The sequence below is a fragment of the Acipenser ruthenus genome, chromosome 23, assembly GCF_902713425.1.
Source record: "Acipenser ruthenus chromosome 23, fAciRut3.2 maternal haplotype, whole genome shotgun sequence".
Lineage (NCBI taxonomy): Eukaryota > Metazoa > Chordata > Actinopteri > Acipenseriformes > Acipenseridae > Acipenser > Acipenser ruthenus.
Window position 1 is genome coordinate 8,084,290 of NC_081211.1, and position 72,089 is coordinate 8,156,378.

The 72,089-nt window shown below is 39.1% G+C and overlaps 1 protein-coding gene across 2 annotated transcripts; it reads right to left on the reverse strand.

Moving 5' to 3' along the window:
- Positions 1–434: 434 nt before the first annotated feature.
- On the reverse strand, positions 435–28,856 carry LOC117412960 (PR domain zinc finger protein 1). 2 transcript variants are annotated; one of them, XM_034021624.3, is made up of 7 exons: positions 28,709–28,856; positions 23,770–24,033; positions 16,443–16,562; positions 10,515–10,764; positions 4,555–5,648; positions 3,857–3,985; positions 435–3,312 (listed from the first exon to the last, which is right to left on the reverse strand). In XM_034021624.3, the coding sequence occupies exons 2-7, from the start codon at positions 23,944–23,946 to the stop codon at positions 2,761–2,763; spliced, it is 2,322 nt and encodes a 773-aa protein (XP_033877515.3). In that variant the 5' UTR covers positions 23,947–24,033; positions 28,709–28,856; the 3' UTR covers positions 435–2,760. The 2 variants fall into 2 exon arrangements, with proteins under 2 accessions (XP_033877515.3, XP_033877513.2); XM_034021622.3 differs by lacking the exons at positions 16,443–16,562; positions 23,770–24,033; positions 28,709–28,856 and adding an exon at positions 11,085–12,551.
- Positions 28,857–72,089: the final 43,233 nt, after the last annotated feature.

Genomic DNA, 72,089 nt, shown 5'->3' on the forward strand with positions numbered 1-72,089 from the left:
CAGGGAAAACAGCTTAATACTCTAGAGGCCTGTTGTTGTTAGGTGCTTCCTTATGTCAAAATACTGCACAATACACAGCAAACTACTATAAGTCTTTCTCAATGCTTGTTTTAGTAACACTACATACACCACCATTGTATTTTTATAGATATGGATATACACCCCTTATAAAAGTTTACCACAGTAAAAGGATAGCTAAGCATAATAAAGCATAGTGAAAGCATGGTAAAGCACAGCAAAGCAATGTAATGAATAGTGAGGTATGGTAAAGTGTATTAATTAACATGGTAAACCAGGGTACATTATGGTTAATGCATGGTATTACCATGGAAAAAGCATGGGAAAATGTGCAAAAATACTGCGCAGAAATACCAGGGTAAACTTTATAAGGGACACAGCAAGAAATCCAAAAAGAAATTCAAATACTTGATACGTTTTTACTAAACATACAGAAGAAACAGTTTATTTTTTCAGCTACATACATTATAACATTTTACCAAAATAGTTTTGTACATAAAGTGTAAACAGCATGTAAATATCGACATATAAAAACATCACAAGCAAAGTGTTCAAACAACTCAGACATACAGTCAAATCCTCCTTCTAAAACAATAACAGAAGCTTTGGTGCAAATATGTCAAACACATGTTATCTTCCCTGAATTCTCCATAGAAAAAAGAAAGGAGCAGGGTTTAATGCTGGATTACAGCTTGCTGGTTTAGGGGTTAATGACTTAGTATCAGGATGCTCAAGCCAAAAGGTGCAATGATGTTGCTACTAGATCTATGTGGATATATACCTGAGGGGCTGCTAGTTTCTAACCTGAATGAGTAGACCTGAGTTTGGATTTAGCAGCTATAATAACATGCCAAAATTCCACATTCCAATGGGAATGTAGAAAGTATCACATGTGTACCTTCTAGATTACCTTGGCTATTACAACTTAGAACCTGTAGTATTGGAAAGTGCTTGTATCTGACCTTTACCAAACTTCACAACACATTATTCTGATGATTGTTTTGGGGGTTTCGCTTACAAAAAAGGATAAGAAAATAGAAATGTACCCGTCAAGCAATAACCTGTTCAAGTTTTTCAAAGTGAAGTAATGCTTTGGTTTAAATGCAGATAGGGTCTAAAATATGTCATGATGGTCAAGAATATGGAGTGATTGTCCAGGATTTCAAATCCATTTACCTACCCCTTGTTAGCACTGGCCATCCTTATCCCTGCCCCTTTCTTATGATGAAAAGCTTGATTTTTACTTTAATGCAGATGCTCAGACTAAATGCAACACAATAGATCTGAAGTTGACTTACAGGAAGTGTCAAGACGGTTTAAATCTATTGAGTATTAAAAAAAGAAGCAATGAATACAAAATGTTCTTCATCATAAGAGAATTTGACAATGTTGTAATGCTAACAATATAATCCCAGTATTAAAACCCTACACAACCTAGCTTTTTATTTTATGGATGTTAATATTGTTCACACTTCAATAAAACTACAATTGCACAGACATTTTCCTGTGCATGCTACATACTCTACCGAACACAATAAAAACTTCAAACACAATTTCTATTTTATTTTTCAAATGTGGCATTTAATACGCACTGATGCATAAGCTGTTTCCTGTTTTAGTATCTAGTTCATTTTTTTGGTTTTCTAATAATTCAATAGTTTTTGGCGAGTTCTGTGCAATCTTTGCAATCACGTCCTACTGTATAAAACATTTGTTCAACAGGTTTTGGTTTGATTTGTGTGTTTTATTTCCCAGAGCAAAAACAGATGACTATGGTTCAAATGCACTGAAAGAAAATTTCCCTAAAAGCCTACAGAACAACTTCCCCTTTGTGGAACTGACAAACAGATATATAAAAATACAACTAGTGCCAATTACTCAAAAGTGACACCCAAATATGAAAGAACAAAGTCCATGTATTATATAAAGCAATATGTAGAAAAAAACAGATTAAATTATATATCACTAAAGACTTAGTACTTACAAAAATAACTTTACAATTTGCTATAAAAAATTCAACTGCTTGCAACAACAGATCCTTGTTGCAATGCCACAGGTGAACATATCTAACCAAATTTGGAAAACCAGATATGTGGGTAATGCTAGACCTGGCATCAAGAGATTAAAGTTGTCAATTCAACAAATGTTACTACTGGCAATGTCACACAGACAAACAAAGAATGAAAAGACTTCAAAATATATTAGAAAAAAAGTTTTTTTGTCAATAAATTAAAACACATACACACAAAAATAAGTCAATTTCTAGAACAATTCCAAAATATGTTCTTATTTCATACTGTACTATGCAGTCAAAACATTTGTCAGCAGTGCAATTACAAGTCTCTGTTTGAGAAGGTCTTTGGAATCTGGTGCTATTTGGTACCACAGATTGTTTAGTTTTTTTGGGCGATTTATTCTCTCTTTTGCTCCTTAAAGCCTTCTGCACTTTCCCCACAACCCCAGAACTCAGGGAAAAGAAGACAGTTCTCTCGTTTCCACATGCAATTGCTTCGTCACAAGGCTTTTCAACAGATGCTGAAACTTTTCCATCATTAAACGCTGAACTCTGACCGCTGCCCATATAAAAGTTTCCCATGGCAAAGTTACCATGGTAAGTTTACTGTGGTTTTTACCCTGTTTAACCACATACTTCATTATGATAGCCTATGCTTTACCATGCTACTTTTACTACCCTTGGCTTGGCTTTTAGTACACTTTTATAAAAGTCCACCTTTTACAAAGTTATGGAACTTCTTGCTTCATGGTGATGTGTGAGTGTGGTCTGAATATGTTCCCGGCAGCGGCTGGGATTCTTTCATGGGAGATCGGGGGTGGTGAGTGGTGGTGGTGGGGGTGATGGTGGCTTTCTTTCTTGAAGAAGCCAGTCTGAAGTTGGTCCTCCTTCAACTCCCGACTCTTCAACATCCATCTCTCCACCAAGTCCACCTCGGTCACGCTGGCTTTCTCTTCCATGGTTTCAGCATCGGAGCTCACATCAAACTTCCTGATCATCTCGTTCATCCGGCAGAGCTCCTCGTGCGACTGGCCCAGCATGGCAGCTGAGGGGCAGTAGCCCCTGCTGTGGATCTGCAGACTGAGCTGGTGGATGTAGGACTGGGAGCAGAGGGGGCACTTGTAGGGCTGGTCACGGCTGTGCAGGCGCTTGTGCAGCTTGAGATGGACGTACTGGGTGAACTTGGTGGAGCACAACTTGCACTGGTAGGGTTTCTCACCTGAGTGCAGCCTGAGGTGGGTCTTGAGGTTACTGGTGCTGCTGAAGCGCTTGTGGCAAACCTGCAAAAGAGGGATCGAGGTTCATTGTAAGGGCTGCTTTTTGTATGAAACAAGCGATGATTCTCAGTTGTCAACTGCTTATAAAAAAGAAGCTAGACAACAAATCCTGGGCACATTAGAAACATGGGTATGTATTACCGAAGTGGAAATGGAGGGTGAACCTCCCTAGTGTAGTCTATCTTGCACATTTATCAGCGTCTAGTTAAACGGGTGTTGAAATGAAGTTAAAAACCTTCATTTAGGCAGCCTTAATTCAAATGTGCACCTGTGTAATTCTAAGCCAATAAACGTCTAATAAATGCATACCCTGATATTGAGGTAATACAGTGATGTGAAATGTCTTTGTATCAGGTGGTAACATTGCATTAAACTAAAATTAGCTATGCTGTTTAATTTTTTCTTATTTCCCCACATGTTATAAAAATATAGTACAGGGTGCTGAAAAAGATACAAGCAGATTTTTTATTAGACAATGGGTAACACTTTCCATTGTCTTACTGTCTATTTACATACAGTAGTAGTTACTTAGTAAATGCATGTGTACCTGACACTCGTGGGGTTTCTCTCCTGTGTGCACCAGGTTGTGTTTCTGCAGGTGAGCCAGCTGAGTGAAGCTCTTTCTGCACACGAGACACTGGAATGGACGTTCTCCGCTGTGGACCCGCAAGTGCACCTGCAACACAAGCACACAGCAACATTGTTAAGAGGAGTTCAGAAACAGGGAATAAACACTATCAAACTGTACGAAGAAATGAGTTGCAGGAAGGACTCATTATTGCAATTAATATACAGTAGTGTGCAAATGTATTAGAACACCCCACTGCTTCTGTTTTTTAAATGTGTTGTGCATATGAAATCAAAGCACTGTAACTGCAAATCTTGAGAAATTGTCAAAATTAGTGACTGTTTAAAAACTCATGACTTTAATAGGACACACATGCAATTCATTTAAAACAGTACGAGAAAAGGAACACAAATGGTAAAATGCATAGAGTTGTTTAAGATGCCTAATTAAAGCACAAAGTGATCTAACATTTTCACACATCAGTGCCTGTTGTTTCTGTATGACTACTGACCGAAAATTGAAATTCTCACACCTAGAGGTTTTCATGCAGGTAGGTATATAAAGGACATAAATAACATATCTTGAGGTGTTCTAATACATTTGCACACTACTCAATCATATAGATATAAGATTTTTTAGAACACTGTTGAAACTAAAACCAGTTTCCGATGTCTCACCTTAAGATTGGAGAGCTGTCCAAAGGTCTTCAGGCACTGGTTGCACTCGTACTTGATCTTGCCATTCTGCTTCTTGAGGGGGTAGGGGAGGGACTTGTACCCTGGGCTGGTGGAGGGGCCCTGGCTGTTCTTTGGCTTGCTGAGGTTGATGGCCTTGTTGCTGTGACCCGGGGCTTGTGAGGTAGGCTTCGACTGGGGGGAGTGCTCTGGTGTGGCGGGGGCTCCGCTAGGAGGGGAGTGGTTGGGAGGTCTCTCCTTCAGCCCGCCCCCGGGAGACGTGAGTGAGAAAGCGCTGGTGGGGGCTGGAATGATCCCGTCTCTGGGCTGCTCCGGGAGACGCAGGCGGTGGTGGGGACCGTCCTCCTGAAGGCCCACAGGGAGCCCCATGACGCTCTGCTGGGAGACCAAGGGGTGAGGCAGACCGTCGGCCCCCAGGTAGCTGCTGTACACGGGGGGCACCCTAGAGAAGACGCCCAGGCCATTCATGTTGGGTCCTATGCCTGGGAATGGGGGAGAGTACTGAGGTAGCAGGAGGTGGTGATAATGTGAGGGGTGGTGTCCGTAAGGGTAGAGATAAGGCTGTTGGAGATGCCTTGGTGGGGAGTACATGGGATAGGAGACCAAGCCCTCCTCACTGCTGTAAAGGCCGTGGAGATGTAAGGGCAGATCCTTGTGGGAGGTGGTTGTTGTATTTACAGCCGGAGAACAGCAGCTCAGGTCTGAGTGGTCGTCATTTTGACTTTTTACTCTTTGGTTTGGACTAGTGGTATGGCAAGGGCTGGCCCTGTCAGTAGAGGTTTCTCTCATAAGGAAAAATGGCCTCTTCTCTGGGAAGTCTACTGAAGGCTGGAGTTTGGTTTGAGGGTCTGTTTCTGCGTCCATCTTTTTGCTGAAATCCACAATCTGGTTGTCAGGGGTTACAGGAGGCGTGTCCCTTTCCAGCATTTCCACGTCAATCTTTTCCTCTTCTTCTTCCTCCTCTTCTCTCTTTGTCTTCTTAGCTTCAGATTTTTGGTCTGTTTCGTAGAACACATCTTTGTGAGGTAGCTGCTGCCTGTTAGCTTCAGAATCCTTGAATCCCTTGGTCGAGTGCTCTGTGTTAATAAAAAAAGAAGAGGCGTTAATGGAGTCTTGTTCCAAACAGCAGTAGCAAGAGAGATGGTTGAGAGATAAGGAACGGTGTATGCTTTTGAATTGTCTGACGTTTTCTATGGCTTTACCACTCACACCCAAGAGTTGTTGATTCTATAAGATTCCACTCACACCTTTCTTTAAAGTTAAAATTACAGTCAGGTTCACAATGCCACTGATTATTTATCTTTTCAACTGAATAGTCTGAATCATAAAGGTATTCATAGCTGTTGCATAATAAACAATACAATGTCATACAGCTTAAAACCAAAAGGAATTCCACAAACTAGACAGTAACTTGGGGGTTTGTGTTAAATGGTTGGTGCTTATGATGACTGGTTCCAAATTTAATAAAAAAAAGCATTTTCTGTAGAATAAATATAGGTTCTTCACCACATCCTCTCAATACACAGCCGACTACAGATAGCAACAAAGCCTTAGTCAATGCGACATTGTGTACTGTTGCATCCTATTATAAAAGTGGCATCCATGCATTGGTGGAAATAATATCTATCTATCTATCTATCTTAGAAAGTTTTCTTTTCTGATTACTGTTCCTGCTTGCAACGTGAGAGCCAGTATTCTCATTTTATGCGAGCCGAGGAAAGAAAATAACACTGTGACCAGTCATCTGTAAACAAGGGTTGCACTTTTTCCTTTGTTTGACTCAACAAGCTGGGATAATGATATGCTTTGAAGTGAGTGCGTGTGTGTGTCTCTGTGTGTGTGCTTGTATAACTTGTTGCTTATATAGTAAGTGTGGCAAGACTCTCCCTGCTAGCGTGCTTCCTCCTTCATACTTAACTGTTTCAGCACCCATCATCAGAAGCAGCTCTACAGCTAGATTGAAACTTTCTACAGGTGTGCTGCTATTAAAACTGCCCTTTACAACTTACAGAACAAGAACTTCAATAAAGAATGATCTGACCTAGAGACGGCAAGCTCAAACTTGTCTATTCCCAATATAATTTACTGTTGCTAAACGTTAAGTCATTCAAGTTCAAACTAAACTCAGATCTCTGCCACTAAATTCACTCAATTGTGCTTTATTGTGAATGGGGCATGTTTAATAATTAAGGACATGGTTGGAACAAAGACCTGGACTGGAAGTGCTAACATTACCTATCTACTAGAACCCAGAGGACCCCCGCTTGTCACTCTCCCTGTCCATTCCAGTCCAGGACTGTTCCAGTCCCTCAAATATTCAATTGAACAGTCCAGAGCTTTGATCTAACCAGTTCTTTAATTGATAAACTGAACCTTGCATTTCAAATAAATAATCAGGGCCGTGGATAGGAAAGAAGTGAGTACCTCAGGTGAAAGCAGTGGAAGGACTAGTTCAAGTGTTAAACGAATACCCAGTTCCAATGTAAAACAGCCACGGCTCTCTATTTTGATTCCATTTTTATCCCACTGGCTAGCACTTTAAATGAACCGCTAAACTTGAATAGATCACTATGCGTTGAGGTTGGAGACGTGGGTGGTTCCCACAGCACTTGAAGTCTGTCTCTGGAGAAATGACTGGGTAAAGCAAGCTACGCTGAATCATACAATGAAACTCACTTCAGGACTGAGACCCATGTGGTACTGACGGCTTGGGAGGAAAATTTATATCAATCTTTCTAATCTATCTATCTATCTATCTGTGTGTCTCTGTCTGTATTTGTAATGATAATGACTTCAAATGTTTTTCAACGTGACTTCCTTATACGTTGTATATCATAGTGCTTTGAAGTTATGGTTGATGTCTTGCACACAGCAATCAGATATAATAAGATCAATGAAACGTCACACACCCTTAGTACTGTCCATTTCAATGACGAGGTTACAATGATCTTACATTCCTGTGAGGTAACTAATGCAGTCCCTTTGTCCTCAAGCGTACTATTAAAAATAATCAGATTAGGAAGCATATAAAGAAATGGTTTCTGTTTCTCATGAACAAAACAAACAGGTGTAGAAACCTATTTGCCCTTTTGCTTTAGTGTGATTTCACAATTAGTCTTTTGCACACCTGTTGTGTCAACGTTGATAGAATTATCTTAAGTTTTATGTTGGCGTCCATTTCAGCCTAACTGTAACTCTGGGAACAAGTTACGGGTGATTACGTTTTTTTTTTATACCTGATATAGCCTGACTTGTTTAACCCCCAGCTTTCCAAACCCCACCTGGAATTTTTAAAAAAAAAATCAGAAACAGTAAAAAAATAACCCCCAGAAATGAGTACGTCAACGGCCGACTTCATTGAAGCAGAATGGACCTCGTCTTGCTCACAATACCAATGTCTGTCGACACGCTCGTTGATCCCTGACTGGCAGAACTACTTGATGAGCTGTGCTGCCTCAGGTGACCATGATAATACAATATCATATTTACTTAACAAAACAAAGACTGGATTTTTCTGTGACTATCTGTGAATTATCACACGCATGACATTTGTGACAGTTTCGCAATTCTACAAACTTGCAGCAGAGCTTTCACTCTTACTGTAAATGTGTGGAACATCCGATAGCGTACATGCAAATCACAATTCTGGACAATGCATTCCCTCTATAAATATCTGTCCCCTATTTTAAAAATATGAATAGACTATAATTTACCCAGTATGGCATTTTTCTCATCGTTCAAGAATGCACATGTTCAAGTTCCATAACTATTAAACACTCTGTTGTGCTGAATTTAGAAACAGTAAAAGAAACCTCATGAATTCATTGACTAATGTTTCAAAAAGAAGACAATGAAAAAGACTTCACTTTATTAAGTTTCTTTTAGTATTGCTAAGGTTTTTGGATGTGTGTATTAAAGAAACAGGCATGGTATAAAAAATGACTTGCATGTTGTTTAAATATTATTTAATATACTTTATATTAATAGACAGAAATAATGACTTGTAAATCCCATCAACTATTAACTGGCTTTGGTGGTGAGATATGATTTAAAAGGACAAAATAATGACCAATGCATCCTTTTCTTTTTTAATTACTAATCTTTTTTTTTAGCAAGTGGATTTAAAAACTCACAGTAAACTCAAACATTTGTCTAACAGGATTATTCTTATACAAATTAAAGAGGCAATTTGACTTATCATTTTTAAATCTTGTTTAAAAAAAGTTTGAAAAAAAAATCAAAAATAAGAACGGTTATAAACTGCTGTATTAAAAAACAAGCACTATATATTATATGAGATTTGAAGAAAACACTGCATATACCATACAGTCATTTCTGTATTCAAAAGCTCTATTCCTGTCGATTTAATGACGCTGCATAATCGTGCTATTTTACGGTCTCTGTATGACACATAGATCTCTGAAATTTTAAAAAAACAGGAAACCAAAAGCTATTATTTGACTCTTCTTGCAGACGGAATCGAGGTATCGAAATGAAGCAGCTTGCCCTGTCACAGTTTTTCTATTCTTCAGAAAGCACCGCTTCACTCATAGTGGAGTTGGTGGTAAGGGGAGAGAAATGAACGGTGGAAATAAAGAACATAATCACTCTCTATCAGCTCTCACACCCCACAGCTACACCTGCCACAGACAGCCTGCTCCTCTGAGCTGCAGCCTGGGGAGTTTCAGTATCTGTCAGCGACATCCACTTTCACAATTCTTCATGCAAGCACACACACAGCTTCGACCCCAGACTCATTTACTTGTTTCATGGGTATGGAGAGTTTGTGAACACAGCCTACAGATATATATATGCCCCCATCTCAGCATTCAAGCTGTATCATCTGAATGAGTTCATAGTGAAGTCCAGAAATGAACTGCAGACATTTTCTCACAGCGAAGAGAGCAAATGTTTTGTGTGTAAACTTTTCTAGTTTTCTGATTAAATAGTGGTCCAGACACCTGTTTTTGTAGCTTATCCGTTTAGTATTGATGAGTATAACTTTTCCTGAAAAGTGCCACTACATACTACACACGCCAGGGAATGTAAACAGAAAAGCCATGTGCTTTCTCTAACTTGCTATCATTGCAGCTAGAATACACACAGTCTGAAGTTTTGAAGTTATCGCTGCTTGGCAGTATGCCTGTAAGAACAATAAGTGCAAACCAGCTGAGGTCTTTGATACGTAAGTTTCTGTGCAGCTATCGTGGAATGCCTTGTAGCAAAGTGTCTCGGCACTGGTACAGCACAGGCTGTGTGAAGAGTTTTTCAAACAAGTAAGGGCATCTTTGAGTTTAAAACTTTCAACACTAATTTACATGTTTACAACCGCTACTTAAATTAAATGACATAAAACAAACCTGAATGGTATATTTATGTTCTGTTTAAGGCAAGACAAGATTAACCTAGTAGTTTCCAAATTCAGTGACGCCCAATGTGAATATAAATCAGTCCGTACTGTGGAGCAGTGCTTCAAGGCTGTGAATGAACTTGCAGCTGTGCCTGATGTAACAATGCACCTGTCTGTAGCTATGCTGGTTTTGCCATCTTTGAGCCCCCAAAAATACAACGATGGCAGGATATTTTATAAAACAAACCTGTGTCTAAACATTCTCAGACCAGTTGCAAACCCAGCAAAATATGTTTTTAATACTACTTCACTCTACAACCATGCTATAAGTAATTAAATAGTCTTATATGAAAGAGATTCTTATCTGTCCCCAGTTTCACGCACTGTATTGAGAATTCCAAAGCCGGTAAGACTTCACATTGGGTGTCTCTGGTTACTGTATATTTACATAGTAGTTACTTAGTAAATACATGTGTACTTACACATAATTACAATGTTATTATGCATAGTTACAATGTGCATAATTCGTAATTAGAGACACTTGATGTAAAGTGTTACCCCAAAGGCTTTGGGTTGAATGGAGTGCACTTACTCAGTTTGGGATGGAGTAGGTCCCCATGTGGGTAGTGCAGGCGCTCGGAGAAGTCTCTGCTGTACCAGACGAGAAGCTCACGGTTGACTGGGATGGGCTGGACGGTGTAGAAGTAGATATCTTTGCCATTCTGGCAGGCCACTAGGTTTTGGTCACTGAGGGAACGAGCTGGGTTCACATAGCGCATCCAGTTACTCTTGTGCACATCATAGCCGTCAATGAAATGGTGAAAGTTCCCTCCGGAGTAAATCTTAACAAATAAAAAATCAATGACAATTAGCTTGGAACAAAACAAATACACACGTATACATTTACAAAAGCAAATTATTTTCATCAAAGAGATTTTCTAATGGACAATTCAAATTTTTGAAATTGCATTGAAAAAAAACAATCTAAGAAATAAAGACTTTAATTGTCCGTCCGGTTCAATTTTGTTTGTTTTTTTAAATTGGTTCCACAAAAAAAAATGTAAAACAAAAATAAAATGTTAAAAAAAAAAACAACAAAAAAAAACACAATCATTTTATGTTATGTTGTAATAAGTAATAATAGTAATACAAAAATATTAACCTCTGCCATTGAAATTGTCTGTAGTTTTCTTATGTCTTTTAGTCCAAGTCAGTTATATACAAAGAATATACATGTATACACAGTATCTATAACAAGCCTCTACAGCAACCTCTTGCTCTCTTGCTGTCAGTACGACTGAGCACCTTCTTGAGTTGGAGTGAAAGTCATTACAGTGTGGGAATAAATAGGCAGGCCATGTGATTAGTGGGCATGTCTTCAACGTAACAAAACAGATACTAAAAAAAAAAGCAGGAAGCAGATCTTGGTATGTAACTCAGAAATGGCTTGAAGCCAGGGGATTTTTTTGTGTGTGTGTCTGTTGACAAGCTTCAGCATGTTCACAATGAGCATCATTTCCTAACTTCTTGTAAATATTATAGAGGAAAAATACCATAATTGGGTGCACAACACAGACAGCTTTGAGGATCCTGTCTGTTAGGCTTTCTTACATAACAGAAAGCACACTTGTGAGAATATTACAATGCGTAATCATTACTAGCTGAAGAAGGGCTTGGTTACACATCATCTCATTCATTAACGAATCCATTAATTACATGTTAATGAATTACGTTTAGAATAAATGAATGTTAAATTATTAATAGACCATTAATTAAAATATAATTAATTAAGTTTGTTAAATTGCATGATTATGGTATTGAAATATTTTTGGCCACGTTTCATTTAAAATACAAGAATAATCACTATTAAAATAAAGAGGGGGACTGACTTTGCAGGAAACTGTCCAGGTGGGGATGTCCCCATGTTAAAATCTTTGATGGGGATATTTTTAAAACTAAACAATCCTAAAGAAAATCACACACACACCCACACACACACACACACACACACACACACGCACACGCACACACACACACGCACACACACACACAGGTTTCCATTTTCAGTTTCCCTCAGCTTGTAGGTTGCAGGACAGACATGTCAATACAGAGCCCTTGCAGAATGAAAGTGAAGAATTATTTTAAATGACTTGGCAAAGTGTGCTATCACCAGCCCTACCCAGGAAATTGAATTCTCATTCCAACATGCACATGATGTCATGAAACTGCATTTCGGTGTGGTTTTAGGCGTTCAGATTCCAGACAATGAAAGCTTGCGCTGAAGGAAGAATAGAGAAATCAGGAATACGGCTGAATCACTAACAGGAAATGTACAAAAAAAAAAACCCTCCATTCTCCCCATAATGATAGAAAGGGCCTGACCTTAAGAACCACCTTGTCCTATACTTCTTGTAATTTATTGTCACACATGCCAGTCACAAGTGAGTAAGATTTCCGACTGCTTGCGGGGTGTGCCTGTGTTTGTACACTGGATATAAGGGAGCAAAGATCTGAATCACCTGTATGCACAGATTCAACGGGATGTGTGAGGAATGGAAATCACCCTGTAGGCCTGCGTGACCATTCCTCAATGATCTCTGCCTCCATTCCCTTCAGGGAAGTGTGGAGATCTGCAGCAAAGCCTCCAGAATGACCTGCAGCATGGGCTTTTTATATACAACAGAAATGTGTGTGCTACATAGTGCAGGTGTTTTGTTTTTCCAGTACCTTATGTATATATGCTGTGCAATTAAATCCCAAGTGGACCTGTACTAGACAGTGTTTGATCAGTCACACTCTGCAGTATCAGTAGTGGATTACACAAGGTGCACGCTTTCATTATGAGATCATAGACACTCATTCGTAGTATGTGGGAAGATAGAATATTAATAATATTAATAATAATCTTAATTTTATAAAGCACCTTTTATGACAAGTCATCACAAAGCACTGTACATAAGAATACAAAATAAAAATAAACAATAAGAAAAATATAAAAACATTAAATAATAATAAAAAAAAGCCAGTTTAAACAAATAAGTTTTAAGGTGAAGTTTAAAACCCCCCCAAGGATTCAGAGTCCTAATTTCTTTGGGAAGGGCGTTGCACAACCTAGGGGCATAGGAACAGAAGCCCAATCACCCACAGTTCAGAGTCTGGTCGTGGGAACACGTAAGAGTCCAACATCAGTGGACCTCAAATTGCGTCTAGGGGTATAAATAGACAAAAGTTCTGTAAGGGGCAATTCACTATTATTGCAGTATTATTATATTTGGATGGGTGACTAGATTCATTCTTTAAGCAGTTTGCAAAAAGACAACCGTGCTATAACTAATTAAACTGTTTCAATGTCTTATATGGAAATAAGACAACGCATGATATAGTGGCATAGCCAAGACTAAGCCCAGTTAATAGATCTGCTGTGTGAGTGCAGTTATTTTTCAGTACTTTACAGTTCCCAGGTGCCTATTGAATTGTTTCAATGTGCTGTACTGTATAATAGGTTGTGTTGTATTAGGATATATGGTCTGATGCCAGGACAGGAGTTATAAAGACAATTTAAAAAAACTAACGACTGTATTTAGCATCTTCTCCAATCTCTAACTTCCATTTTTGGACAGGTACAAATTCTATGTTAAAGAGTAAACAGCTTCAAATGACATGTTTAAACTTTAAGTCTTGATTGATGCTATCATTGCGAGGGTTCTTATTGAAAACACACGCGCTGTGCTCAGGCGCTGCTCTTCTGTTCCAGTTACCTGCCTTTGACATAAGTAACCCAGGCTAGAGCAACCGAAAAAAGAGCCAGCGCCACCTAGCACACAGCTGGGTATTGGCAGCCATTTAATAAGAATATATCTCTTAAGACCAAAGTTGCAATATTGAGAAACTAAGACGGCAGACCTCAGTAGCCCAAGCATTCGACACATTCACGAAACCAGAGCCCATGAATTCAGCTACACTTGATAGAAAGGAAAGCTGTGCACATTGCTGATGAATTTTATGAATGGATTAGATTTACAATTAGCTGCAACATCTGATTTAGTTTTAACATAAATCTGTGACTATAATGCATCTAATCAAAGCATGATTGCTTTTTAATCAACAAAATGTGTTTATAAACTAGCTAAGCTTAACTGTTGCTGTAAAATGAAGAGGCATGGCGAACATGAAAACATTCTTTTATAATATTTGAAAAACATAAAATGTGACCAGTTTCTGCCATTAAACTTCCCACGCGACACAAACCTTCTCTCCTGTGAATGGTTCGTGTGAGTCCAGACTCATCATCTATGGTTGCTAAGGAATAGAACAAAATTAAACATGTCTACTGGCACCAGGATGTAATGGGGCTGTATGAGGTACCCTGGTGCTGGAATCTAGCATGGGTTATTTTACTTAGTTGTTCAGTTTTTACCACAGTAACAGGTGTTTTTAATGCTTTTATGTGAAGTAGACAAGCAGTCCCTAATACTAAAAAAAAAAGTCGGGTTGCTTTCTCATGACTTCTGACCAGGGTTTTACTGTAACCTTCCAAAGCATCTTTTATCATATTTAATTTTTATGATCTGAAAAAAGGAAGCTTGGAAAATCTCATCCGTCGGCAAATCCGCCAAACATTTGAGATAGTCTGCGTGTGTTGGCGGCTGAGCACTTCTGCTATTGCATGAACCACATCTGCATGTGTGAGCGTGTTTGCTTCCAAAACACTGCAAGAAAAACCCAGCAATCACTTCCAGTGCCGCAAGCCAGAGGCACGCAACAAGCTGCAGGAAACGTCAATGTATCAGGAGTTTCCTTCACAGAAGTGTACTTTCCTTTACTTGCAGAGCCAGAGCTGTTGAACCCTCCCAAACCTAGGAGGGGCCGATCCTTTTCCACCACAGTGGCCATGCCTAGCTAATCTTTTCAATGCTTCCCTATAGTGTACAATGCTTTCACTATGCTTTATTACACCTTGCTATGCTTTTACTATGGGAAACTTTTAAAAGGGTCAATTTCAATCAGACCACGTGACCTACAGCACAGGTACCAGGATGCGGCAACTTACCTATAGTGTTGTGATATTTCCATATCCTGAATTATTATTATTATTATTATTATTATTATTATTATTATTATTATTATTATTATTATTATAAATTCACAGGACAATAAATGGCGACCACTAGTAGTATTATTAAATCTAATAAAATTGATTTATTTTTTCATCACACACGTACTAACTCTTTCTGAAATAAGGATACATAATAAACAAAAAGTTGTTGAAAACATTATAGAAGCTATTGTTTCTTTTTTTTTCACTAGGGCAATTTTATTATTATTATTATTTATTTATTTAGCACACACCTTGACCCAAGGCAACTTACAGAGACTAGGGTGTGTGAACTATGCATCAGCTGCAGAGTCACTTACAACAGCGTCTTACCCGAAAGACGGAGCACAAGGAGGTTAAGTGACTTGCTCAGGATCACACAGTGAGTCAGTGGGTGAGCCACAATCTGAACCGGGGACTTCTTGGTTACAAGCCCTTTTCTTTAACCACTAGACCACACAGCCTTCTCAATCTGCTGCATCCCGTCAATATGTTAACATAGTAGTATTTACATAGTAGTTACATAGTAAATGCATGTGTACTTACACATAATTACAATGTCATTATGTATAGTTACAATGCACTTAAAGAGCAAGTAGCGGGGCTCTGAAAAATATAGCATTATACATCCCGACATGTTGCTACAACTGTTTAAATAACGTACTTGTAATTTTATTTTTTCATTTTTAACTTCCTGACAGCTTTTTACACTTTGAACTTTAAAGTCTGTTTCAAAGCTCTTTTCTAAATGGCCGCTCTCGTGCACTGGGGTTTGAGATCTGTCCTCTAAATCACTGCAGGAAGAGCGATAAAAAACAAGTGCTCTGTTCTGCTTTGTTCTTTCTGTTCCATACCACATCATGGATCGTTATTGCTGTGTTACCTGTTTGACAATGTGGGCAATACTCCTTACACTGTCAGTGCACTAGAGTGGCCATTTTGAATAGTACTTTGAACCAGACTTTAAAGTTACAGGTGTAAAAAGTTGTCAGGATGTTAACAATGAAATTACGAGTATGCTATTTAAACAGTTAAAGCAACACATGGGAACATGTAACACAATGTTTTTTCAGAACCCTGCTACATTTAATGTGTACATTTTGCACAATATATGTAAGTACACAATTGTATCAGAAATGAGTAAGGGTAGTGGTTCGGTATAGAGTTAGGGTTATGTAAGGAATACAGTTAGGATTAGGCTTAGAGTTAGGGATATACCGTGCAAACAAAAAATGTACACATTAAGTACATTGTAACTATGGATAATAACATTGTAATTATGTCTAAGTAAACATGTATTTACTAAGTACCTAATATGCAAATACAGAGTAATTAGAGACACTTAATAGAAAGTGTTACGTCAAGGAGATAGACCTCACACTGAAGCTCTGAGAGCTCCCCGTGCTGTCTGGCTCAGTCACTTACTCTCCAGAAGTACTTCCTGTTGGCGTGCTTGGGAACGCTGTCTCTGGTGTAACGGTGTCCGAGCAGAGGTCCGAAGCGAGTGCCTTGAGGGATGTACTCCCTGCTGAAGACCCCTGTCACCTGCAGAGAATCAAACACAAACTCATTAGAACACAGCCGACCTGCTTATCTCAGTAGAGTTAGCGATAAACTAATCGGGAGGAGAAACTTTCACCAAACCGATCCAGTATGCTAAACATAGACATCTTCTTGGGAAACAAAATACTGTATTCTGGCAGTAACCAAACAAATAATGCGGTACTAATACATTACTTCAAATGTATTGTTTCCAGTCTATATTTTAGTGTTCACTAAAGCAAGGGACACCAACACAGGTCAGGTACAGCATTCTGCTAAAGCAGGCTAACAAAACAAAACAGAAATCACACAGTTCAGCACACTGAATGACAGAGCAGGGGTGTTCAGGCCAAGATTGAGTTCCACACTCTTTCTGCCTCTCTCTTTCTTGCATTACCATCACCTTTAATGCATACTTAATCCAAACAGTATAAAATAGGATGTCTTGGATTTCACCAGTGCTAAGGTGCAGAAGATGTGATTAAGCTAACAAACACTTGATACGAAGCCCCCTGTAAGTGCACTCAATAGAAGATTTGAACTGCCTTTGAATGACTTGGCCTCTTGAATAAGCAGCCTGCTTGTCGCTGAGTGATTGGGATCTGCTCTAGCAAGCACACACGCTTATTAGCTGCTTAGAGATGCTCTGAGGAGTGTGTATTAGTGCAGCAGGCTTTGTCCTAATACCAGCACCGAGCAGGGATCAGCACATCGGGCAGCGACACTAAGACGAATGAAAGTTAATCACTAGATTAACCTTGTTCATCCCCCGAGGCGTCACAGACAGCTTCATCTGCCATGTCAGTCCTTCATTGTGCTGCTCAGATGGCAGAAGAGGAGGGTGATGTCTGCTAATCTAGCAGCACCCCCAATGTAATAATAATAATAATAATAATAATAATAATAATAATAATAATAATAATAATAATAATATATTTCCAGTGGATACCGCTTTTTTTTGTACATGACAAACTTACAGGCAGTCAGAGTGACATGTACTCTATGTGCACTAAAACTGGGTAACATGAGCAAAACAGAAACACCACTGAGGCCAGGTATGCTTCACCTTCCACAACATGCCTGAAGCATGACCAGGAGAGATGTCCCCCTTCTGGGGAGAGGGGGTAGTACATGGTTATTTCAGTCCTACAGTAGGCTATAATCAACTACCAACTTTAATAATAATAATAATAATAATAATAATAATAATAATAATAATAATAATAAAACATTGTATCCTTGAAACCTTTTAAGAGTGTTGTTAAACAAGCCATCAATAAACCCATTTTAACCAAAAAGGCTTCATCAAAGTTTGGATTTATTTGTTTATTTATTTATGTATTTTACTTTGAAATGGTTTTCCTGACAACAGTATAGGTGCACCTGTGTTACAAGTAATAGCATCCCACGTGACCCGTATGCCTTTGTTAAATGTAACACAGGAAGTTACACAGTGTAAGATAAAGGTGCCAAAGTGAAATATCAACAGCAATGAATCGGACTTGGTTTAGACCTCTATATGCACATGCAACTCAATATTAACATTAATGATTAAAGCCTTTAAAATCTCCAAAGAAGATGACAATGTTAACCTAGTACAGTGCCAAAAGCCAGGACCAGAACAGTGAAATGAAGTCTTTGATCAGTCTTATCACAGATACCAAAGATGCCTCTGTCGCAGGCATGCATGAAGCCGTGTGGGCTTGGTTTGGCTACACAATTTGCAATGGAAAAACAACTAGGCTGACTGCAGTCTCTGTGCCAAGACTCTTGGAAGACATCCTAAGAGCTGCCTGCACACAGGCTTATCATGAAGTCTGCACAAAAACAATCAAACAATGAGATCACCTTGGCTATGTGTTCATGCAGAAGATTCAAATGAAACTACCTCACCTTCCAGCTAACACTTCTGGAGGTGGGACTCTGCATTTCTCACAAATGCCATACATATATATATATATATATATATATATATATATATATATATATATATATATATATATATATATGGCCAAACATTTTGCGTCAGCCTGTATAATTATCTAATGAAATCTGCGGAATAATGTTATGTTAACATATTGAATTACGTACTGCTTTGTAGTTTTCCATATACGTAATGAAAAACTGACAACATCTGAAATATGTGACTTTTGCGATATAATTTTGTAATTTGTTTGATTACACAATGTTAAATTAAAATATCTAAATTATGTTCATATAGTTTTTTTGTTTTTTTTAAAATTACGTCTCATCCTAAAATTCTATGTGATTCAAAACTTTTGGCCACAGCTGTGTATATATGTGGAGAGAGAGAGAGAGAGAGAGAGAGAGAGAGAGAGAGAGAGAGAGAGAGAGAGAGAGGGAGAGAGAGGGAGAGAGAGACGCATACTCATACAGATTGGGTTTATAGCAATAAGAAGAGACTCAAACACCACAGACATTAGCCCAGCAGATCTTCCTGAAAAACATCATAAGATAACATCTATGAGGATAAAAGGATTTCTGTCCCGCCCCCTACCCCCGGAAGCACGGTCTACTGCACCTACTCCCCAGCCCACCTCAGATTGTGTTTTACCAGGCAGAGCGCGCTGATAATGAAACCTGAATGCTCAGAAGTGTTTGCTCATTCCCACCGGCTGCTGCTACGTGAGAGACGCAGTTCCCGTGGCTGTGGTCACAGCGCCCCGCCCCGGAGTGCCCTGGCACGTCAGCAGCAGCCGCAGTCAGATTAAAAGGGAAAGCGCTCTCAGTGAGAAGCAACGCGAGGTAGTAGACATGCTGCCAAATAGAAACAACAGGCACTGTTTTGAAATCCCTGACGGACGTGTCAAAACACTCCAGTCAAATTTACAAAAAACAGCCACTACGTAGATATTGGCCTACGTGCACATCATAGACAAGCTACCCCTCCATAGTAAATGTATTGCACGTGCAATTTGCCCACAGTGGAAAATCAAGCCCAATAACAGTTACTGTTCACTTAGGTAAAATTGATAAAAAGTAAAGTTGAAGTCATAAGGCTTTTATCTATTTGGCTTATTTTCAGTGTTTCTATTATTACATTCTAACAGCCTCTGACAATTTATTTCATAGCAGAATTTTTTAAAATAAAATGGCTGTTTTTGAAATATAAACACCTATTGTATACTGCCTTATCAAACAGGTAGTATACTATATATAACAATATAGAATATGTTTACCAAAGTGAACCGTACATCTTCTGTACATACAGAAAATGTCCCCATATTTATAAAAGGCGTGAGTTCTATTCAAATTCTCATTTCATTCCACAGTGTGGCACTCAAAATAGTAATTTCTGTGATATTATGCCTAAGGGTTTGAGCAGAGTGAAGACTCCTAAATGTCCCTGTCCTCAGAATGTGGACAAGGATCTATTTCTTCATTTGAAACACAGTCCTCGTTCAGGTTATTGAAAAGGGCTGCACAGCTTTGGAAATGTGGGCCGGCGAGCAAAGTAAAAAAAAAAAAAATCACAAGCTCAATGTTTGGTCACTTTGAAGACAGGAAATGCTTTTTTTTTATTTCTATCTGTTAGTGGGTTGGTGTGAAGCTGTTTTGCCTTTCTTTCTTGGCAGCCTGCTTGCTCTTCTGCTTTCACAACTTTCATTCTCAATGTTCCCTTTAACCCTTTGTTTGGATGTGCTGCTTTTGGAAGAGACATGTTAATATCTACTCTGTTATTAATGGTTGACTTTCAGATAAAAAAAGGATGCAGTTATAACTCCAGTTAACATTTCTCCCAGTTCTCCTTTTTCTATGAAAGCAGTACAACAGGAGATGGGGAGTTTACCTGATAGGGTCACTCAAATGACATGCTCACTAAATATCTTGGTATCCCTGAAGAGATGACTATATTATACCCAGTTATCCTGAGTACTGATTGTCCAGATTGGTACAATATTCAGTGTAGAGCTGTCCTTAGCCAGAAATCTATCTGTGTAAAATGAAGAGAAAATGTCATGGAACCTGTAGTAAGTGGATCATATCTGAGGTACCACTGCACTTGTGAGACAGACTGCGCATTAAAATCATGTGCATACTGTTTAAAGAGGAGATCATTATCTATTCAGGGATATTACGATATTTAGTGAGCAAGTAGGCAACACAATCCATCTCCAGTTACATTGCTTTCCTAGAAAAAGCAGAACATTTGGGGTACCATTCTGCTTGTGAGATGATTGGCCCATTAAAATGTTTTGCACATATTTAAAGAGACACGATTTCTTATTCAGAGATAGCAAGGTTGTTACTGGGTTGTTACTGTTAGACTTATTTTTACCCACTTGCCAGCTGGACCCTTTTAAACACTGACAGCTAATTGTGTGGTAGCACTTTACATTACATGTCTCTAATTACTGTGCATGTGTGGTTACATAGTAAATACAAGTTACAATGTTATTATGCATAGTCACAGTGTAATTATGTTTGCACGATATAACCCTAACCCTAACCTGTTTCTAATGCAATTGTGTACATAGATACATGATGCAAAAATATTTACACGTTAATTACTTTGTAACTATGCATAGTCATAGTGTAATTATGTGTAAGTAAACATGCATTTATTAAGTAACTACAGTGTATATATGCAGTAATTAGACACAATGTAAAGTGTTACCCATTGTCAGATACAAGTCTGCTTGTATCTTTTTCAGCAGCCTATACTATATTATTAAAACATATAGGTAAATAAGAAAAATGCAACACTATACAATTGCATGAGAAAAGGTTTAGGTTTGTGGTGAGGGTGAGGGGGGTTAGGGTAAGGTTTAGGGTTAGGGTTAGGGTTAAGGTTAGATTAGCATTGTAATTATGTGTAAGTACACATGTATTTACTAAGTAACTACCATGTAAATACACAGTAATTAGAGACACTTCATGTAAAGTGTTACCAGTTCTTTTATAATCCGATCTTTATTTTCCTACTATTTCACAATGTCAAATGAAACAATCAAGTGTATAATGTAGCTTCCCCGGTCTTGGAGAACGAGGGAGGCAGTTCCATCTAACATGCGTTGCAACTGTGCCTCGTTAACACTCTCAGCACAGAGCTGTGAAACTCTTTGAAATGAAAACACCCCCAACCCTGCGATTACCACAAAGCTCTAGAAATTAGACCCAAAAAAAGTAGTGAACTTTCACAAAACTGCCCGCAGTTAAAAAAGAAAAAGTGAGACTTTCATGAGGGGAAGTGGGCTTTATTGCAGGTGCACTCAAGAGAAATGAATGCTCATAGTGTTACTGTGACCCACCTCAAATGACTAATCTGTAATATATAAAAGATGCATCTCCCTGATTCAAGGCTGTTTCAGTCAGGATGGGTCGATCTGATCTGACTCACCTAAAGCACTGGAATGCTGTGCCTTGGTTAAATCATGCATGATGCAATCTTTGTAATACGTTTAGCATAGCAGTACCATTCAAAGATTGCCTTTCCTGAACTGCCAGTGAGGTGAAATGTGTCAACACACACACACACGTAGAAATAAGATATTAGTATGTGCCTTGCAGTGGGCTTTGCACCGTGTTACTGGCATTACATCATAAGCCTTTCTACCCCAAGTTTACAGAATTACAAAACATATTAGCTAACACTTCCCTGTCTGGGTTTTGCATACACGGTTGCCACACCAAGAAAACAGGTTATGCATGAATAGACATTACATTTCAGCGTGTTGAGCAATTGTCCACCACCTATTATTATTTGGATTGTAGTGGTAACTCTGATGATAAAATGGTCAATCTTTTTAAGACTATCAAAGTCTTTGTATCTACACTTTTTTGTACCATGGTGCTTAGCTCAGCCTCTAAGCTGATTCCATCAATAGTGTCAAATGACCCAGAACTGTGAACAGAGTAAAGCAGCTTATGTTTTTGTCTGCAGGATGTAACCCTAAAATACAGGCCCTGTTTCCATCCATTTCAATTGCATTTAAAATAGTGACAGATAACATTTTAAAAATCCATTTCCTCAGCATGAGCAACATTATCATCACCCCCTTTTCTTCTGTTAAAGATCTTTGGGTTTTTGGTTTGTCATTTATTTTTACTTTGGGATATTCCTGAAGTGCTTAGCTACCAGGAAGCAGCAGTTAAATGAATCCTTCATGTTTTGTGTGTTCAGATTCTCATCAGAATGAATACAGCACAGACATGATGTTTCTCGTACTAACAACAAGTGAGAACATGGATTTTAAAATCTTGGTTAGCACTTCTATAACGGATGGAAATCCTTGAAATAAATGATGATACTGTTTAGGAAAACTCTTCATTGTCCGTTCTGGTTGCAGTCCAAGTCAGGAACTAAGCAGAAGAGGTCTCGAAATGAGATATCACTTGACGCAAGCTCATTTCACTGAAAGTGGAATATATTCTATTTAGCCGGCTCTACAGAAGCTTGGTAAATACAGAATGTACTTGATTGCATTGGGGGCTCTTAATCGCCTGTGAAGCTTCTAGCCCTGATGGAACTGCAGGGACAACATACTCTTCAAATAGGAGGTTACAGAGTAGACCCAATGGTGCAGATCTCATTTCATTCCAATCAGGAAAACCACATTTTCTAAATAATAACGAGCCATTTTAAAAGGTCAATAACACACCTGAATTCATTTACTACAGTCATAGTTTCCTGTGCTCATTATCAGAAACAGACCTTATTGGTTTTTTTAGTAGAAGTTACAGTAAAAACGGTACTCTTACGGTACTAGAGTCTCTTTTAGTGAACACCTTGGGTGGGCAAGAGGGCAAGGCCAGTCTCCCCAAATTGCAAAACGACAGGAAACTCTTTGACCGCTAGAGATCATGACCGAATTGAAAAAAGAATGCAATGTATAATTAATGCTGTTCCCGTGTCATTAGAATGTTTGTCAGTTGGTAGTCGGGCATCCATGAATGTACTGGAATGTTCTAAAATCGGTTTAACTGGCTAAGAGTGGCTTCAAGATTTATAAAAAATCTAAAGATAGTGTTGGTAAATGATGTAATGTATTACAATATAATATCATATTCTGTATAACAGGGATGACCAGCTCTGGTCCTGGAGAGCCACAATCCTGCAGATTTCCTGGGTATCTTTAAAACATCAATGGTGAAAGACCTGGAAAGAAAAGTTGAAAACCAGAAGACCCTGCAGCTCTCCAGGATCAAGGCTGGCCATCCCTGCTGTATAATAGAAGAGCAGACTTACTTCACCGGCTTGGTTGTGCTTGAAGCTCAGGTTGCGGGGTATGGAGGTCATAGCGCGGGGGGCGCTGTCACTCTTGAGCAGGTCACATGGCTGGTCGTTGACGATGTATGTGCAGTTCTGTGCAAACTCCGCCTCCCGCCATTCGCTCATGTCTGCGATCTCCCCCTTCATTCTCATGCTGATGGATTGCTTATTTCTTTTTGGTTTCTTGTTTTAAAGCTCTCAGATTACTGCCCCTGGCGTAAAAAAAAAACATCAGAACTCCTGCAAGAGATAAGGATAAGAAGGATTAACAGCCTGAGAAGAGAGAATTTCTAGGAACTGGCCCTCAGCAATTTCTGGAAAGTCAAAAAAAAAAAAAATAGAAACTATTGCTGCAAATAAAACAGGTATTCTGTAGTTATTTATCCATAACTACATTGGCCACAAGAACACATAACATGTACATAAAACTATAAAAATGCACCCATAACTAGAAAACAATGATGTTACATAGAGGACCTATAGTATTGCCCTGTGGCTGTCTGTATGCCTTGTCCTCCCTTGTCAAGATACTGTAACGGAACCAATATAGGGGTAGATGTAAGTGTTGCAATCTGTCGCAGTCGTAGCAAGCCACATGCAAACCAGTTGAAGCTGACACCCTGGGATCCTTCAAGAAGCTGCTTGATGAGATTCTGGGATCAATAAGCTACTAACAACCAAACAAGCAAGATCTCCTTTCGTTTGTAAACTTTCTTATGTTCTTCTTATGTTCTTATGAAATGTACTAAACAAATGTAACGCTATTAGCATCATTTTAACAAATGCTTTGCAGCTGCAGTTCTTATTTGTGCTTTAGCCTTAAATTAATATGTCATTCTGGGCGTTCCTGCAGAAATTCACAAAAACAGGGTGGAGTTAGTGCAAATGATCAAAAATATTGTAATGAGATGTACTAGAGCTGTGGGCAATTGCGACACTTACAATAGCATCAATTTGTTAAGAACTTTTGAAAGCATGTTTCAACCAGTTGCAATTGTTGTTTGTATTTCCCAGTCCGCTTTTTCTCGTGTATTGCCAGTTGTGCTCAATGCATTTTTTAGATGAACACCCAAGTACCTAATTTTTTGAAAAAGCCTTGAAAACAAATTTCTATGACATTTCTGGTTTTCCCAGCATGTTGGGAGCAATAGACTGCACACATGTGCCACTTAACCCCTCCAGCTCATTCTGAGCGTCTGTATAGACCAAGTTAAAAATAATAATAATTAAAATGAAATAAAAAATGTAAAATCATTTAGTTTAAATTTAAAATAATCTTTTATTCGCTTTTTACACCAATGTGTAAAATGCAGCAGCATGACTTATTTTGTGTTACCAGTAGGCTAAAGTAAAAAGAAAGTGTGCTAGGTATTCATTTGATTTTACTACTGTACTGTATACTGTATAGACCTACTGTACAGATTTATATTTTTACATAATGTAATGTGTAGCCTGCCCAATGATTTATATTTAAAATGCATTGAGCACTATAAATGTATGCGTGTGCGATATTATTGTATTGTTTTTAAACTCGACACCTCCTTATGTCAGATAAACATGTCCGATTTAGCGAGGGACTGCTGTATGATTATGAAAAGCTTTTGGGGGGTGAAGGTTGGGGCCCCACTATAGAATCTGATGGGATTAAACTGCCTTTCATTTTTATATATATATATAAAACAGTATTAAAATACGAAAATGAAGATGGAACAGAATGCATTGTAAAGATGACATTTACATTTAACAAAAACAATGTTATTTTGATTCTTGCACACTTGCATGTATAGATGTTATCCTTCGGGCACTCTCTGCTGCAGCAAACCACAACTCAACTGCTGCTATTTTATTTGAATAAATGTCGCACAACTCTCGCTAGAGATCTTGCTAAGATGACGCAAATAATATTTAAATTAGTATATTGCGGCTCTCTTCATTAACATATTTTTTGTGAATTGTCATAACAAATGCAAATTACGGTATGTTTGTGCTGCGACTGGTCCATCTTAGTACATCTACCCCATAGTCTTTACTTTGAGCCATCCACTTGAACTGAACTGAAATGTATTCATTATCACCATTTGATGTCATTGTTGAATTTCCACATCAGAAAACCATCTGTTCATCAAAGAAACTACAGTTAGCAAATTCACAATAGTCAATTGTTCATAATTGCAAATATTCTAACAAAGGTGTAACGGTGAAAGGCTACAGCTGCAGGTAAGAAGCCATGTAAACACCAACAATTCAAATCCATTCTGTATTGTCCACTCATGCTTGTACAGTCCTACTCCCCTTGTCTCCTGCTTCTCACTCTTTGTGACATGAGCACGTGACTGGCCATGCATTTTGAAGTGAGCTCACAAGACCGTTTCAATAAGGAAGGTTTGTGCTGAGCAGCTGGATTCACACCAGTGCTTTACTAGATTTGAGCAGTTCTTACAATGCCTCAGCATATCAAAGCCTAGAAGAAGATTTTTAGACAATCCCAGAACAAACAAATCAATAAAAGATTCAAGCTCTGATAGATTTTTGTCTCCTTACAAAAAGCCAGAATTCAAATGAAAACAGACCCAGCCTCCAGTGACTCCTTTTTATACAGCTAGGAGGCACTTGATTGAATTAACTTGAAAAGCCTTTACAATGAAACCAAATCAAGTACAACCTAGTAAAACAACAAGTAAAACAGATACACAGATACAACGATAGTAATGAGGAGGCTGTGTGGTCCAGTGGTTAAAGAAAAGGTCTTGTAACCATGAGGTCCCCGGTTCAAATCCCACCTCAGCCACTGACTCATTGTGTGACTCTGAGCAAGTCCCTTAACCTCCTTGTGCTCCGTCTTTCGGGTGAGACGTAGTTGTAAGTGACGCTGCAGCTGATACATAGTTCACACACCCGTCTCTGTAAGTTGCCTTGGATAAAGGCGTCTGCTAAATAAACAAATAATAATAATGATGCTGTCAAAATAACTAAGGGCAATCACTCCCAGCTTTTCAATATAACACACAAGCGTTTTGCAATTGAGTTTGTATGCAGAATTAGAAATGAGAAATGTATCTCAGCTGCTGTGATTTTTGTTAGGTGGTTCTTTTCAATAGCAGATATGAAGATAACATCTCTGTAATTAAAATGGACAGTGTTTGTCTCTTTATCCACTTCTGTAGGAAAGAAAGGAGCTTATATGGATAGAGTTCAGGACTGTTCTAAATCTGGAACACAGGCTAATTCTGGTACAGCCAAGCCAGGTTGAATTATGTTCCTGTATGGGACTGCTTTTTAACAAAAGCCAAAGTTAGAACTGTGTTTCAGTCCTTTAAGGAATACATCCAGAAGAGGTCTATTCAGTTGATCTAAATACAGTGTTCCCTTTTATTTTGCTATCTGATTTATACATAAGAAATATATTGAAAACAGTGAAGTAGCGAAGGCTGTTATGCAGTAAGAGATGGGACTGTACTGTCAATATAACCTACCCAAGAATGAACCCAATCCGTGAACTATCAAATCATCAAGGGAGCTCTATACTGACACTGCTAAAATAACGAATAAAGAGCCAAGGTTAGGACACCAAATATCCAACAGTATACAACAAATGTGAACCGAAATGCTTTGGAAATCTGGGCACCCTGAATAAAACAAAACATAACATACAAATCTGATTCATTCTACTGCAGTAACATTGTTATTAGTGTCTTTGAACAAATGTAAGCCCATTTCAATTATTATTTTATTATTATTATTATTTATTTCTTAGCCGACGCCCTTATCCAGGGCGACTTACAACTGTTACAAGATATCACATTATTTTTACATACAGTTACCCATTTATACAGTTGGGTTTTTACTGGAGCAATCTAGGTAAAGTACCTTGCTCAAGGGTACAGCAGCAGTGTCCCCCAGCTGGGATTGAACCCACGACCCTCCGGTCAAGAGTCCAGAGCCCTAACCACTACTCAAACCAGGATCTGATGTTTGCAGTGCAGTTTTGAACTGGTCTTCTATATATAGATTTCTATATATCAGCATATTTAGCTCTCATTGCTTCTTTGTAATTTATATACAGTGAATAAAGTTTCATAGCAGGGTGGGGATCTAAAATAAAAATATGATACACAAAATACAGATACATTAACTACACTGTAGCTACACATTTATAATTATTAGATCCCCCAAAACAACTGTTAAATACAGGTTGTTAATGCACAGAGTTCCATTCTCAAAAATCACAGGATCCTGTGCTCAGTGCATGTAGTAAATGGTAAATGGTGACTGCAACATCAATAAGTAGGTTCAGCAAGTATTTGGAGATATTTTTTAAACAAGTTCTTCTATACGATTGAATAAGATAAAGTCACTTGCTGATTCTATGGTGGCACGCTGTAACTTTAAGATAAAACTTAACCACTAAGTATTAACCACTAAACACTGTTTAAAAAACCATCTTATGAACTTTGACTTCTGAAAAACCTGTGTAGTTTGATGAATAAATAATAACCTGTATGGCCATGGTTATTATTAACGTGCAATCCAAGTCCTCTGAATAATTATTATTATTATTATTATTATTATTATTATTATTATTATTATTATTATTATTATTATTATTATTGCCACAAATGTCATTATTTTTATCAGCATGTACACATGTTTTAATGCTGTAACCCGAACCCTAACCCTTTTCTAATACAATTGTGTGCTTACATATACTGTGCAAAAAGATTTACACATTAAGTGCATTGTAACTGCAAAACTCCATTGTAATTATGTGTAAGTACACATTTATTTACTAACTATTATGCAAATAGAAAGTAATTAGAGACACATAATGTAAAGTGTTACCTTAAATTCACCAATCCACAATAATTCATATTAATTCCCAGTCCTGACCCAAAATAGAAACACACATGTCACTTACCTTCTTGCTTAGTTGCTCATTGCACTAGGATTGTCACTTCTTCCACTTGTCCTGCCATACCCCTACGCTCCTCATAAACCCATCCTCATTGGCACTTGTCGAGCGCCAGACTGTCAAACAACTTTCCTGTCTTCGAATATCCACGCGTCACGCGGTGCCAACCCCTCGACTCCAAACATCAATCCCATCGCGGTTTTGAGCGCATGCTCTTTCCCGATTGGTTAAACCCACCACCACGGGACCATGGGTAACAACAGGTGAACCAATTGATGGTCACCCAGAGAAAAAAAAAACACCCAGACAAAAAATCAGCCTTCCAGATGGAAGGATTTAGAGTCTGCCAGGACAACAATAAAGCAGGCTGATTCTTTCAACGAACCGCCTGCCAGTTCTTGTTTCTCCCTGACCTTAACCCCTGCAATTACCAGGTTCTACACAGCTGACCTACATTAGAACCAATGCGCACACAATGCTCCACTTTCTTTGGCCTACATAAGAAAAATAGACCAGGTCAAGTTGACAACAGCGGTTGCCAGGCAACTCCGGAACCAACTGCTGTAGAAACTTCTCTGAAATCTTCCTAAAGAAAAAATAAAAAGGACCCGGGGATGTTATTCATAACAGAGCTGGAAGTCGTAGCACAAGGGAAAGAACAAAAACCCCACCCAGTCTCTGTTGGTAGTGAAAAGAAAATATCTGGAAAAAGCACCTGTCTCTCTTTATCAAATATTTTTGAAGTCGGGGCTAATCACAGTGACTTAGTAAACAAGGCGTTTGATTGGGGTAACGTATTGTTCTCCCTTGGTCTCCAGCCTAGACAACAGCACAAGCAGCAGTCCTTTTGCTTGGTGAACAAGTGAGAACTGCACAGCATGGTCTCTTTGCACAGAGCTTGGAGCTGCAGCAGCTTAAAGTCATTCCCATTGAATGAACCTGCTTGTCAAGCTTGATGAGACTTCATGCGATTTGGCTGCTCTAATGAAGTATATATTAACACATTAATTAATGCATGCTTTCTTTTAGCAACAGCTTGTTTCTTTCCAATAAAACGATTCTCTTAATTTGCGTACATTGAAATGTGTTCCTAATTTATGAGAAACGGTGATCAAACGCATAGCAACAAAAAGAACTGTATCAAAGACATACATATTATCAACATGTTATCTTTAAGCTATCAGTGTTCTGGGCCATCTTATCTTATGTTGGTTTTATTTTAACTGTGGCGTACACAGCATGGTGAATACAGCGCTGGTGTGTGCTGCTGGGGTGAACATTGCTGTTAGATTGACCACAAGCAGGCCGCTTGTGTGTTTATTGAACACTGTTGTATCCATGAGTAGATACCCCAGGGAGCTTTGATAAAGCCCTCCTCACTCCAGGTAAGCTATCTTTTCAAGGTCAGTTTCGAGATTGCCCTGTTAGAGTCAATGCGCCCTGTTCCCAAAACAGAAAGGAATGTTTTAGAAAAATATTTTTAAAAGCCTATTTTGATTAATAAAAATCAAGTTTGCGGTTCTCAAAACTTTGTCAGCTATTTTAGAGAGTTGGGTGGTTGATTCTCATTTTTCAAAGCACCGTTTAACCTAAAGCTCTTATAAAAGTATCTTGCACAGTCATTTTGCAGTCTCACTATGCTTTCCCCATGGTTCTACTATGCATTTACCATAGTTGTCAAGGTTTTGGGGCCCAGTATGTCACAACATTGGCGGGTTTCCATGCAATTTCGAAACTCAAAATTTTCTCTCAGTTTCCGTGGGAATGTGATGTAGCACATATAGGAAGTGTGCGGTCAAAACATGGCACCACTTAAAACGGTGTGTTATTCGCCTTCTCAAAAAAGATGAGCAGATTGACCAAAAACTATGTTTTTTTTTTTGCATAGAAACATGTCTGAAAGTCATACCTTATTCACGACACTTCAGCAGAGAGGATCCCGTTTGTATCATAAACTTGTACAACTTTGTATTATAACTGAAGGTCGTACCAAGCAATTCATTATTAACTACTGAGATCTGCTGGAAGTAGCCCTGGCAGCTTCTTTGCCCAAATAGGACAAAATAAGCACGCAGTACGAGGGGTTTAGAGACCTCTTCATTCAGTAATTGTTTTCTTATGTGACACCATTTATTCATTTTTAAATTATTGCCATTTAACTCATAAAATGATAGTGCTTTATAGTTGATTTTGTTTTATAAGCAAGGTTATAAACAATACTGAAGTTAATAATAAAAAAATGCAGCCCTTTGCAAAGAATAAATAAATACATAAATAGCAAAGCCCTTTGCAAAGCACAGAAAGATATTTTTTTCCTCCTTTACACTTTTGTTATCTTGGTGTTTGGTCATTGGATAGTTGAATGCTTTAAGCCTAGACTTTTCTGTCCCTTAGCAAGATACAATTCATTGTACACTAGCCTTAAGTAGCATCTACGAAGAACAAGAAATGTCAGATTTGCAATTGCATAGCTGGGAATTGGACACGGATTCTCTCCCTAAAAGAAAACTACTTGGAAACCAAATTACCCGAAAGATACTACCAAAAAAGTGTGAGAAAAAATTGACACATTTTTATTTTTCCCTGGAAACCACGGCAATGTGTTATCTGAGTTCCTGGTGTGTATAGAGATGACATCATTAACGCTGATGTCTTCACATTACAGTGAGACCCACAGGTTTTTAAACTTTCTCTGCAAGATCAGTTTAGAAAATAATTGTCTGTTGGTTCTCTATTCTGAGAAATGACCGAAAATAAGGAAGCTTACTCTTTGTCTGAACAAATACTTCTCAGTAATTGCCCCCATGTCTGTCCGTCAGTCTGTCTGTATGGAGAACACATTTTAGAATGTTCAATTGTGATGAAATGTGCTGAGGACCTTGTTTAGCACAAGTTATTAAGAATGTTAGAATGGGTGAACTATTAGAATTATTTTTATTATCAAAAAAAGTGTGAAATCGCATAGCCAACAGGTCCTGACGTGAGTAGGATCCGACCCGGGTAGAGCATGCCAGTGTGAAAGGGACTCTATATTCTTAATAAGCTAATAATGTTACTACCAAGTTTCATGACAATTGCATTCCGTGAGTACTTCCCCAGATATATGCAAAAGTGTAAGCGAGATGGACGGAAGTATGGGCAGACAGACACCCCCCTGTGTCCCCAGTGGCGTTCCAGCGGCATCTACTGGCTATTAGAAGCCCGCTAGGGTTGGAAGCTGATTGGCTGATGATACTGAATCACTTTTTAATGCTAAATAGTGTTAACACCAAGTTTAATGACATTTGGATAAGCAGCTCTCCAGCTACAGTATATGTTAAAGTGTGACATACAGGTGGATAACCGCCTCCATTACATCCGCTTGGCAGGGGAAAATAAGAAACAACTTACAGTACATATAATGTGTGAGTCACAGAGCTGTGTGTGAGGCACAGAGCTGTGTGTGAGACACAGAGCTGTGTGTGAGGCACAGAGCTGTGTGTGAGGCACAGAGCTGTGTGTGAGACACAGAGCTGTGTGTGAGGCACAGAGCTGTGTGTGAGACACAGAGCTGTGTGTGAGACACAGAGCTGTGTGTGAGGCACAGAGCTGTGTGTGAGGCACAGAGCTGTGTGTGAGACACAGAGCTGTGTGTGAGGTGTGTGTGAGACACAGAGCTGTGTGTGAGGCACAGAGCTGTGTGTGAGACACAGAGCTGTGTGTGAGGCACAGAGCTGTGTGTGAGGCACAGAGCTGTGTGTGAGGCACAGAGCTGTGTGTGAGACACAGAGCTGTGTGTGAGACACAGAGCTGTGTGTGAGGTGTGTGTGAGACACAGAGCTGTGTGTGAGGCACAGAGCTGTGTGTGAGACACAGAGCTGTGTGTGAGGTGTGTGTGAGACACAGAGCTGTGTGTGAGGCACAGAGCTGTGTGTGAGACACAGAGCTGTGTGTGAGACACAGAGCTGTGTGTGAGGTGTGTGTGAGACACAGAGCTGTGTGTGAGGCACAGAGCTGTGTGTGAGGCACAGAGCTGTGTGTGAGGCACAGAGCTGTGTGTGAGGCACAGAGCTGTGTGTGAAGCTGCAGCAGGGTGTGCCGCTTCTTTGTATTTCCACTTCATAGACAGTCACGCTTTCCCTATGTCTTGGTCTCAGTCTCTTGATAGTAAACAATAAACAGCTGTCGGTCAGAGGTCTGAAAGTAAAGAGGATTAAACCTCTTGTGTTTACTTTTCCCCCCAGGCTTTCTGGCCTGTAAGTGGCTGATACCTCCAGCCATTCAAGACCCCAGGAATCCCCAGCAACACCCAAGCAAGTGGAATAGACACGGCCAGGGCCTCTATTTTTAGACATTTTCAGAAAGCAGGAAGTCATGAAATACAGCAGCAGGAAGCAGCTGTTTGATCCTCTCTGCTTGTTTACAGTGTCCCGGAGGGCTTGAAAAAAACAACAATGAAAAAATAATCCTGTAAATAATTGTTTTTACACATTTAAAGTAAGCGGTAGAGGATTATTGTTTGGTTTTGTGTTTGTTTGAACTGAAATTATTTGGACAACAACAATAACATGGAAAGAATTACATTTGTTAGACTATTCAAGTTACACAACATTGGAACTGTGCTGTATCAAGTCAGATTAAATCACAAAGCACTGTGTTACAGTGGGACGGAATAGAAGGAAAAGGAGTGCACCCTCTGCCAAAACAGCCACTGCAGAGCTGAGTGTTTCCAACAGGTTTGCTCCCTTCGGAGAGACGGCCTTACCGGACACAGCAAGCACAGTGGAGGGTGTGGTGCGGAACCACAGCCCCACAGGGGAAATTCAAAAAGGGCAGCAATAGTCATACGAGACTCAATCATTAGGAACATAGATAGTCAGGTGTGCAGCTGTGATCCTGAGTCGTGACCTGGTGCCCGGGTGCGTGATATCACCACACGGGTGGGCAGGCTCTTGGTCTGGGCAGGGAAGGATCCAGTTGTTGTTGTTCATGTAGGAACAAACAACATAGGTAAACAGAGTCAGGAGGCTCTGCAAAATAAATGTATAGAGCTAAGGCAAAGGATTAAAAGCAGAGCCTCTAAGGTAGTTTTCTCGGAAATACTACCACGCGCAGGGCCAAGACGACAAGCGATGATTAGAAGTCTGTTGGGAACAACAGACCATCAATCTTATGTAAAATCATGGAAACTATAATAAGGACCAAAATGGAGGACTATTTATATTGTAACAACATTATAAGTGACAGCCAACATGGCTTTAGGAAGGGTAGATCTTGTTTAACTAATTTACTAGATTTCTTTCAAGAGGTGACTACTAGAGTAGACAAGGATGGTGCGTATAATATAATCTTTATTTTTATATAGCACCTTTCATAGTGGACCCCCATCACAAAGCACTTTATATGCAGAGTCACTTACAATAGGACACTGATTTAACACCTCATCCGCAGGACGGAGCACAAGAAGGTTAAGTGACTTGCTCAGGGTCACACAGTGAGTCAGTCAGTGGCAGAGGTGGGATTTGAACCACTGACCTTCTGGTTACAAGCCCTGGACTTTAACCACTGGACCACACTGCCTCCTATGACATAATCTACTTAGATTTGACAAAGTTCAGCACGAAAGGCTATATAAGATTAAATCAGTAGGAATAAATGGTAAAGTAGCAGCATGGATTCATAACAGGTTACAAGATAGAAAGCAGAGAGTTATTAAACTGGAGTAAAATAACAAGTGGGGCACCACAGGGATCAGTATTGGGACCATTGTTATTCTTAATCTATATAAATGACTTGGACCAAGACATAATCAGTAAACTATGCAAATCTGCAGACGACACAGAACTGGGAGGGGTAGCCAACTCCCAATCAGCAACTTCAATAATACAAAGAGATTTGACAAAATTCAAGCTTGGGCTGACACATGGCAGATGAAATTTAATGAAATTTATAATTAAAGTTCGGGAGGAGGGTCAGACACCAATCTCTGCATCACCAAATTGAATCATTCAATTTACACATTAGCTAATTTAAATTGTTAGCACTATAAATACCCTCTTCACTTCTCTCAGTTGCGTTTTGATTTCATCGTAACCCACCACCTCCCCATCTCCACCTTTCTTAATAACAGTTTTTATGTTTTATCAAATGGGGGTCTCAGCCTCGTCCAGTTGGCCAGGCAGCGAACCCTCAAACCAAGTTAGGTTTGATGCCAAATGAATGTGTATATACAGCATACTTCTGTTAAATCGCATACTCCGCATTCTCTACAATAAATATTTGTACTAAAACATTTTGTGATTGGTGTTTGTCCCGAACTACTGAAATGTGAATAAATGTAAAGTCTTGCACATAGGGAACAAAAACATTATAGGCAAGTACAGCATGAACAGTAATGAAATAGAGGAGGCTGTGTATGAAAAGGACTTGGGGGTAGCAGTGCATGAAGTCTCTTAAACCAAGACAGTGCAGAGAAGGTATAAAAAAGGCAAATAGAATGTTAGGTTATATATTTAAGACAGTTGAATTAAAATCTAGAGAAGTAATATTAAAATGATATAATGCACTGGTACGACCACACCTAGAATACTGTGTACCGCTCTGGTCCACATATCATAACAAAGACATTGAGGCATTGGAGAGAGTACACAGTAGAACAACACGATTAATTCCAGGATTGAAGGGTATGTCATATGAAGATAGACTGAAAGAGCTGAATCTGTAAAGCCTAGAAAGGAGAGCCAGAGGCAACCTAATAGAGGTATTTCAAATTGTCAAGGGGTTTAACAAAGTAAGTGCTGAGAATTATTTTTTTACAGGTCACAGAGAACAGAACCAGGGGCCACAGGTGGAAGCTGAAGAAGGGCATATTCAGAACCGAGGGGAGAAGGAGCTTTTTCACAGAAAGGGTGTTGAACCATTGGAACAGGCTGCCGGACAGAGTTGTTGAAGCAGAGACTATCCGATCCTTCAAGAATAGACTGGATGCTGTCATGAACAGTACTGTACAATCCTCTCTGTGACCGTAATAAGACCTTTAGCTAGCCGTCTGGAGGGAGGCTGGTCCGTTTAGCCACGGATTCCCGGAGGTTTCATTTCCCCTACTAACCTGGTTCGGGTTTTTTTTGTTTTTCTTCTCCTGAGTGTTAACGGACCACGCTTGCATTAAGCAAGCGAGCATAGGTGGGCCGAATGGCCTTTTATCTTTCTAGAATCTCTTATGTTCTTATGTTCTCACTATCCACCAGTGCTGTATGATTATCTTTGTTCTCTAATTGCTAACAGAAACATTTTGAAACACTCCCTCTGAAACACATTTGAATCAGTCTATGCAATCCAGACCAAAATAAAACTCATTCAAAAAAATGTCTTCACAGAGAAAACATGTATTGGGTTGATACTGTAGCATTAATATCCTGCATAGCGGTCATTTCTCCTAACTGCTATTGCAGTCAATTATCTAGCAGGTACTAACCTCTCCATCAGACGTCAATGTTTAATTACACAGACCCATTCACGAGAGCCATATTCCATTCTCACCAGTCTTTTTTTTAAATCCATTTTCATACCTCTTAGCACTAGCAATATTACCACTGTTCCTTCATTTCTTCTGTTGAAGATTTATATTATACTGCAATTAGGAAGACGCTGATATTTCAATGACAATATTAAACACAGCTTCTGCTTCCTGATCCCTAATTATTTCATGCGTTCCAGTTCAAACCAACACCAATGGTCTTGCAGCAATCAGACCATGTGGGCTACAGCACAGGTACCAGGATGCTGCATTTTCTCTACAGGGTTGTAAAAAGGCAAGAAACAAATGCGAATAAAAGTAAGGGCAGTAACAATGGTATTAAGAGGTAAGAAAAAACTGACAGCACTGTTTAGCACTCCTTTAAGCCAGATTGTTAGACCATGTCTTCTGCACTGTTTCCATCTGATGTCCTGATAACACTACACACTTTAGCACAGGTCTTGTACAGCTTTTCTAACAATGTCTTCTCTATTGTTTTTTTTTTTTAAGTGCCTATAGAGTAAGGTAGTCTCTTTAACCCCTTTAGTGCTAAAGGGCAACGGTAGCGCCATGGCAACTCCAATGGTATGAGGCGGTCGCTGGTAGAATGGGACCACAGTATATACTGACAGTGAAGCAGTTCCTCCTGGGTAAATGAAAGTGAAGCAGAAATTATTTTTGCGTAAAAATGCAGAGACCTTGACCCTTGTACTTCTCATGGTATTGGTTCATCAGCGAGTTTAAGGGAACAAGAGAAGCAACAAGACAGCTCAAGTCAAAACATATTTACAAAACCACATAAAAACGGAAGCAGCAACAAGTGTCCCTCAGTAAAAGCATAGCAAGTGTAATAAAGCACAGTGAAAGCATGGTACAGCATAGGTAAGCACTGTAAAGCCCAGGGAGGTAAAAGTAAAGCTTATTCAAAATTACGACAAACCGTGGTAAACAATGGTAAAAGTATAGTATAACCATGGCAAAAGCATAAAAAACTGCAAAATTATTGTGCAGATTTACTGTAGTAAAATTTTACAAGGGACTGTTGACCTGAACCATATTTCATCCCAAGCCAGCATAATACATCACCCAGACCCAGACCCGGAGCATGTCTTCTGCTCTGTTTCCATCTGATGTCCTGATAAAACTACAAATTTTAGCCCAGGTCTTGTACAGCTTTTGTAACAATGTCTTTTCTATTGTGAGTGTAGCAGACTAGTCGGTTGTTTGAGTTGCAGCCCTTAGATTCTCTCAAGACAGCACTCTGAAAACGACACACATGAAGATATTATAATGACCCTGGGTGTGCTGTAACGGTGTTCAGGAAGGTTCTGGACCAGGGTCAACAGTTCAGTGCAGCAGGTGTTCAGGGATGTCAGAGACCGGAGAACCACCGAGTGCTGCTGACAGAGAGTGCTGCTGAGACAGAGAGTGCTGCCGAGACAGAGAGTGCTGCTTACAGAGAGTGCTGCTGAAAGAGAGTGCTGCTGAGACTGATTGCTGCTGCGACAGAGAGTGCTGCTGAGACAGAGAGTGCTGCGGAGACAGAGTGCTGCTGAGACTGATTGCTGCTGAGACAGAGAGTGCTGCTGAGACTGTTTGCTGCTGAAACAGAGTGCTGCTGAGACAGAGAGTGCTGCTGTGACTGAGTGCTGCTGAGACAGAGAGTGCTGCTGAGACAGAGAGTGCTGCTGAGACAGAGAGTGCTGCTGAGACAGAGAGTGCTGCTGTGACTGAGTGCTGCTGAGACAGAGAGTGCTGCTGAGACAGAGAGTGCTGCTGAGACAGAGAGTGCTGCTGACAGAGTGTGCTGCTGAGACTGAGTGCTGCTGAGACAGAGAGTGCTGCTGTGACTGAGTGCTGCAAAAGACGAGCAAAGGAGAAGCAGGACCAAGGACCAGAGATTGCACTTAGTGGCTGTAGCACATGGCAACGATAGTGTGCTTTGGACTTGCTTTTATTTTATTTGTATTCTTTTGTTTTACTTTGGAGTGGTCCACGGCTGCATTTACAGACACAGATTTTAATTTAAAAGAGGCAGCTGACCCCTGAGAAGGACAATAACAAACACAACACCCCTCCTTCACTCAAGCCCATCTGTCATAAAAACACAAAATGACTTATTTTTGTGTTGCCTTTCCTTATCCATTCTTGTTGTTTGTGAAGTATGTAGTAACCTGCCCCCAGTTACACGCTACCCAATAAGAAAGGTCTTCTACGCGGCCATAGTGAGTCTCATTGGTTACTTGCTTAGCTCCTCTTCAGGGAAAGAGAAGACAGAAAGGGTGTAAACAGCTGGTAGTCAGGAGATTATTCCATATATTACAGCTTCCACAGGACAGACAGTAACAATAGGCAACACGTGCACAAGCAGGAGATTAGCATGCATCAGAGATACAGGAGTACACTATCTACCTTGCTGGACAGAGTATGAGACAAAGACAGATGGGGACCTTATTAGATTAAAAATAACTGGAGATTACCTTAGAGAACGTGTGACTTTCACTACAGTCAGGGTCTGTACGGCATAACAAAATAAACAAAACAAAAAAACCCTAAAAGTTGCTGATTAAATAAAGGTTAATATTTGATCTTTATGGTTGGTTGTGTGGTTGATCTCTTATATCTAATATTTCCAAATCCATTTTCTTACCTCTAATTAACCTCTGGGTAGGAGAGGATCCCTCATGTCCTTTGTGTTCATCACCTGCAACATTAAGGCACATTTTGACAGGATGTAAGGTGGTTCTTAGCCAAGGACGGTTTACTTGGCGCCATGACCAGGTGCTGCGATGTTTGGCCTTAGCATTGGAAGACAAGCGTAACATGACCAATAAGTTGCCACCTGTTCCATCAAAACATTACACACAAAAGACAACATTCCTCCGCCCAGGAGAGCAACCACCAAGAAAAGGTGTTAAAACCAATTCTCGCCCAGGACAACTGGAAGCTGCTAGAGACTGGAAAATGCTGGCAGATGTTGCCACAACTAACCTTCGACCAGATATTGTCTTGTGGTCTGGATCAGCACGCCTTGTTCACCTGGTAGAGTTAACAGTGCCATGGGAGGATGCTGTAGATGAGGCCTATGAGAGGAAGAAACTGCGGTATGCTCAACTAGCCACTGAAGTGGAACAGCGAGGATGGAGAGTCCGGGTTTACCCAGTGGAAGTGGGTTGTCGAGGATTTGTGGCACACTCTACAACCCGGTTTCTCACAGACGTCAGATTCAGTGGCCAAGAATTGCGTCGCACAGTGAAGAACTTATCTGAAGCAGCAGAGAGGAACAGCAACTGGCTGTGGTTGAGACGGAAAGATTCTGGCTGGGGATCTCAAGCACAATAGAAAGAAAGAAACGCTGATGTACAGGTAAGTAAGCTGGGCTGAGTTGAGTGGGGGACGGAGGGGGGTGATGCTGGGATGCCAGAATCACCGTCGAGCCCTCTTGAGGTGTCGTGGGCTAGTCGACGAAACACTGAGGATGGAAGGTGCCCACTTGAAGACCCCAGAGATGTACCCTACTTAGCTCAATCCAGACGGTTGTCATGCTGATGCGCTGGGGATGCCGCACTGTGGTTGATCCCCGGAGCCAGCATCGCAGCTGTTGTGTGTCCTGATACGCCAGGGAGGCAAAATAAGCTGATCCCTGGAGCCAGCATTACACTTCAGCCATTAACACCAGACAGAAGGATATCTACATCATCATATGGAAGGAAACGTAAATGGATGGAGACACATATGGATCACATTAGTTTACTGTAAAGCTACGTCTTAGTTGGTGCTTATCTTGGCGAGAGCCGAGTTCAAATCAGCATGAAGTTTTAACATCTACTCTCGTGTAATGGAAATCATTAGTGGTTTCCCCTTTATTCTGGTGATTATATATATATATATATATATATATATATATATATATATATATATATATATATATATATATATATATATATATATATATATATATATATATATATATATATATATATATACTATTTAAATTAAATATGCTACTATTTATAAGCTGCTTCATTGTGGTGCAGATTCTTTTCTTTTTTATACTTTTATGAGTGTACAGGTTTGAAACACAGCATCTAAAGTACCAGTGTTTTTTGTATAAATACATGAACTTGAGAGGGAATTTTTGGGATGGTGCACTGCCTTTGTTCATTATTTAACTTGAGTTGTTATCTCAAAAGCCCACACTGGAAATATTATCTTAATAGGTATTCTTGTAAAATGTGAAACAAAAACACTGATAAAGTGAACAATGTGCATTATCTCCTAAAACTGAGGAATACAAAACCACTTTTTCAGGAACAGCGGCTTATGGTTCCAGGAGACCGGGAGACCAAGTTTGGGGCAACTTTGCTGTATCAAACCCCAAGTCTTCCCTGGTGTGGCGTGCAGAGTGTTTAGGAGTAGAGAACGGGAGTAAGAGGAGATACAAGAATAAACACAAAGAAACAATTGCTACGCGTGCTGGTTCAAAACCAGCATGATACTTGTTTTAGTTATTTTCTTGTCTATTTTCTTTGGCCAACGTGCCATTTTGTTTTGCTTGTTCTGTGTTCCCATTTTGCTGAACCCTTTTTATTTCTGTTCATTTATTAATAAAAGCATGGCAGTGATATCCCAGTCTGTCTGTGTGTGAGCTGCTTCACCCTGCTCTGACGTCACCACTCAAGCCATCTAACATAGTAAGAGAAAAGGAACACATAGCCACAAATGGTAAAATGCATGAGGCTTTTTAGAAGTTGTTTAAAGCACAAAGTGGTCTAACATTTTCACACAGGAATGCCTGACCGGAAATTTTCATGCATGTAAGTATATAAAGGATATAAATGACAAATCTTTAGGTGTTCTAAGAAATGTGCACACTACTGTATAGCCTTTATAAAGGTGTTACGAATGCTACAAACAGATCATAACTGAAGGAGCTTTGATAGCATACCATATGTTAATGGTAAAACATGTACATGTCGTCGTTTTTTCTTTTTGCAATAGATGTGGCAACTTGAATGCACTGCAATTTCAAATTGAGCTTCAAACCCAGAGAGCCTGCCTCCCAATGCCACAATTCTAATCAGATCTCTTGATTAAAAGATTAGCAATTTGCAGACAGCTAATGTCTCTAATGACTCCTGATTAAATAACAGATACACAGCATGGTCTTTCTCATACAAACTGGAAGGTGTTAGTTAAGATCGCTGAGAACCACTGAAGAGTCCGGTCTGCCTTCCTCTTTCTGCTCATTCCTCTAATGAGTCATACTTTATAACCTACATTTCATATTGTCAAACAATATCGCTGATGCATAAATTCGACTTGACAAACAACTGGAGACGGAAAGTAAAATGAGAAAATCCCTTAATCTGCAAAGTCTGCAAATGTGTGTCACATTTACGGGACATCACAATCAGACACCTTTCAGTACTCTCTTCATCAACCTTTTCTCTCTTTTCAATAAAAATGACAGTGGACCAAAGAAAGGTTGGCAATGAACAGAAAACAAATATAGCTGGATTTTTAAAAAATGTATATTAACAACAAAGCAGTATGTAATAGAGCTACAGGACCATGAACGTCAGTGTATGGGTTCAGCCTTGGCACTTCCACTCATGCCGATATTACCCACAAACACAGAGCTTCGTCCCATAATGTAATCCTGTATTACAGTTGTGTGCGACTATTCAAGGGAATTCAAGGATCTCAGTGGCTTCACAAGGGGCATGACAGGGGGAGTCTGGCAATGCATGAATTAACAAGTCCATGAAGACAGTCTCTGGGTTCTTCCTGGAATGGTTGCAGGAAACCACCAGGTGAAGCACAACACGATCGCAGAATGGAATTGACCTGCCAATGTGTGCACCGTATTGCAGCAAGCACGAAACATGCTACAGTGGCTCACAATCACAGAAATTTGTAACAATGGACAAGACACCACTGCTTCCACTTGAATAATGCACAGGGAGCTGGGTTTGTACACCATTAGAGAATTGTTAGACAAGCCTTTTTATATTAGAGAACTTTCTACCAATCTAAATGCCAGTTTCACAAGCCGTATGCCAGGAATCATTACAAATAACACGCATCCCATGACATCAACCATACTATATTGACTATTTACCATACTGTAGTTTCAATATGGGTACGGATGATGGCAAAAAACTATTAATAAATCAATCATGTACCTGAAGCCAGTTAACAGAGTTCCCTTCAAAATATAACCTAAATATGACAGAACTATTTGAAAGCCAATAGACTAGACAAGTATGCCAGTAACGTACGTCCCCTACCACAGCTGTAAACTCAAAATTAAATCAGTTTAATGTGAAAGTTTATGACCTTGAGGAATTCTAACAGTATGTACAGACTAGCGCAGAATAAGAAATGGCAAATCAATGCTTTCGGTAACACTTTACATTGTGTCTGTAATGACTGTGTATTTACATAGTAGTTACTTAGTAAATACATCTGTACTTACACATAATTACAATGGTATTATGCTTAGTTACAATGTACTTAATGTGTAAATCTTTTTGGACAATATATGTAAGTACACAATTGTATCAGAAAGGGTTAGAGTTAGGGTAATATCAATGCATCAATATTGTATCAATGCATAATAACATTGTAACTATGTGTAAGTACATATGTACTTAAAGTGAGTTAAAGTGAGTTCCCTGCCAGAACCATCGCTGTGCTAAATTGAAGCTGTCCACCTTCAGGCTACAGGCACCCTTACAGGGGGTTTTAAGACATACAGTAGATGTCATTATGTTAGCAAATGAAGTGTTCATTTCATGGTTAAGTATATTAAAATGACAGATCATCCACTATCTGGAAGAAGCCTGCTCAAGCTGGAAGCTGATTGGCTGATGCTACTGAATTATTTTCTAATTAAGTATACACAATATAATGCATAGACCTCTAGTTATTAAAAAATCAGCAACTGTCTAAATAATAGTTGATGTCATTACTAAGAAACTCCGCCCCTTATTAATACTTGAAATCAGTCACCATTCAGATTGGGCTCATACATACAGTATTACCACATGTTCACACGAAGTCCAAGAGAATACAGGTGTTTACAAATAAAATAGCTTGAATCGAGTATTTGCAAAAGTGTGTAAAGCCAACAGCAACCAATAAAAAACATGAAAGTGAACTGGGAACTGGGAAATGCAGATAAGCTTGCTTATACATGCCTAACTCAAGTACTTACCTGAACAGTGTGCAACAAGGCTGCTCTGCATGGTTCCGCTGGCTCACAATGTGTCTTTTTTTTTGCACTTGCAAGAAGGATATCCTGTGCGATGAAGGTTGACAGGCCATCTGAGACAGCCTTATCTTTCAACTTTCTTACCTCTCATTACTAAAGCACAGTTTCACAAGTTTTGTTTTTGTCTTGTTTTTAGTTTCACTCCCATGTGTCCTGCCACAAAACAATGCATTGGGTAAAAGGACCCAACCTGACCCTGCATACTGTACAGTAGCTCCCTATGTGCTGCATATGACTCAAGTTTAAGGCTTGAGCCCTGTTACCCGTTACACAGGAAATGAACTTCTATTAGAGTTGTGGTGGGATAATTGTGTAGACCTGGCCTGTGAGAATGTTTCTAATGAGAGGTAAGAATATCTTGTTTATTCAGCTCTACTTTCACAAATGAAACACCTGCCAGTAAACAAAAAGAATTCACTGTCATGAACAGTCAACACAATCTGCTTTGTCTAAAGTAGTCTTTTATAGTGCAGGGTTGTGGTGTCCAAAACCACACATGCAGCTTTGAACCAATCTGGTAATCTGCTCAACTGTGAGCCCACAAAACAAAGAAATCTTACTAAGATTTATTAAACGTTTACAAATGTTTTGAATGATTATTACACATCTGACTTGCTCCACAGTGTATTATTCATTTGTATCTATAGTGTCTACAAAGAGTTAGTATCCGCTGTGAGGGATGAAGTGTTCACTGTAATTGTAATATAATGTTCAGACAGCAACATTGCGTTGCATGACTTGTTTTAACAATGTTTTGCTTGAGCTATTATTGCACAGCTATTTATCCATAAAATTCAATCCGGAAATAAAAATGATATATTGTCTAACACTAAACCACCTACATAACACTGTATGGAGCCAGTAATTCAGTTCTAAGAAATGCCATTACAGTAGTCTTTGTTTCTTGCACAATATTTTCCATTTTGCAGCCCCAGATTTCCAAGTGAGTGAAAATGAAGAAATAAAGGCACTGTAATTGGACAGTTTAAGGGGTCACAGTGATACTAACACAATATTGACATGTGCAAAAAACAACCCGGAAGAAATCAAGAAAATGAATTCAAACGTTTCAGTTCTGCTATTAATAACATGTGAATATATCATCAGGATTCCGTTCCATACACAAAACACAACTGAATTAGCAGTGCATACAGTGTGTTAGACCATTGCAGCTGCACAGGGATTGTATTTACATTTTAGAGATGCTTAATAGATAAATTAGGTATTTAGTGACCAAGTGTATTATCATTTTTTTGTTAAACTTCAATCAAAGCATTTCTTTAAGCACATAGTACCACATGTCAAGTCTCTTACCAATAACACACACAAAACAAAAATGACCACCTCACTACAATATTATATTACTATGACAAAGAAGCAACTTCAGTATGGTAAGCATAAATTACTACATGTTACGGATTGATTAATTCAGCCATTCAGTTACATTACTACTCATTATTAGGAGGCTGTGTGGTCCAGTGGTTAAAGAAAAAGGCTTATAACCAGGAGGTCCCCGGTTCAAATCCCACCTCAGCCACTGACTCATTGTGTGACCCTGAGCAAGTCACTTAACCTCCTTGTGCTCCGTCTTTCGGGTGAGACATAGTTGTAAGTGACTCTGCAGCTGATGCATAGTTCACACACCCTAGTCTCTGTAAGTCGCCTTGGATACAGGAGTCTGCTAAATAAACAAATAATAATAATAATAATAATAGATGTAAGAAAACCGACTGACAAAATAAACTATAAAAGTGCTCACCAGTGACTCCCCTAGTAAAAGCCCTGCAGGTCATGCAGTCATGGTTCGAATACCGCTCACGCCAAGTTGATGTCAAGCCACCTTTTCACCCGCCGATCCTAAGTAATGGAAGCTGAACACAACCTGCTGCTTTCACATAGTCTTGCACTTCCTTGGTCATGTCACCTGGAGAGTGAAATTGGCCCCACCCCTTTAACACCTTCTTCTCTGTCATTAACCAACCAGCTGCTTCCCCTACTGACTGACACGCCTTGACCAGGAAGACACTGCTGAGGTGAAATGGCCTAAAGTAACAGACTACCAAAAAGTAGAGTTTGAAAATTGAGAACCACATACCATGTTTGAAAATAGAATAAACAAGTTGTTGTTTATTCACATTTTGAAACATTAAATTTTGAAACATTAAATTTTAGTTTCTTAGAGTGAAGTTGAGTAGACAAAGAGCTTTCAGCTAGTGTCTTCATAAGAATTAGGCATACGTTTCAGCACTCTTATTTGGTATAAAAAAAGTAAACCACAACATTTTACTGCAAGCACAACACTGCAGAAGGCATTAGACAAAGTGCTTGTTCACTTAAGTTACTTATTGATTTTACTTTCATATTATTTTACTCTTTATTATTGAGCATTTGAAGTTGTGGATGATGGACACTCACAGATATTGTTGTATGGTATATTGCATGTTTCATCTTTTAACAAAACTCGACAGAATCAGGTTTGTGGTTGTGGATAGGGTAAATCTCATTTACTCGTGAGCATGACGTAAAACATGGGAAATCCACACCCATTTTCACATAGAAACGCACATTTCACGTGAAAACGTCCACTGCTCCCAATCCAGACAGCCTTGGGAGCATGCGTGGAAGGTGTCTGGCACTGTCTCTGACAGTTTTCAGCCATGGTGATCTGCACTAGTTGGGTTGGATGGATTCATTATCTCTGGGTTAATTGTTTTCTTTTTTCTTTAATTAATAGGTTGTGTGATAAATTAGTTGAAATATTATTCACTACTAACGATATGCCACCCCAACAATGGGCATTTGAAAAACAATTTGGACAAGAGCAGTAGAACATATTATTAAACAACCAGGCACGAGGCATTTATTTATTTATTGCATTTATATAGCGCTTTTCATACAAAGGTATCGCAAAGCACTGTACAGTACACAGCAGAAAAAAAGAACAAACCACAATACATTTGTATTTACAAATCACAGCTTTATTACATGATCTTAACACTGTGCTTTAGAGTTTCACTCAAACAAGATGTCATCTGACAACTATGGAAACCACATTTTTCCGAGCTCTCTGCGAAAACAGCATGAGACACTACACATGGCTCATTTGCATATCGACCTCCTCCTGTCCCCGTCATTTGCATATCGACCTCCTCCTGTCCCCGTCATTTGCATATCGACATTCTCCTTTCCCCTCATTTGCATATCGACATTCTCCTTTCCCCTCATTTGCATATCGACCCCCTCCTTTCCCCTTCATTTGCATGACGTCAGGTGAAAAGAGGGTCTTCTCGAGTAAAATAAACTGAGCCAATGGCAACCCGAAATGTATAGGGTCATTTTTCATTTTGCTTGAGCACAATGTCTTGAGAAAAATTTGAGCACACATGGAAACTCCCCCATTCATTCAGTAGAACTCCCAGCTGTGCTGTGACAAGTTTGCTACGATTGTGAAATTTTCATCTTGGTGTAGTCCAGTGTTCTGGCACACTCGAAGGATCTTCAAATACACTGAAACTGGCACCTCAGCTACATGATGCAACAGCTCTTATAATAAGATAACACATTGTGTGTACGATGTCTCATATTATCCCTCATGATGGAGTATTGTGGAGGCGGTTGCACATCCGTAACCCATGTTTCTGGAGAACCGCTTATCCATTTGTCATGAAACCTGGCATTAACGTGATTTAGCATACGTCTGAGATCAGATTCTGGGTATATATGGAGGTGCCTGTCTGTCTGTATATCCATCCGTCTGTATTTCACACAGTTTTGCATATATCTGGAAATCTGCTTATAACATATAATTGCTCATTCTTATCACATGCTGTTCTGTATACTGTTGATATATGCCGTGGTCATCAAGTTTTGAATTTACAGCGTTGGGGTGGATGGATGTTACTGGTTGTATAAAGAGGACTGCAAAGCGAAGATGAGTGATTGTCTGCTGCTCACACAGTGAGAAAGGGTGTTTCTTATAAAAATAGGCCTCAAACACACACTACATAATATCTTATTATACTTCCTAAAATCTGACACTGTCATCAGGGACTTCTATTAACCACTTACAGAGTAAGTAGCGGGGTTCCGAAAAATATACTGTTACACGTCCCCACGTGTTGCTACAACTGTTTAAATAACGTACCTGCCATTTTTCTTTTCATTGTTAACATCCTGACAACTTTTTTACACTTAGAAGTTTAAAGTCTGTCCTCTAAATCACTGCAGGAAGAGCGATTTAAAAAAAAAAAAAAAACATAATAAGTGCTTTGGCTTTTCTGTTCTGTACCACATCATGGATCGTTATTGCTGTGTTACCTGTTTGACAATGTGGGCAATAATCCTTACACTGTCAGTGCACTAGAGCGGCTTTTGAAAAGAGCTTTGAAACAGACTTTAAAGTTCTAAGTGTAAAAAATGGGTCAGGCTGTTAACAGTGAAAAGAAAAATGACAGGTACGTTATTTAAACAGTTGTAGCAACACGTGGGGATGTAATACGTTATATTTTTCGGAACCCTGCTACTTACTCTTTAAGGTACACAAGGAATTGAGCAGTTGTTCAAATGGTTTCTTCTTAAAATACATTTGAGAGTGTGTGACAGGGAGTACACTGTTGCTGTTTCTTGAGTGGAAATGTGCTTTTATGGAACCAGCTGGGATGTGCAACAGGAGACGCGTTGCTAGGCAACTAATTGAGCAGGTAGGCTCGCCCAGTGGTTTTGATCGGGAGGTTTTGATTGGCTAGGGGGCGTGTCCAGGGAGCCTGCGTGCAGCTCATTGATGACCCACGTATGTAACCTCGTCCTGTGACAGAGTAACTCAAGTATCACAAGGAAACTGACCATTTGGATGACCAGATCCAACCTGTCAGTAAATTTTAAACCCTGTTTCGTGCACATCATTGCAAAAATAAGAAAGTTATCATCATTTTATTTGTGGGACACATATGTCCCTGGTACCTTTAAATGTAAATGTGCTACTGTTGTTTTGGGTGTGGTTCTTATTGAAGACAATGATATCTAGCATTCAAACATGTTTGGATCAATTTATCAATTTAATATAAATTAATGGAGAATTACGACTATATAGTCAAAATAGACAAGCTGGTGAATAGAAGCATACATTTTTAAAGTTTATGGGCTAACTGTCAAAGTTATTTGCTTCAAATAATCATTACTGTAGCATATTTTATTCTGAAAGAAAAAAATGACTGTTCGAGAATAAAAACGAACTAACTGCTTTAGCTTTTGGTTTGATAACTTCATTGAGTGCTTTTTTTCCCTTTGTGAAACAATTGTGCTTATGACAATTGTTTGTTAGTAAGTTGCTGTCCTTTATTTCAATGTTGCTGCAGTAGTGCAGTGCACCATCCAGGCTTTGGATAACTCTGTTTTTGCATAGCTACCGCAGTGTTAGGTAGGGTATTAGCAACGGTCTGAAATGGTCTGTTGTCTCTACATTAAAATCCTGCAGCTTCTCATTAGCTGATCCACCGAGAATGCAAAGGCAGGCGGAAATAAAAGATCAAAAATAAGAAGTGATGCGCCATCACTTAAAAAACAAACTTTCACACCCAGGTACTTGCTCAAGGCTATGAGGCGAGCAATAGACCACAGGGAGCAACGCAAATACCTTTTTTATATCTGAATGTCGCACATTTTCTAAGATCTCAGATAAGCATCAGAGATACAGTGGTTAGTGAAATGTTTCACCCCAAGCTTGAGATGACTTCACCCAGCTAGTAGGGCAGAAGATTAAATATATCCAACATCGTGAGAAAAAAAAACAAATTCAGGTATCAGGCAGATGGGAAATGTAAGAAATAGCTATACAACATTTTATATATATATATATATATATATATATATATATATATATATATATATATATATATATATATATAATATGAATGAAAAAGAAACTTACAATTTTAATCCTCCTGGTTTCACCCCCCACCCACCCCCGATAATATTTTCCTAGATTGAGCTCATGAACTCAAATTGAAACGTACATGACATGTGTGCTGATGATGTTTTTTGGGGTGGGGGGGGGGGGCTGTACAGTGCGTTAATCTCTAAGTGCTTTGGTACAACTGACTCTCACACCCAGCCACGCGTCTCCCAGCAGCTTGCAAAGTCATTTTACATCTATTGTTCATTTTCATTGGCTATGCAGGTCTCGTATATGTAAAAAAACGATTTCTGGTATCAAACTTGATTAATGTAAGCTGTGAGTTTGCTTTACTTTTTAGGTAGTTTGTTTCACTGATAACACTTTACATTTAGTGTCTCTAATTACTGTGTATTTGCATTGTAGTTACATAGTAAATACATGTGTACTTACACATAATTACAATGTTATTATGCATAGTTACAATGTACTTAATATGTCAATGTTTTTGCACAGTATATACGTAAGTACATAATTGTATCCAAAAAGGGTTAGAGTTAGTGTGAGGACTAGGGTTATATCATGCAAAAAAATTACAAAGTAACTATGCATAATAACATTGTAATTATGTGTAAGTACACATGTATTTACCAAGTAGCTACTATGTAAATACACAGCAATTAGACCAGTTCACTTGCACTTCCTAGGCCATCATAACCTGCAAATTGTCCCTCCCTGTCAAGGGCTCATTCCTATTTAATGACTGACATGCTTTGCAGCCTGTAATAAGACCCAAAGACACTGCTGAGGTGAACTGCACTCACATGTGCAGGTTTGAAAGAAACCTATGTTTTAGCAAACATGTACTTCCATTTCAAACATGTCTGGTGGTACACGGTTAAAGATAGCCGTTTGTCAGACCTTGCAATCAAGTCTTGCACTTTCATGGTCATTTCACCTGGAGAAAGAAACAGACCCCACCCCTAAAACAGTTTATTTCCTGTCAATAACTAACCAGCACCTTCCCTTAGTGACTGACACGCTTTGTGACCAATAAGACCCCAACGACATTGCTAAGGTGAAATTAACCAAGTATAGTACCAGATGTCAGTTTTAAAATGCATGTTTGCTGTAACTTCCAAAACCTCTTCCAAAACCGCACATAAAGGTATGTAACGTATAAAGTGAATGGGAGTGCACAAGTAAGATTTATGGTACAGATCATTTGAGGTTAGCCTTGAGGTCTGGGTTGGGTAAAAGTGATGAAATACATTTTGAGTCAAATGAAAAACAGATAATGTTTTTGTACTGCAGCCATCAATACAAAAAGAAAATAACTAGGCTTCAAAAGCAAACTGTCTTCTCTGATCCACACTGAAATGGGTTTGAAACACACAATCTTCAGTTGTTAGCTGTATGCATTTGTGAACGAGAGAGAATTAATCTGCATTGCAAATCCACCTCCTGGCCTGGGAAGGCACTAAGTAAGGTTGGTGGTACACCTTCACAGGGATGGGTCGACTCCATGGTAGGACGGAACCGGACGTTGGCCATCTTGGTGAAAGGGCGTAGCTGCTAAACAACTCTATCTTGATCAGCTGTGCTGCGCGCAGCGATTGGATAAGGCATGGCGCCATGCTGATCAAGGGGAGGAGTTTGGCAGTACAATGGGGACACAGCTACGTGAGTACAGCCCCTTACGCTGAAAATATCATTGAGCCAGAGCCGTGTTTTGTTTTGTTTTATTGCAGATGGAGACTGACTGGGAGCTGACGCCGCAAAAACCAGCACAAACCCTGGATATCACGAGCACTGAACATTTCACGGAGCAAAGTTGTGTGTATTGTATAGCATGTGTGAATTGTCACGAAGAACATAAATAATGTCTGCTTGTACATAGACCCTCTGTTTGGACTTCCACTCATTTCTGCACCACTCACATTCTGGTTAAGGTTATACATCCTCAGGACACTAACTCCCTAGAAGATTCCAGTATCACACACACAACATAAAATATTGTGGGTCAGCTTGTGTTACTGTAAGGTTTCACCTATACAGCCATGTTCATTTGTCTGAATGTTTTTAGCTCCTATGTTACTACACTGCATATCCCAATATAGGTTTAAAGCTCACTTTTGATCTATGTATAGACAGACAAGTTACTCATATAGACACACCATATGTATCTGTATATTCACACTCTCTGTTATGTGCATATTGCCATGTAACCGGAGTACAGTGCCTAATGTATTTGTGTTTTAAATCCTTTCTGTTTGGGTTGTTATTAGTTTGCTAATAGGATTTCCTTACAGATCTTTTCAAAATCATTAAATATGTCTGATAACAAGGCTATAAACAGCGATCTGAAAAAATGTCAAATCCCACAGAAGCTGTCTAGACTGGACAAATAGCCTCACCCTGGCATAAAATGGTGAAACCTGAATCAGTCCCATCTGAAAGCAATGCTCTCTCCCCTCCTTGGCCTTCACTGATTTCAAATAGAGCCGTAGCCCAACACTGACCCCGACCCCCCCCCCCCTCCTCCCAGCCAACTCCTTCCCTGCACCGACTTTGACCCAATTCTTATTTAATCAGCTTTTCTAACCTCCTCCCTAATCACATTCTTTATAGTCCCATCTGGAAATCCTCTCCCTCCCGTTCCCCTGTGTACCGATCCCCCCCCACACGCCTGAAACAAAGCCTGTTAGCGCCAGGGGATAAGCGGGGTCGCCAATCCACCATTGAGGTGGCCACTACCGTCAGGGCAAAGCCTTGTTAAGATCAATTAGTGACTTGTTAGGCTAGAAGCACTGCCTTTCAAAGTGTAGTGAGGTGCTGGTGCTTTCAGGCCAGCAACAGGGCTGACGAGAGAGGAAGAGACAATAAAAGTGTGCACACATCTTGGTGTTTGGGAGTGCAGGGCATGTCTATTATCTCAAAGAAATGGAGCAGTCTTGAGAAGGGGCGGCGGTGCGGTCATGAGGGGCTGGGGCCACAACAGGGCCTTAATCTTTTTCTCTTAACCCAAATCTAGCAGATGTGTCTTGCAATTAAATTAAAAATGTTGGTTTGTAGTGTATTAACTATTCTTTCTAGGTTTATAAGCAAATGTTCCAAACTAAGCTCATGGGGCTGTAATCTAGAGGTCTTTGTATGACTTATTTTCATAAAACTTGTGTTGATTACATTTCTGTTCAGGAACTGAAATGACAAACCACATTCTGTGTCACTTAGAAGAACATTAAGTGCCATATTCAGAAACTACACTTCATTGTTTCCTTCAGTGTGCTTTCTAAATGTGAAAAAAACATCAACTTGGCAAACACTTGAATGCGGTTTCTGAATACGACTGGAATTGTAGTTAAAATACTGAAGAAAAGCAGATTTATTCATGAGTAATTTTACTTTTATAAAACTGAAGGGCCATATTCAGTTTATTGTTCCTAAAGTTTAAGATAAATGCATTTTTTGAGAGTTCTTATGTGCGTGTTGTTATTTCTCGATAATCCTATAAAAAATATTAGAATGTATTTATTTTACAAATGAAATGGAGCACACTTAGCAATCTTCCATCCCTTACAATGCTTGCAGACCAAGGCTTTACAATCAGCATGGCCTGAATTGAATCTTATTGATGCTGTCTTAGCTATAATTAAAATGCTTATAATATCTTGACAACTTGGTAACACTTTACATTGTGTCTCTAATTACGGTGTATTTACATAGCAGTTACATAGTCAATACATGAGTACTTACACATAATTACATTGTTATTATGCATAGTTACAATGTTCTTAATGCGCAAATGTTTTGCATGATATATGTAAGTACATAATTACAGAAAAGGGTTAGGGTTCAGGTTAGATCATTGATAAAGATGTATACATTAACTATGCACAATAACATTGTAATTATGTGTAAGTACACATGTATTTACTCAGTAACTACTATGTAAATACACAGTAATTAGAGACATGTAAAGTGTTGCCAAATATACTAATATGCATGGTCTAAAGTACATTATCTGAAGTGAGTAACATGTGAATCCACTATGTACAAAAGCAGAATCTTTAGTCATTGCAATCGCAGTGTCAGTGTTACCAATGAATCCTCCCATTAGATTTATAAAATACCAGATTCTTGCTTATAGTGCTTAGCCCTGGAAAACCTGAGCCGTTTAGCAAGTTGACTGGGGGCCAAAACCTGCAACAAGCTTAATCAGAGAACAGGAAAACAGATGTGCAGATGAAATAGACGTGTTATATCATTTCATGTCCACGCGGCGGCTGAAGGCTTCAGCCAATGGTAACCCTTGTCATAAGATGTTTACGGTCAGCACACGTTGTATTGTTAGATAAACAAAAGGGCTCAAGTGCCGGAATTCAACAGCAACTGCAAGTGTCATCTATGTGAACACACGTGCTGCTGCTGATACCGGTACGAATCAATGCAAGGATTGGTGGAGATGCCAGCCAATCAGGAAGCATCGCCGTGGGGAGGACATTCCATTCTGAGGCTTAAAACCAACTGGAATTGCGTTTACTGGAATGTGTTTATTATCAAAAAGTGCACAGCTGAATCTCTCACTGAAAACTGTACTATGAATTTCGACAGGATTAGGGTCAAATGATGGGTATAAAAAAAGAAAGATACTGTCACCAGCAGATTAACGGACTAGTATTGCTTCAATGGATTCAATAAAGTCATATTTTAGTCTGCATATTTCAAGTGAATTGTACTGTTGTACTATGACAAAAGATTTGTGGAATTTATGAATGGGAATTATACAAAACAACACGATACATAGACACTGTTAATGATATGATACAGCCATCTGAAATGTCTTTGCATAGATTGTATAAAACAACAAAGACAAAATTCAGAACAGTTTACAGCATAGTAGTCATGCATGCAGTTTAAAAGCTAGACAGAAAGCACACAGTAGTTCCTTCCAGACAAAATAAAAGCATTATACTGTAATACCTTTTTTATAATAAGGGTTTGTAAGTTGCTGGTAAAGGCAGGACCCTTTCTGGGAAACTGACCAGGGGCACTGCACTGGCTCTGATGCTCCAGCAAGTTAGGAAGATAAAATCACTAGATACTGTACTGAATCACCTTACTGAGCTAATGCAAATCATACTGGCCAGACGCAAAGTGAGCTCAAAACAGACACCTGCTGGGATGGCCTGGCCCCTGTCTTGCAGGGAAGCTCCTGGGTGTAAAGAGGCTGGCTGGGGGGGGGGGGGGGGGGAGGACGCCCAGGTCTCCTGAATCGTTGTGGGGAGTTGCTGCAGTCAGGGAGCTAATTGGACATTGCAAATTGGTGAGAGACAAATTGGGGAAAATTTTTTCGGACACTAAAACATGAAGATGCCTGGTTCCATAATAGAATTTGGGATTGAGTTTTGAATGGAAATGATTGAAATCTACATAGGAGATTTAATATAGTTCATATTTATATACTGTAAGTACCTCCACTGTTTGTTTTCAAACACACTCCCTTGACAAAGATGTGTTAAGCATACCGAAACGTGGGGAAGTTGAGCAAAAACTTTCATATTTATATCATTTAAAAAAAAAATCTAGATTCAGAGATTTCTATAATGTCTTTGTCTGCGGATTTAAAGAGGGTCCCAAGAAGTCCCTCTGCTCTAAAACATGTACTACACACAATAAATGTGGACAGAAGGTGGGAGGCAGATTAAATGTTTTTTAAAGGAGTGATTAAAAAAGGACGGAGGACAGTCATTCCCCTACCCCCCACCCCCTACCCCCTACCCCCCTCTCCACAGGCACCTAAAATATTAAACCCCCTAAAGTATATCTGGAGACATATCTAATACCAAACGCAGACAGGGTGATTAGCAGCAGGACCAGGCTGTTGGGGGGACTCATGCTGGACTGTAAAAAGGCATACTATACACACCCATACGTTCACCTGTGCAGCTCCTAAACTTGATAACGTTTCAGTAACACTTTGAAGATGGGATGAACCACATGGTATAAAAATTCATATGAAATATTTAAGGAGGTTACTTAGTACATTAAAAGAATGGTTGATATACACAGATAAAAAAAACCCTGTACCAAACAAAAAGGATTATAGCCTAGTACTTACTCTGAGCCCCCTGATTCATAGTGCAGTGTACTGTATTTAGCCCTAATTGAGGTACACTGTGCAGTAATGATTCCCATCTGTGCTGTTATTATCAAAGTCTCAATTTACCAAACATCCACAAAAAAGTAAAGTGGCAATACCTGAATAAGAACCGTTCAATTCACACCTGGGACTAGATACAAAAAAATGAATAAATAACCACAAAAAACAAACTGAAAAAATAGAAGCCCTACTTTGAAGTCCTTGTAAATGTCAGTTATAAAATGAAATATTATTGGAACATGTGATTGCATATCATTTGATAGAAGATACTTTTTATTTACACATGCACGCCCACACACACACACACATGCATGCACACGCACATGCACCCACAAGCATACACACAGATGGTCTCTGTACCACATTTGTTCATGCAAGCCTGGTGTGACCTTGGGGTAGAAACACCACAATATTGTTTTAGGCTCTGTAACAGATATGTAACTTTGAGTTATGACAATATGTTGCTGTGCCAGTATGTGCTACTTTTATTTTCTGATCTGAAATCTTTTGATCTGCGAACACAGCGATTTGCATGTTGACATCACTTCACACCTCAGGTATGTCACCTTCATTTTTAGCCACACTGCTACCAGCCAGTTGCAAGCATTGAGTCTCCTGACACCTAAAGCAGGCTTTTGTCCTATCTAAGATTAGCCACTACAGGAAATATCAAATAAAACACAGGATGTCACGATGGAAGCTGCAAGACATTGATCTTCGTATTATAAAGCTGAGAACACGGTCACAACTTAGTTAATGTCACTTAGTTAATCTCTGTCCCATTGTACTGGTGCTACCTCCATAATGAACTGAAAACCATGTTGCACAAAATCATGTTGCACCTGTATGGCATTTTCAGTTACCAGCTAATACTTTCCAATCCCTTTTGAAACAAGTTGTGAACAAGTTTCTTCACTTGATGCACTCTGTGAATTAGACATGTGTGTGCATGCTGCTACCTGCAGCACCACAAGGGCTTATCAGTCACCTGCAGGCTCTGCTGTAGCAATGGAAGACAACATTCAAAATGAAACAAAGTAAAGGACCTTTGTTTGCGAATTTGGTTATTATATACTGTATTGAGCGAAATAAAAATCTTATAATAATCTTATTTACTGTCCTATTATGTTTGTTCTATATTATTTTGTTTATTGTTGCTTCTGCTAAAACTTTTAAGAGACTAAGTCCAGTTGACAAACATTGCGTCTAGTGCCTTTTTCACTACACCGTTTTACCTTCATTTCGATTGATCGTTTTAAAATGATGGGTGTTTCTGCTTAGATCATCATTTGCAATGCTTACTAACTATTCCAGCATTATTATTATAATTTTTGCAAATTAAATGCAAATTATATAAAGTCCCTTTCATGCCAATCGGTTTAATGGTCATAGTTTATTCTCATGGGAAAAAGACAGTTCTGAAATGTCACTGTGTGGGATGGGATTATAGTTTTTTATTTAAAAATCTAGAATTGTTCGTCTGAGTGTGCTTTGTCATCGGAGCATTTAGTATGTTTGCACAATGAGCCTGCAAGAACAGGAACTGACTTAATTTGCAATCAATTGCCAATACAAGTATAATATCCAGCAACAAGGAGGCACATTATTGTACTATTTAATCCAAGGAAATTTGTTTTGTTGTTTTAAAAAACGTAGCTTTCTGCTAAATATGGGTATTAAATATTTCCCATTCAGCGTATTGTAATGAATTATTTGTTTATTTAGCATGAATGTGGTGCAGTCATCAGGGAAACAAATAAATCTCAGACAATACAAATGTGGTTGCAGTTACCAGGAAAAAAATGAATAATGAAAAACAACAGGGGATTAGATGATTTGTGACTGTCCAATTTTCCCCAGTATAAAAAACAGCCTTATTCATAATTATTCCCAAGCATTATAAAAATAATCAATGCCCTTATCCAGCCTCTGTGGCATCACTCACACATGAATTACATTAACACATCACAGCAGCTGTGAGAATGACCCCCCAGCGGAAAAGACCTCATAATCCAGGCAGGAGTTCTACATGGAATATGCGTTTTCATGATTATCTGCATTTACAAACCACACAGATTACCAAAATCAGCATGTGAGGCCCAGCCCAACCCAGTTAGCAAGGAAATGAGCTGTATGTCCTGGTCAGTATTAGAACCAATTCAAACCGGTTACTGTCAAGGGCCTATCTACTCTGCAAGTACCAATACACACGTTATTCCAATAGTCTGGACAGCAGGGAATGCAATTGGTTTAAACTCTGTAGCACTTTTTTTTACTTTTTTTTTATTATTGAATTTTTAGTTACTACCTTAGCCCTAGGCGTTTTGGATTGGTAACACCCAATAAGTCACTTAAGCCAAGTTTGGATAAAATAAAACAGTAAACTGGAACATCAGCATGGCTTAGTAGTCACTGTCCAGGAACTGGTCTCTCCTCGAGACTTGGGTTCAGTTCCACGAAAAGTACACAATTCATATTGTTGCAAGTATTACAGCTGCAATAAAAATAAAAAATATCAACACCAATTACTTCACGGCTTGATCCCTTTTTGAAGAGATCCCATCTTTATATGGCTGACCCTTTCTTCTGACTTGACTGTTTTTGATAAAGCGTCGTTCTCAGTCTAAACATTCTGGAAATGCTCTTTACATCAACTTCTGAGAAGTAAGATAAACTCCAACAAACAAATTAGGAAAAGTGTGTTTAAACTGGAATATTTTCAATTGTGATAGAGGATGTTTCGTCTTTTGTCAATTTTTTTTAAAAGTATTAAAAGTGAAAGAATCCCAAATAGTTGTTTGACCTGCGATGCATGTATAACATGAGACCTCTCACACCGCAAGCGAGCATCTTAACCACTATGCAAAAGAGCTCCTCTGCATTCATGGGCATAGAGAACCTTTAACCTGATCTCATCTCACGGACGGGACAGAGTCCATCACGGCAGAGCATCACACAACACTGCCCGCTACACGTGCCCTTGCTTTATTACTCTTCAAATCAAACATTTCAATATATCTTACAGTACACAACTGTGGAATTGACTCTAACCTGCACTTTCAAAATAGCTCTCTATACAATTTCAAAATAATAATATTATTAAAAAAAAAAACACTTGTACCTGATTATATCCAGATACTGTCATACATTTGCCACCCCTAATATATGAAAAAAAATTATATATATATATATATATATATATATATATATATATATATATATATATATATATATATATATATATATATTAGCAAAATCTATTGAAATACCAATATATCAAAGATCTGGAAACTACAGAGTTATATTATTTAATTTTTTGTATCATTTGTAATTATTCTAGTCCAGCACATTTCCTTCCTGTATAAACAAATAGTATGTATTAATTTAATGGCCACCTTGGTGTATCTATTCTTAGCAAGCGTTTCCAGAAGGGTGTTAGTAAAGTAGGGACACATAAAGACTCAATAGCATAGAACTGCACAGTATCACGTGTGCTTTATTAATCAAACAAGCAGCCAAGCCATGACCGTAGTCAGAAGTAACTCGTATGGGTCAGATGGGTTATTGTGAAAACATAGTGACCTGCTGTCACAAAGACGGCCGGAGTGGGTGGCGTCAGACCAGATGCAGAAAATAAACAGACAGAGACTTGGGGTTTTGGTGAGGCTGAGCGCATGATCGCGCTCAGCATTTAATAAAACAGCACAGAAAATAAAAGGTTTGAAACAACAAAACACAGCACACGGCACTTGAGGCCAAAATAAATAGACAAACAAAACGTACTAAACACTTAACAAATGGTGCACGGAGAGACAAACAAACACGGTGAGTACAAACACTTATAGATTATTATTTTCCTTTACTTGTTCTCCTTCTCTCTCACCCGTTCTCCACTCTCGGAACACCCAACTCCGAGTGAATGCTACGTGTCTCTATATATACTGTTGTGCTGGGATTCAATTACTGATTAATTATTCACTTGAATCCCAGCACGTGAATTAATTCTGTGCAACCCCGTGCTCATATTACATTTAACCAGCACGTGAAGTGATTTGTGCCCTCCTCGTGCCCAAATACAAATCTACACTTTTTAAATACACATTAAACACAGACCCGTTTGTATCCCGTGTACCAATGACTATACACCAACATTTACACACGCACGCAACATACAAATGCACACAGGGACGGGGCACATTGCCACACCTGCTCACAGTATAAATGTTCTCCTGCCACCAGTATATACTGCTGCATCCCACTAAATGATCACTTTTACAGTCTGAGGTGAAACAGAAAGATAGAGTAGAAGATACAGTGGCTATTATAAAGATCTACACACAGATCTCAATACAGCCTTCCTTTAAAAGGATGTTATATACCATCTGCAATACCATATTTTATTTTTTACATGTTTAATATCATATTATGCATGTCTGTATGATTAGCTCATGCTGTATTCAGCGTAGATTATTATTTAACCATTTGTTACTTCACAAAATACAACATTATCCATAGGTAGAAGAGATGCAATCATTCAGTAACCAATTTCCTAATCAAATATGGAACACACAATAATCGACCATAATCAATACATTGAGAAAACTTTATATTTCAAAAGCAAGAAGACCCTCAGCATTCCAATGCAACTGAAAACATGCAGAATGTCAGAATCGGGTGCTTTTAAATAATACATTATCTCAGTGCATATATTACTATGTAAAATACTATGCACATGGATGCTTTAGCTGTATTTGCTTTTGTTAAGAGTCTACACATGATTTTTCTTGTCTCTATATGATAAAGTGCTCTCAGTGCATCGATTCCTGTGCATTATTACCTGCCCTTTATTTGTAAATTATAGGGCTGGTAATAAAGTGTCACTATTCTAGGAGAAACTGTATTTGAAGTCTCAGCGCCCCTCATGGGCCTGACAAGATAGGACCAACTGAACAATAAGCTACCTGACCTTCCTTCACCCCATTTAGTCTGCACACTCCTTTCACAGCTTGAAAGGTTAGAGGGATTACCAGTCTGAAACCAAACCTCCTCTGTTTTCATTGTGAATGCAGAGAGAGACACAGTCACTGTTCAAACATAACCAACGAGATTTTTGTGTGTGTTTCACTGTGCTGTTCTCCAGTGAAAAACAGGAAACTCATTTTTAACATGCTGTCATTTTTAAATATTACCTCGACATTACGAAGCATTTCAAAAGGAAAATAGTTTAGCAGTGAACTTTTCATCTGCAGCACCTTCTTCAAGAATAACCCAGCAGTCACAGTGAGCAGGGTTAGCTTGGGTGCAACTAAATAGAAAGTGTAAAGGGTACTGCTGCCACCTGTCTATCAAATGTAATTGTTTAACTGAAGAGCAGCCACATCCTGTGGTTATTTAACATGTAAGTAACTCTAAATGTAATTTTTTCATTTTGTATTGTACTTTTATGGTGTTTTGACATTTCGAGAAACTGAGTGGTTCTGGGTTCTGATGAGTTCTAATCCTGTTTTCTCAGAATCTGACTTTCTTGCTTTGATCTTGTCTGGAGAATCCTAAGTGCCAGGATTGAACAGCCTTCCTCATTCCATTCCAATCACATGACCTTTCAACTCTGCCAGCCCCTATTCTCTACAGAGCCCCACCCCACCCACATCACAGCATGGCTTTATGAACAAATGCACAATTATTGTTGATAATACAATTATTGATAATAATTTGTCAATGTGATAATTAATAAAGACTAAACAATTTATTGACACAACTGTCTATTCCAACCCTACTGTGCAGCTGCGTTGTACAATTTAACACTTTATTAAAATTACCTATAGTTTACACTCTGTCCATATAAAAAGTTATATATGACTGTTATGATATCACCAAACACCGACAGCAAGAGACCTAAATACAAACTTTATGAATTTGTCACAGTCCGACAAGTTGTAAAATACAAAGTTAATCAAAGGTTTATCAAAATTCTATTTTTACATTACTCTCTGAATCTTTCTTTACCGTCTATAAACTTCTGAAAAGAGATCTGGAGTCAATCTTTGTTTAAATGGGTGTAATTTACTGTGAAAAATACATGTGGCCTCTGTGTTATATGGGCTCACCCTGAGTACGTCATACATTAAATGCATTCCTGACAGTAATTATAGCACTTGAATACCCCCATAATTTGTCTGTTGTACTGTTCAATATTTATTTAATAAGTTATTTTGGTAACACTTTACATTAACTGTCTAAATACATATGTACTTACATATCATTGCAATATTATTATGCATAGCTACAATGTACTTAAATTGCAATTAATTTAAAATAGTAAGAGAAAAGGAATGGTAGAATGCATGAGACTTTTAGAAGTTGTTTAAGATGCTTAATTAGCACACAAAGTGGTCTAACATTTTACACGAGTGCCTAGTGTTTCTATATCACTGATTACTGAAATTCTCACACCCTAAGGTTTTTTGAAGTAGGCTGAAGTATATAAAGGATATAAATGACAAATCTTGAGGTGTTCTAGTAAATGTGCACACTACTGTATATAATAATAATAATAATAATAATAATAATAATAATAATAATAATAATAAAGCACTGTACAGTTTAATAAGATATATAACAGACATTAGCATTTAAAAAGTATAAACATTAGGAAATGCAAGTGTATAAAAATACGTTGATCACCCCATTCCACATTCCACAATCTTGGTGCATAACTGCAATATGCCCTGTCACCCCTTGAATGTAGCCTTGTTTTTGGAATAATTAAAAGACCAGTGTCCATTGACTGTAAATTCCGTGAAGGAATATAATTGTGTACCAAATCTTTTATACAGTATGGAGCCAATCCGCTTACTGCCTTATAGGTCATCAGCAGAATTTTTAAATCAATCCTAAACTTGACAGGCAGCCAATGCAAGGACGCCAAAACAGGAGTTACATGCTTGCAGGATTTAGATTTCATTAAAACCTGAGAAGCAGAATTCTGAACATACTACAGCCTCTTGAGAACTCTATTAGACACCCCAGCAAGCAGAGCACTGCAGTGATCAAGTCTAGAAGAGACAGGCATGCACTAACTTGTCAGCATCAGACAAAGACAGAATAGAACGTAATCAGGCAATATTACGTATATGGCAAAGATATACTATGAAGGCAAGACCAGACAAGAGCCCTTCCTGAGTGCTTGCTGAACCTACCTTATGCCATATTCTTAAAATCCCATACTTGGTGAATTGTCTCAGATTCCACTCTTCGGCTGCAATATTACGACTGCCAACCTGGCTGCAGTACAATCTAAGGGGATATTAAACTAACAATTATCCATTAATACACCAGTTCTTTCAGAGACACTGTAATTGGCACACAGGTCTGGAGGCAAGTTCTTACAGCATTTCCATTTCCAACACAGCTACATGTATCAATCAGACTGGAAACTACCTAAAACTTTAAAGTCAGATGAAGATACTTGCAGCTGCCCACGGCTGTCTGTCTGTGTGCCCCAAAACACGCATTGCCAGCACGCCTGAGCTCTGTGCTTGCTGGTTTTAAACATGCACGTCTGGGTAATAATTCCATTACAGTATCACGCATGTAATGCTTTCCATGATAAACAATCCGAAGGGCTTCACTCTGTGCCGATATATTCACAAAGTCACATTCCAAAGCACTGCACAATGAGAGCATTTTATAGAAACGTTTGTAAAGAAATACAGAAAAATACAAGTTATTCCACTGTAGGGTATTTATTCATTTCAAGAGAAAAGGGTAACAGTATACATTGTGTCTCTAATTACTGTGTGTTTAAATAGTTACTTAGCAATGTGTACTTACACATAATTGTGTACCTTGTAACTATGCATAATAACATTGTAATTATGTGTAAGTACACATGTATTTACTATGTAGACACTTAATGGAAAGTGTTACCTGAGCTAACCTCCATAGAAAACAATGGAAAAGTAGTGTCCAGTCAGGGTAAAATGTGATCATAGTACTACATGAAATCAATACAGTACAGCAAACACTTAGTGAATAGAAAGCTACCTCTATTATAACAATGGAAATTCTAAAATTAATAGCAAAAGCAGCCACAAATGTATTTAAGAGAAGGTGGTGGGTGAAATGGAAACTTTCTAACTAACCTGACGTACTTGTGGGTACACAACACGGGGCTAGATTCTCTAAGCCATTTACTACAAGTGGGCATTAGTGCAATTTTCTCACATAGTAGAAAACACCCAATACAGTTACCAGTCCAGAGATAAACAACACAGACATGTCATTGAGTAGCTTGCGATCAATCCAAATGGTTAATTATTCCTTTTAGAAATGCAAATGTTTTCTTTTTTCTTTCAGACAAACAATGCACTGATGATGATTTTGAGGAAATAGCTGAGAATTTAGCCCGTTGTCTCATCTGTGCTTTTATGGTCTCTACAATATTAGGCATGCATAATGGCTGGATTTTGATTTATTGCCCCGACTTACTTACTCAATATTGGGGTGCATAGATAACGGTCTCCTCTTAAAAAATGTGTAAAAGAGTTTCATGAGCAATCTGTGAGTACAGTGGGACCCCAATATGAATGTACTACCACTGCATACTCAGGTATTAGTGAAGTGGACTCAGAACGCTCTTCTCTCTGCTCCACACGGGATCATAATATTTCCATCAATGTAGGGAAGGCAGCACACATGCCAATTAAGGAAGCTGACATTGTCATAGTAATTCCAGCCTCATGTAAAACTGACATGATATAATCTATAGGCCAAACAAACTCGCTTGTTGTTTATGCATTAATCACTTTTTTTTTTACATTTTTGCGTAGAGATTAATTAAAATTTCATTTTTTATTTCAAACTATTTTGTCTTTATATAATTTTTTTATTATTATTATTATTAGTGGTAAATGTTTACATCTTTATATACTACAGGAGTTTACAGCCTTATTATAAAGTTTCCACGAGACCCCTCCTTATAAACGGTTGCCATGGTATTTTTGCAATTTTACCATACTTTTCTCTTGGTAAAGAGAAGTTTAGTTTACCCTGGTTTGCCATGTTTATTAATATGCTATACCAGGGGTACAACATTACATTCTGTCACCAGTAGACATGTTTAATTTTTTTTCTCAGCAACCATAGATGCTAATAGTTTTTCATTGGGTCTGGACTACTCACATGACCATTGGCTTCCACAGCCATATGCACTTTGCACACTGTGCCTGCCGTTGGTTTGCAAAATTTCGGCTTCACAAGTGTGGACTCGCATGTAATGTTGTGTGATCGGTTGACACGAAACAGACATTTTAGGCTTATAGAATTGCACCGTTTATTGGTAGTAATGAACAAATGGAAGCAGATAAGTAGTTGAAGCTTCAAAAAGAGCACAAATCTCCTTTCTGCTGATCCAGAAAGAATGTAAAATAGGGACAAAAATAGTCAAAGCACCGGCCCGTGTCTCTGGCACTAATGACAGTGGTTTTAAAAACAACAGTAAAAGCACCAGCCTGTGTTTCTGGCACTAATGACAATGGAGTTTTAAAAACAACAGTAAAAGCACCCGCCTGTGTTTCTGGCACTAATGGCAGTGGAGTTTTAAGCGCCAAAAAATACATTGGCGGTATTGAATGTTAGTTCTGCATGATCTGAATTCTGCTCCTCTTCCTGGATTGAACATGGTAAGTGCACATTTCAAGTTTAATTTGTATTTTAATTTTATCAGTGTCTTATATTAAAATTAATTATACATTTTCCTAATCATTAACACATAATTTCCCAGTTGTATTATTATTATTATTATTATTATTATTATTATTAATGTTTTATTTTTTACGCCACGCTTAGGAGGTGAGTAATGATTTCATTAGTTGTAGTGATTGTGAGAGTGATGATTAGAAATGGAACCAGCATTAAATATTAGTAAGCTAGTTTCTTCCCCTCGTTTAAGTCTGTATTTCAGGTTTATTTGTATCTTTTATTGTTGTTGTGGACTATTTGGCTGCTGTCAGTGTGGTTGCTGTTCTGTCTCGATGGCAGTGCGCTGTGTTTATTCATTTTTACAAAAGGAAACGCTGATGCGGTTTGATTGCAGTTTTCTAATGTGACAGTGTAGGTGCTGTGAAACTCAGGAAGAACAAAAATGCAGCTCTCTGATTGGCTGAAACACTTTCCAGCATGGTGATGCAGAGTCATTATCAGCATGAGAAGGGATGTTGGTGTGGTTCAGTTTTGTGTACCGTGTGAAATACTTCTGGGGACGCTCTGCGCACGACCCACCCACACTCATCTACAAAACACTCAAAATAAATTGAAGAGGGGGGGGGGGGGGGAGTGATAATTTAGCGCCAGTAGGCTCTCTGGTGCTAACTTTCAAAACTGTCTAGCACCGATTTTCAAAACGATTTACACCCCTGTTTACCATACCTCACTATTCTTTACAATGCTTGCCGGTGCTGTACTATGCTTTCACTAAGGTAACCTTTTATAGGGGCCCCCTAAGATAATTAACACTAGAACCGCTGGATTTTCAAACTACCAAGAACTGCCACGTAGGTCACTTTGACCCATACATTTTTAAACTGCTTCGTTATGAAAATGAAAGCCATACTATCGGATACAACTGAAACATTTTTTTACATGAACATCATATCTAACATTTGCATTGCAGAAACACCATATTTAAATGGAAAATTCAACATAAAAAGGCTTTATTTTTAAAATGAGCACCTCTACAGCACTACTACACAGTGAAAAAATTATTATTATTATTATTATTATTATTTATTTCTTAGCAGACACCCTTATCCAGGGCGACTTACAATTGTTACAAGGTATCACATTATACATTATTTCACATTATACAGATATCACATTATTTTTACATACAATTACCCATTTATACAGTTGGGTTTTTACTGGAGCAATCTAGGTAAAGTACCTTGCTCAAGGGTACAACAGCAGGGTCCCCCACTGGGGATTGAACCCACGACCCTCCGGTCAAGAGTCCAGAGCCCTAACCACTACTCCACATTTCAAAAGAAACGGGTATGTACATACAAAACTTAAAACCGAAATCATTGTTTTTAATACTACATAAAAAGAAAATATAACACTCCTTCCGGTATGACGGCTGCATTGTACTCTATGGAGGAGCGTACGCGTCTGCCAGCTGACTGTGCCTGCATCCAGGAGCTGTGTTGTAAACACAGACGCAGTTCCATTGAACACTATTGTGTAAACATGTTTAAACTGCTACATACAAATCTGTAAAACCAATTTTTTTTTTCTAAAAGTAATATAAAAAAAAGTATAACATATGTTTCATATTCGGCACTGTATGCATCTGAGTGCATCTTGCCATAGTCCAATCAAAATGACTACTTTCAAGATTAAATATTTCCTTCTGATATATTCCCAGTTGCATTTGTGGAACAAAACGAAGGAGTGTTGTCTCTCAGGTACATCGAAAAATAAGCAACTAGTCCACAATCATAGCAATCTCTGTCTCATAGTCAGTCTACAAACAAAGAAAGGCTTGAAATAAAAAATAAAAACACGTGTGCTAGGAGGAGGAGACATGTCTTGTTTGCTGCATTTACAAAACATATATAATATCTTATATTATATGAAAAAAAAGACATGCATTGTAATGCATGGGTCACATTGACCCACGTGGCGGTTCTAGGTAGACCTATTTATAACTTTATCATTTTTGTGATTCTGGTTACCAAAAGCCGTCAGGATATTTAGTTCATATATTTAGAAAAAGTCAAAAATGGACATACACATACGATTTACAACGGAAGAGTAATTCACATTTTAAATGCAAAATGGGTCAAACTGACCCGCATGGCGGATCTAGTTTTAACGCATGCCGCCTATAGTTGATAAAGACAAATGGCATCTCAGACTGCCTCAGAACAGTTATAAAAATCAACTGGCAAAATCAGCATATCAGAATGAAGTACAGATTTCAAATGATTTTGATTTATGAGGAAGAAGAACGGTAACACGTGACATTGTGTCTCGAATTACAGTACACCCTCGCTATAACGAACCTGTTGGGGTCCAAGCCTTTTGTTTGTTATATCGAGGGATTAGTTATAGTGAAAGGACAATCAAAATTAAGGATAAACTGTTGGAGTAAGTTAATGAGATGAGATTGTGAATACAAGTAGAATTACATGGACCTGTTGGTCTCATGTATGCAGTATTCTACCTTTGCTTTATCCTATTCGTTAAAGAATTAAAACACAGTACAGAGAGCACAAATCCTGAAGTGCAGCAAATTTTATTATTATTATTATTATTATTATTATTATTATTATTATTTATTTCTTAGCAGACGCCCTTATCCAGGGCGACTTACAATCGCAAGCAAATACAAATACATTCAAGTGTTACAATACAAGTCATACAATAAGAGCAAGAAATACAATAATTTTTTTTTTTCAAGTGTGACAAACCACAATTCAATAATACAGCAGATAATAGTGAAAGTTACATCAGGATATGATTAAATATTGATAGTTACATCAGGATATGATTAAGTACAAAATACTACAGGTTAAACACTTGGCAGATTACAATATTCTGAAGTACAGGATTAAATGCAGTAAAATAGGATAGGCAGATAAGAGCAAAATAAAGCATATTTAAATGAAGGGTGATAGTGTCCCAGGATACAACAGAGGAGTTCTACAGGTGCTGTTTGAAGAGGTGAGTCTTAAGGAGGCGCCGGAATGTGGTCAGGGACACTATCACCCTTTCCAACATTCAAGAATCACAAACTGGAGTTTCTATTCCAAATCAACCCGACATGAAAAGTTAATCCTCAATATTTATTTATTTTTTTTTTTTTGCTTTTTTAAATCAATTTTGCTTGAACAAGCCAAAAGAATGAGTGCTTTTTGCAACCTATATTCACGACAGTGATGTCTGCGTTACTACTTTTTTCAAACGGTCAATATAGTTTCCAGTTTTGTTGCAACATAAAATGATTTCCGTTTCGGATGCAGTTACACAGCGCATGCTACTTATTAAGACAAAAGAGTTGACTTCACTGTGGAGGTGGCATCCTGTGCGTACAGACCGGGATATTGACAGTGTGTGTATATTGCAACACAAATCCTTAACGCTTTAAGAATTAGCCATCAGTCGATTATTATATTAATAAATGATCAAAGACAATCTGACAGTTGTTAACTAAAACTAATGAATTTTTTTAAGGAATCTGGGGGTGGAACTATTCTCTCTCTTTTTATTCATTCTCTCTCCGCTTCACAATAACAACAGACACTCCCCTTGTCACTGGTCTTTAGCCCCAGTTAGTCGTGTGGTCCATGCCTGTCTCCCATAGGCTGTTCGACAGATGTGATACACAGCCCCTCCTACTCCAAGCGTTCCTGCACTTTACAGACCTCACATACGTTACAATATTATCTTTTTAAAAAAAAAATATTATTCAGGGTCCGGGGACCAGGTTTGTTACAGCCAAAGGTTCGTTATAATGAAAACCGTTATAGCGAGCATGTACTGTACTGTGTATTTACAGTTACTTATAATTACAATGTTATTATGCACAGTTATAATGTACTGAATGTGTATATTTTTGTGCACGTTATATGTAAGTACACAATTGTACAAGAAAAGAATTAGGGTTAGGATTAGGGTTAATGTTATATCATGCAAAAAAATTACACATTAAGTACATTGTAACAATGCATAATACAATTTCATTGTTCATGTGTATTTACTAAGAAATACTATTTTATTATTAATATTCATTCTCAACTTAAATTAAAATTGTGCAGTGTTATGTGATGAAAGGCGCTATATAAAATTGGTTGATTAAATATCTGTTTAATGAATGGCTTAGCAAACCTTTAGCTCCTTAGAATGCAATTTCATTACCTGCCGTCTGAAATGTGGATCCTGAAGTGCTTACCAGTGAGTGAAGTTTGGTCCAGACAGTCTGACACCTCCCACAGCAACTTAAGAAACATCCCACAGAACCATGCTCACAATGAGCTGCGACACAGGGAATTTACTCATACAAGCGACAAGGGAAAGTCCTGTGCTGACATAAAAAGCAACAAAATAAAATCAGCTTAATTAACCCTGTATCACGTGTCATACAATGCTCAGCCACCTCTCTGTATTGTTATTTTTTAAATCCAGCCTCGCAAGCCAGAATGTTTCATATTCTGTACATTATGTGTTGCCGGACAGGGAAAAAAATTACAAGAAATGGAATCTAGTTACATAAATACAGTAGCTTTTCTAATTTATTATTATTATTATTATTATTTATTTCTTAGCAGACGCCCTTATCCAGGGCGACTTACAATCGCAAGCAAATACATTCAAGTGTTACAATATAAGTCATACAATAAGAACAAGAAATACAATAATTCTCAAGTGTGACAAACCACAATTCAATAATACAGCAGATAATAGTGAAAGTTACATCAGGATATGATTAAGTAGTGATAGTTACATCAGGATATGATTAAGTACAAAATACTACAGATTAAACACTTGGGAGATTACAATATTCTGAGGTACAGGATTAAATGCAGTAAAATAGGGGGCAGATAAGAGCAAAATAAAGCATATTTAAATGAAGGGTGATAGTGTCCCAGGATACAACAGAGGAGTTCTACAGGTGCTGTTTGAAGAGGTGAGTCTTAAGGAGGCGCCGGAATGTGGTCAGGGACTGGGCAGTCCTGACATCTGTAGGAAGGTCGTTCCACCACTGCGGAGCAAGGGTGGAGAAGGAGCGGGCTTGGGAGGCAGGGGAGCGTAGCGGAGGTAGAGCCAGTCTTCTAGTGCAGGCGGAGCGGAGAGGTCGAGTGGGGGTGTAGGGAGAGATGAGGGTCTGGAGGTAGCTGGGTGCAGTCTGATCAAGGCATCTGTAGGCTAGTACAAGAGTCTTGAACTGGATGCGAGCGGTGATCGGGAGCCAGTGGAGCGAGCGGAGTAGTGGAGTAGCGTGGGCGAAGCGAGGTAGAGAGAACACCAGGCGAGCAGCAGAGTTCTGGATGAGCTGGAGCGGACGGGTGGCGGACGCAGGGAGGCCAGCCAGGAGGGAGTTGCAGTAGTCTAGGCGGGAGAGTACCAGGGCCTGGACCAGGAGCTGGGTAGCATAGTTGGTGAGGAAGGGTCGGATTCTTCGGATGTTGCTCAGGAAGAATCTGCAAGTGCGTGCCAGAGTGGAGATGTGCTGGGAATAAGAGAGGCAGGGGTCCAGGGTGACTCCAAGGTTTTTAGCTGAGGAAGAGGGAGAGAGTGTGGTAGATTCCAGAGGAACAGAGATAGAGAGATCAGAGGAGGGGGAGGAGGAGGGAAAGAAAAGGAGGTCAGATTTAGAGAGGTTGAGTTTGAGGTGATGCGAGTGCATCCAGGAGGAAATAGCAGACAGACAGGTAGAGATACGGGAGGAGATGGTGGAGTCAGAGGTGGGGAAGGAGAGGAAAATCTGAGCATCATCAGCATAGAAATGGTATGAGAAACCATAGGATGCGATGAGGGGGCCCAGGGAGCGGGTGTAGAGAGAGAACAGGAGAGGACCCAAGACTGACCCTTGGGGGACTCCAGTCAAGAGAGGGTGAGGTGTGGAGGTTGCTCCACGCCAGGTTACCTGGTAAGTGCGGTTGGAGAGGTAGGAGGAGAACCAGGCCAGAGCAGTGCCAGAGATCCCCAGGTCAGCAAGAGATGATAGTAGAATAGAGTGATCAACAGTGTCAAAGGCAGCAGAGAGGTCGAGGAGAATTAGGACAGAGGAGAGAGAGGCAGCTCGGGCACACTTAAGTGAGTTGGTGACAGAGAGAAGGGCGGTTTCAGTGGAGTGAGCAGAGCGGAAGCCAGATTGGAGAGGGTCAAGCAGAGAGTGGTTGGACAGGAAAGCAGAGAGCTGGCGGTGTACAGTCCGCTCGAGGGTTTTGGAGAGGAAGGGTAGGAGGGAGACAGGACGGTAGCTCTGGAGGGAGGTGGGGTCGAGGGTAGGTTTTTTGAGGAGGGGAGTGATAGAGGCTTTTTTGAAGGCAGAGGGGAAGATGCCAGAAAGTAGAGAGGTGTTGAGGAGGGAGGAGATGAAGGGGAGTAGAGCAGGAGCAGCAGCTTGAAAGAGGTGAGTGGGGAGGGGGTCCAAGGCACACGTGGTGGGTTTGTGACCCTGGAGCAGGGAGGAGAGGTCAGAGTCTGAGAGGGGCAAGAAGGTGGAGAGGGAGGGCGAGTTAGTAGGGGATGTAGTGGGTGTAGGGGTTGGAGCAGGAGGGGGTGCGGGGGAGGGAGAGGTGTTAAAGAGTTTGCGGATATCTGAGATTTTAGAAGAGAAGAAGGAGGCAAAGTCGTCAGGGGAGATAGAGGAGGGAGGAGGAGGGGGGGGAGGGTTTAGGAGGGAGGAGAAGGTAGAGAATAGTTTACGTGGGTTGTTAGTGGAGGCTTGGATTACAGATTGGAAATAAGCACATTTAGCAGAGGAGAGAGTAGAGGAGAAGGAGGAGAGAAGAGTGCGGTAAAGGTCTAGGGCAGCAGGGAGTTTGGTTCTCTTCC

Coding starts and splice junctions, on each gene's coding strand:
- LOC117412960 (XM_034021624.3), bottom strand. CDS start 23,946: ATGAGAATGAAGGGGGAGATCGCAGACATGAGCGAATGGCGGGAGGCG. Junction 10,765..16,442: donor ACAGGAAGTACTTCTGGAGA/GTAAGTGACTGA, acceptor TTATTTGTTAAG/ATTTACTCCGGAGGGAACTT. Junction 3,313..3,856: donor AGAAACCCCACGAGTGTCAG/GTACACATGCAT, acceptor CCTCTTTTGCAG/GTTTGCCACAAGCGCTTCAG.